The sequence below is a fragment of the Pseudonaja textilis genome, chromosome 9, assembly GCF_049901715.1.
Source record: "Pseudonaja textilis isolate UNSWEBS1 chromosome 9, rPseTex1.2, whole genome shotgun sequence".
Classification (NCBI taxonomy): domain Eukaryota; kingdom Metazoa; phylum Chordata; class Lepidosauria; order Squamata; family Elapidae; genus Pseudonaja; species Pseudonaja textilis.
Window position 1 is genome coordinate 1,416,886 of NC_141998.1, and position 70,704 is coordinate 1,487,589.

Below are 70,704 nucleotides of genomic sequence, written 5' to 3' on the forward strand. Positions count from 1 at the left end.
ATTCCTTCTTTTTTCGTTCTTTTCAGTCGTACAATAATATCTTTTTAAAAATAAAAAGGAGTTATATATTCTTGTAAGTGGGGGGAAAAACTCTATTACTGATAATAAATCACCGCCTCCTGTATTATATACCCACTTCTTTCTTTTTCCCTTCTCTCTTGTTATAGCTGCTTTCAGCCATTAGAGGAGGCCAAAGATTGAGAAACATGAAACATAACTAGCACTTCTTAAGCTTGGTTGCTAAAATCATCTGGATGGGGAAATCTCATAGATTCTCTTCCAGAAAAATAACAGAGCAACAATAACAGAGAAACAAACCTTTTGCAACCTTTCACCAAAACACAGCAAGAAATCCTTGAGGACCAACCCTTTGAAAGAAAATATTGGCAAAGGGGGGCTCCCCACAACTGGCCTAGTTTGAAGATTGCAACAGCCCTTTGCGGGTGGGAGTCCTGGCACTTGAAGGATGTGCTGTCAACTCATTGAAAGCTTTTTAGCGCCTCTCTTTTTTTCTGCCTTCCTTTAAATAAAAGGATTTGCAGGTGTTGGATGTTTATGTGCAAGAGTAAAGGAATATGGGATGTGCTGATGTAGAAGTGACAGTAAGTGAGGACATCTATTTTTTTTCCCTGATTCTTAAATACCAGGATCCAGACACTATGGTAGAGTAGACAGTAGCGGTTAAGGCACTGGGATAGAAACCAGGAGATTGTCAGGCCTGTCACAGCTTGGATGTTTAGGAAAGAAAGACCCTCGGCTCCATTTCTTTGAAGTAAAAGTTTCTTTTGCTAAAGCCAAGCTGGATTTGAGTATTCCCCCTGCAAAGTTTGCGCTTTCCCCCTTTCCCTCCCTGCTTGGCCAGTCCATCAGTGTCCAATAGCATTCACTTCTGATGTTTTGAAAACAGCTTTCGCTCCTCTTTGGTATCATTTTCACATTACATTCTCAGGCTCTGTCCTTGATCGGCCAGTTTATTCCGGATCGACATCTCTGATTCCTGTCGTCTTGTCCTTCCCTTCCTTTTTATGGTCCGATCTCATGCCCATTCCTTATTTCCCCAGTTTCCTCCCCTCCTCCTTTGCATTTTAGGGGCAGGATGCCTGCGAAGTGGTGTGTGCTGAAGATGACATGGGTGATGAGTTCTAGTCCCACCCTTTGGCACGAAGCCAGTTGAGTGATCTTGATCCTTCCTTCACTCTCAGCTCCAGGAAGCAGTTGATGGCGAACCACTTCCAAAACCTTGCCAACCGCTGGGACTTGTCCAGGCCTTTGCCAGGAATCAAAAGCTGACTTGAAGGCGCCCACACCCACAAACACAACGGTAGAAAAACCCAGGAGCTTCAGAGATATCCAAGTGGGCATTAGCACCAAGACAGAGAAGCACTTGGCTACAAGCCTCCTGGTGCGTAAGATCTGAACTGGCAAGTCTCTACTGGCTTTCGGAAAGGCTGGTGTCTCACACATATTTTCTTGTTTAGTTGCAGTGACACCTGTTTTTTAGGATGTGGGTGATCCAGCCAGCCTAGGCGGAAGCTGAGATCAGAGTCATGCCACCAGATTATTCCCCGAGATAACCCATGGATGTGAAAGTTGGACTTTGAAGAAGCCCAAGAGGGAAAGCATTGATCCCTTTGAACATTGGTGCTGGAGAAGACGCCTGAGAAGAAGATATCGGCATGGCGGAGAAGAAAACAAACGGATGGATCATTGAATAAATTCACCCAGACTTTATCCTGGAGGCCCAGATGGTCAAGCTCAGATTACCCTACTTTAGGCACTTTGTGTGAAGACCCAGCTCTCTGGAGGAGGCTGGGATAGATGGAAGGAAAGAGAAGAGGAGGAGGAGGACCAGCAGCAAGGCAATGAATGCACCACTGGAAGACCTAAAGGACCAGTTGAGGCAGAGATCTCTTGGAGAAGGTCTATATGGGATCATTGAGAGTCAACTGCTACTTGATGACAGATCATGAATTGCTTCAGCAACCAAAGAACGTTCGACCTGCAGCCCTAATTTAGAAACAACATCATTGCAATTAAGATGTATTTTTAGGGTTACACTTCCAACAATGTGAGCGTATGTTTTGTGTAAAATTGCTTGTCTGTTTTGGTTTCCCTCTTCTTCACTTCTCAAGGGAGGGAGGGAGGATAAGAAGGAAGGAAGGAAGGAAGGAGAGATGGAGGAAGGAAGGAAGGAAGGAAGGAAGGAGAGATGGAAGGAAGGAAGGAAGGAAGGAAGGAAGGAAGGAAGGAAGGAAGGAAGGAAGGAAGGATCAGTTTGGCAGTTTTCTGTGGAGTGCCATTTCCTATTTCCTCCATGTCCCCTTTGTACAACTTGGGGAGAGAAATGAATTGTAGCACACAACCAGAGTACCAATTTGGTATTTCTGAGATGTATGGAAGCCTCGGAGACTGGTATCCCCACCCTTTTCCACGTACATTTCCTCTGTGACCCCAGCACTGCTAGACAGGATGTGAGAGATGCAAGCTGGCTCAGCTCACCTCCACCAGCACCGGCCCAAACCAACGTCTGGATGCCTCCCTCTCCTCCCTCCAGCCTGCTTATTTTTTCCCCAACCGAGTCAGCTGCTGCCTTCTTCCCAAAAACATGGGACTCCCCCTGCTCCCCCGGGGATAAAGTGCAGCAGAGGGGGAAGAGACACAAACTGGGGGCTCCTGGAGGGAAAAACCCAGCTTCACTCTTCACTCCCTTCCACCCGGCGCGGTGGCCCCACCCTGCTCCATCCCACTCGCTGGAAAGCAGCAAGAAGGGCCTTGTCATCAGAAAGCATCAAACCTGTCCGGCCGGTTTGTGTGTTTTCCTCCCCCCGCTTTCCCCAAACGTTTTTGGAAGTGGAAGCGGTTCAGCAAGGACACAGACTTGCTCGGCTGAAGGCGGAGAAGCGCCCAGCAGAAGTGGTCCTAAGCGCTCTTCTTCTTCTTGTCTTCTCCTGGACAAGCTGGACTTGGGGCCTGGAAAAAGATCTACAGGGCTGGAAAGGTGGTTCCTTTGCTTGGGCAGAAAGGAAGAAAAGGCCTTGTTTTCCCCAGGGTCCTCTACCTTGTTAGAGTGTCTGGGGATAAGGCCCACTTGCGACACGACGCTAGTCTTGGACCCGGCCGGATCCTGGCATGGGACATGTGCTCCTCTTCTTCCTGGCCTTTGCCTTTGCCCGCCGAGATTTGGTCCGCTCCCAGCAGTGTTCTGCAGATGGAAACCAACTCTTGACCCTCCAGTTCGCCGATGTGGGTGCTGATCAGCGTATCCCTGCTCAACACCAACCTCCAGGACCTCTGGATCCCCTCTATCACCTTGTCCACAATTACCTGGATGTGGTCCAACAGAACCCTTTCCCCACAGGTAAGCCTTGTTGATAGGTTTGGTCCAAGTGCCGCTCCGAATTGCGGGGGAAACTAACACGGTTGTGTGTTCTCAGGAATAGTTTAGTGAGCAGAATTGGGCGAATGACGCTTTTGATAGCATGGAGGTCAGCATTGGTTGCCTGCTAGAACTTGGGGACTGCCGATCTAAAAAGGCACAAGAACTTCTCTGCTGGGGAGGGGACAGGGGTCAGAGGTCAGAGAAGAGCAATGAAGGTGATAAGGGATGTGCAGGCTGACACATGACACACACATCTTACCACGAGTGCTTAAGGGAACTGGGTATATCTAGACTATCGAAAAGAAGGGACTAGAGGTGACCTGATAGCAATCTTGGAGCAGCTGAGAGATTGCCGCAGAGAAGAGGGGATTGGCTTACTCTCCAAAGCACAGAGCGAAGGAGAAGAAGCGGTGGGTAGAAGCTCATTTAAGAGCTCCAACTTGGAACCAAGGAGAAATTTCCTGATAACGAGAGGAAATTAATCCGTGGAAGGGCTTGCTTCAAGAAATTATGGGTACTTCACTATTTGAAGTTTTCAAGAAGAGATTGGGCAGCCATGTGTCTGGAATTGAACAGGGTCTCCTGTCTTAGGTGGAGGGTTGGACTAGATGACCTTCCATGAGTCTAAGAATGTATCTACAAAACCTTTGGGAAGCAATTTCTGTGGGCAGTTCCAGTCTGATAGCCAATTCCTCCCGTACCTTAGAGAAGGCCAGTATAGATCTATTCCTTCTCAGACTGGCTTGCATTTTGCATTGTCTTGCTAACTTGCAAATAAGCCACATATATCTGGGTTCATATGTTGTGCTGAGCTTAAACCTTACACATCACATTAAGGCTCGGTGCAGTGTGTGAATTCAACCTGAGAATTCTTTGCCCGGGTTGTTTTCAAGATTTCCCTCCAAACTTCCAAAGTGATATTTGTATTCTTCCTCTCTCAAAATACAAGCATACCGTAGACTTCATTAGGGGAATTTTTTGGAAGGTTTTAACTCATTTAAATGTAGTTAAGCTTCCTTCAATCCTAGTTCCTAGTGATTAAGAAACTTCTTTCTTTTCTTAGTTTTGAGACAGGACAGAGCGATGTGTGCAATTACATTCAAGTATATATTACAAATTAATATTACAAGTATTTAATGATTTTTTTTTTTGTCAGAATGTAAGCCAGTAGCTTCTAATGATAGACTTGGCAGGATAGAAACATGTTACTTGATGAAACATGTCAGAATATTCAAAAATAATATTTTGTTTCCAAACAATTTGGGAAATCCAGTATATTACACTTGCGTGCCTCAACATTTTGCAACATTTTGTTCTGAGGACGGAGCATAAGTTGTTAAATAGTTCAGTCTGATTTTCTTTTTTAAGAATTGCGGGAAAGAAAAGTTGTACCTGAATTGTATATTAATATCCAAATTATATCGCATCTACACGCATAAAACTAATTAATTAATTACTATATTACATTCTCTTTCAATATCCCCCAGCGTTATGGGACTGAGGGACCGACAAAAAAATGGATAGCTTGGGAGCACCACCATGCTATAAGATCCAAAGCATTCATTTAACAGATGATTTTAACTGGCTTTGGCAGATAAAATAAAACCCGGCACAAGATACTTTAAAATGCAAATAATCGGCATGTCAAGGTTCTAAGTAATAGATCCATAGCAAGCAGAACTCCAAGGCAGGTAGATTCCTCCAAGCATAGCTTTGTTGATTATATCATATCGGCACAGATCTGGTGAAAACCGACTGAAGGTTCCTGCGGTTTTCACCTAATTAAAAGCGAAAAATTTTCCCTTTTTCAAAACAACCAGTCACATGATCCAATCCTGCTTGGTGACATCACTCCTCCTTCCTCTGACCAGGCGTGAGGATGTCCTTGGTTCCCAAGAGAAAGTATTTTGTTTTGGCTACAAAGTCCCAGCTGTCTCGATCCCCCCAGCTCTAGGGTGGCCACATGGAAGCTCCAAGATGGCTTCGGTCAGGTCAGCTTCAGGGTTGACACAGCTCAATAAAAGCCACAAAGTAGACACAGGTAATCTCTGGAAACTGGAAAAGTCTGCCAATCACCGGAATGATGCCAAGTCAGGCACATTGAGAGGTCCAGGTTTCTGGGCTCTCTGGGAAGCAATGCTGACCAGCCCAACTTCCTACGGGTGCTGCCATGTTACACCCCATGTTACACATCCCTTGTGGGATCCCCTCCAGGAGCTATTAGTTCCTGCAGCCAAAGGGGACCCCCGAAGGGAACTGACCCTGGGATGAGCTGAAGGCCGTCCTTGTTCTCCCTCCATGAAGCAAACAGCATTGCCCCCCCAGAAGAAAGACACGCTTAAGATAAAGAAGACCAACCTATGGTTTAGGCCTCACTTGGAAGTCCTTAAAGAAGGGGATCTGGTGATCAGGAGAGCGCCTGGCATCCCAGACGGTCTAGCTTTGATAAGTATCTTAGGTAATTAACTTTGGCAATAATTGCCTCCTGCCACTCCGTCTGTTCCTGCTTCCCCCTCATTTCCTTCATGCAGCCTTACTTAGGAGTAGAACTTGCACAAGGAGGTTGGAGAGAAAAGCCCAAATCTTCCCTTGGCCCATTCAGAAGGTCCGATCACAAGAGAAGAGGGGTCTCTCTTTCTGCTTTTAAAATAGCCTTGTTTTATTCCACAGAGCTGTTGAAGGATGTCCTGAATGAGCCACCGACTGCTACACCTTCTCAGGTGAAATAGTGAGCCTGGAAGAGTGGAATGTCCCCCGCCCCTCTTTCTTCAGGGGTCTGTTGTTGGCCGTCACAACTCAACATCTACAACAATCCTCCCCCATCTCTCCAAGTGCTGGATTGCAGCTCCCAAAATTCCTGGACGGATGTTTGGAAATTCTGCAAGAGAAATGCTCAGCCCACCTGGGAATCTTCCCAGTTTGGCTGCCTCTTTATTTATAGAGAATGACTTGTTTATGAATGATAGGAAATATAAGAATGGGAAATATACGACAAGGTGGATAATGAGTAAAGATTTGGCGTTCGTTAAATGGGTGCACTGGGTAAGGGGCGATAGAAGATTTTGAGGAAATTGGAATGATTTTAATTTTTAGATTTTTAGATTTACATTTAGATATTTTTATATACAAGATGGTGAAGATACCTAATACCGCCTCCTCCTCTTTTTCCCAACCAACAACTCTGGGTTGAGTGGAAACTAAGAGCTAACCTAAAGTCATCCAGCCGCCTTTCAGGCTTAAGACCGGACTAGAACTCCCAGTCCGCTGGTGATCACCCCAAAGACACCCAGCTGGTTTTCAAGCCCAGAGTGGAGACTAGAACTCACAGTCTCCCAGTTTTTAGTCTTGTATCTTAACTACTATGCCAAAGTGGTTATTACATTTAAATTAGATAGAAGGATCTTTTGATCATGGGGTTGCCTTTAGCCAGGGTTGCTTCTGTTCCTTAGAAGAAGTAGTCAGAGGAAATCTCCACCTCTTGGTTTCTAGCCCACCAATCAACCTCCCAATTCTATTTAATTTAACAGGGCACGGGGAGAGGGGTAAGAGAAATCGTCCTCTCAAGATTATTGTTATTATTTTCATTTGCCTTGCTCCTCAGATCCTTCGCTACCAGGCAGGATATGTCATTTGCGCTGCAATTGCGGTTCTCTATTTTGTGACGGTGCCCCTGGTTGGGCTGAGCCTTTGCTGCTTCCAGAGAAACCGGCCCTGTGCTGGACGGATCAAGGCCTATCGTCGCTCTCTGCTCTGCCAGCGGAACCTTCTCATGGTCTGCCTGCTCCTCACCACCCTCCTCATCCTGTGAGTGTGAGGGGCTGAGCCAGATCCGTTGCCATCGTGTTGCCCCCATAGAGATTTGGGGATCGGGAAGGACAGGAAGGTGAAGCCGCACACGAGAGATGCCAAAACTGTAAATTCAAAAGCCAGGAAATGCTGTTCTGGAATACAGGGAAGCCAAACAAAATAGCAATCCTGGTCTAAGATATGTTGACTTTTAAGACATGTGGACTTCAGCTCCCAGAATTCCCCAGCCAGTGTAGGTAACTCATGCTGGCAAGCATACCTAATGCTCCTTTCTCCTCCTATTTTCCCAACAAGAATATTTTTTTTCTATTTTCCAACCTAGAATAGACTTACACTGGGATACATTTAACAAATAAATAACAAGCAAGCAACAAATCAGTGGACTGAGGGTGAGTAACTGATCCAGACAGTTTCCATGCCTAAGGCAGGACTAGAACTCACAGCCTCCTGCTTTCCAGGCCAGCACCTCAATCTTACACCAAAGCTGTAGTCACCCAATTTGAGAAACGCTGGTTGCTGAGAGGGATCTAGTCCTGAAATCTAGGAAATCTAAAGATCTTGTCTTGAAGTCCTCTCTTTTCTGCAAGGTCTATCGCATGAGCCACGGTGGTGCAGTGGTGAGAGTGCAGTACTGCAAGTTACTTCTGCTGACTGCCAGCTGCCTACAATTTGGCAGATTGAATCTCACCAGGCTCGAGGTTGATTCAGGCTTCCATCCTTCTGAAGTGGGTAAAATGGGGACCCAGATTGTTGGGGCAAAAGGCTGACTCTGTAAACCGCTTAGAGAGGGCTGTCAAGCACCGTGAAGTGGTATATCAGTCTAAATGCTCCTTCCTTCCTTCCTTCCTTCCTTCCTTCCTTCCTTCCTTCCTTCCTTCCTTCCTTCCTTCCTTCCTTCCTTCCTTCCTCTTCTTCTTCCTTCCTTCCTTCCTTCCTTCCTTCCTTCCTTCCTTCCTTCCTTCCTTCCTTCCTTCCGCTTATTCCCTTTCTCTTTCTCCTTCATGGTGCTGCAGTGCTTAGAATTCAGTATTGCAGGCTGACTCTGCCTACTGCCAGGAGTTCAATCCTGACTGGCTGATGGTTGACTCAGCCTTCCATTCTTCCAAGATAGGTAAAATGTGGACCCAGATTGTTGAGGGGTAAAAGGCTGACCCTGTAAACCACTTAGGTCTGTAAAGCACTGTGAAGCGGTAAATAAATCTAAGTGCTTTTGCCCTTCCTTCCTTCCTTCCTTCCTTCCTTCCTTCCTTCCTTCCTTCCTTCCTTCCTTCCTTCCTTCCTTCCTCCTCCCTCCCTCCCTCCCTCCCTCCCTCCCTCCCTCCTTCCTTCCATCCATCCATCCATCCATCCTTCCTTCCTTCCTTCCTTCCTTCCTTCCTGTTAGAATGTAGTATTGCAACTGCCAGCAGTTTGATCCTGACCGGCTCAAGGTTGACTCAGCCTTCAATCATTCTGAGTATGATAAAAGGAGGACCCAGATGGTTGTGGAGCCAAGAGGCTGACCCTGTAAACCTCTTAGAGAGGGCTGGAAAGCACCGTGAAGCAGGATACGAGTCTAAGGGCTACGGCTATTGCTGTTTTTCAACACAGGGGGTGTGTCATCTGTGCTTTTGCTGCCAACCAGAAGGTGAAAGAAGAGATGGACCCTGGTGCCCGAGACGCACTCCACACCCTGAGGACATTGAAGAGCCACCTGAATGGGATTCCTCGCGTGAGTTGACTCTGGAAAAATCCAAGGGACCAATCTGTTTTAAAACATCATTGTCTCCACTTCGTGCTAAACATTTTGGCACGAGGCAACTCAGGGCGTTGAGGCTGTGTTCATGCCACATCGTTAAGCAGGTCAAATATGACCGGAGGACAAGAGGTTGGGGAAAGCGCCATGGTGTGAGGCCAGAGGTGAAGTTTTTTTAAAAAAAAAAATAAATAAGGAGTGAAAAATGACATTATTTGGGCAGAAGAAACCATGGAAGGCCAAGCTAATTGGGGGGGATGTTTGAAAAGAATATTTTTACCCATGATGAGATTGTAATGGAAACATGAAATTTTAGCTGGGTTTTATAAATTTAGACTACGGATGGTCCACACCATTTGTGGGGAAAAAAATAATAATCTACAAATGGCCATGAAAGTTGTGGGTTTTCATTTTGGCTCCGATGTTGAACAAGGAAACAGAGGCTTTGGAAGGAAGGTCAACGAATTTGGAAAGGACCTCGGTTGTAAGAAAGGTGGGAGGAGGAAACTTCCTAGGGCCGGCGGTGGGCTATTCACTCCCTTTATCATCACGTAACTACAAGGTTACTATTCAGGGCAAACCACTCCGGGGCTGAAAGGATCGCGGGTCTCACCGGGGTTAAAAAAAAAAAGTCAAGAGGTTGCCTGTTTACATCCCCCGAACAAAATGGCGGAGCTTTGACAGCCGCCCGTGGGTTGTATAGCCCCGTGTTTCCGATCCCTTCGAGAAAACCCATATCTAGATATTTTTGTTTTTGAAGTTTGGGAATCCAGAAACGAAGCTTGTTTCGTGCTCCAGAGCTCCGGTGCTTTGAGCATTTCCCTTGGCACTCATGCCCAGCGTCACACTGTCACCACGGTGACGCCTTCGCTTGGCAGGTGTTTTCTAGGCTGCAAACTCCTGGCGGCTGCAAAGCAGGGCAGGAAAAGTGGGGAGGGGTGCTTATGAACCCCATGGTGCCAGCAGCGCTTTCGAATTCTGCTGCAAGGGTTTTGTGGCACAAAGGAAAGCTTTGAGAGAGGGAGAATTGGGGGTGTGTGTGAGTGGGACCCAAGATCTGCCCCCTCCGCTTCCTCAAAGTCAGGATAGGCTGCCTCTGGGTGTGAGGGGGAAGGAAAAGGGCTCAGCCTCACAGGAGCTCCCATCCTACCTCCCCCATCTAAAAAGCCTGGGGTTTTATTATTTTTATTTATTATTTTTTAACCCTGGCCACTTTAAGGTGTGCGGAGTTCAACTCCCAGAATTCCCCAGACGGTACAGGTAACCTTTGAGTCTCAGCCACCAAATTTCTACTGCTAAGCAAGACCACGGTTAAGCGAGTTTTGCCCATTTTACGACCTTCCTTGCCGCAGTTGTTAACCAAATCGCTGCAAGTCGTTCAGCGAGTCTGGCTTCCCCGCGGACTTCGCTCATTGGAGGTTTGCGCAAGAGGCTCACCTGGCCTTGGGACGGCCACAAAAAAAAAATGTGCCACTGGCCAAGCCTCTGAATTTTGATCAGGTGGCTGTGGGTCCTAAGGGCGGGAAAAAAAAATGCACCCGAGTCACTTTTTTTTTTTTTTTAGTGCCGTTGTAACTTTAAACAGTCACTAAATGAACTGTGGTATCTCTAGGGCTACCTGTCTGTTTTTAAAACCATCCAAGATTAGCTAAGTGGCATCATTTGCTGTACGCTTGATGTCCAACTTTGAAATCTTTACGCAAATCTCCCCGTTTTAGGGAAGATGCAAACTGAGGAAGATGCAAACTTCCGGCCAGGTTTGCAAAAAGCCAAAAAGAAGGAACATCAGTCGCTTAACACTCCAGGTTTCCTGCTGCCTGGGGACACCAATCCCTCTTCCTGACTTTTCTCTCCTTCCACGACAGGGGCTTCGGCTGACGGTGGAACAGTTTAGGGTCCCCCAAAGGCAGATTCTCGGTGACCTGAACAGTAAGTCCCTTTTTCTTCCGCTGCGGATCCTTGGCGAGAGATTTTTTCCCACCAATATAACCTTTCATTTCAACCTCCTTTTACCGGTCCACCATAGAAAGCATCCTCACATATTGTGTGACGGAGTGATACGCTGGCTTGACAGCCGTGGATAGAAAGACGCTACAGGGGGGTGAGCCCAGCACAAAACATCGTGGGCTGTTCCCTGACACGACTAGATGACCTCACTAGGGCTTGGAGGAGTGAGGAAAATCCTCAGGGACGACTCATACCCCGGTCAGCCCTTCTTCACTCTCCTACCATCGAGTAGGAGATAGAGAAGCATAGCCAGCCACACCAACAGGCTGAAGAACAGTTTCTACCCTTGGGCTGTCAGACTCCTGAACAGAAACTAATTTCATGTCAACGTAGTAGGACAGACTTGCAGGGCCGGTGAGTTGTGCTACAAGGTCACACAGTGTAGTAAGATTGGATCTGACTTAGGGACTTCTGTCCTCACTGTGAGTTGTGTTGTGTGTGTGGGTGGGTGTGTGTGCACGAAGGGAGGCTCAGCCAATCTCATTGTACACATGTTGTCCTCTGACAATAAAGGTAATAATAATAATTGTTGTTTTGGGGTCAGCGGCATAAACATACAACATGTACAATGCAGCCCCATCTGCTTTTTGCAAACAAAAGTTCAGGTGTTTTCCAAAGGGAACAGTTTATTTTTGGCCCCGAGTGAATGCCTTGGGGTTAAATGGGAGATTAAAGCTGTATGAACCACTGCAGTTCAATCTCTTTTCCCAACCATCCAATTTTATCAAAAGGCAGGAGCAGCTCACTTTCAGGAAGCGAGAAAGAAAGAGCCGTGGAATTGTTTAGCTGGAGTATCAAGCTTCCCTTGATTAGAGAGCCGATTAGTTTCCCAGGCTGAAAAGCAGGAACCTATTGTTTTTCCAGGACTGGCAGGATTTTATCTCTTTTACAAATGACCGAATTAATGTCCATCATGAGGTAGAGAAATTTTTTAAAAGCCTGCCGTACGATTGTTTAAAGCAGGGTGTCCAACCTTGGCAACTTTAAGACTTGTGGACTTCAACTCCCAGAATTCCTCAGCCAGCTTTGCTGGCTGAGGAATTCTGGGAGTTGAAGTCCACAAGTCTTAAAGTTGCCAAGGTTGGACACCCCTGCTTTAAAGTAATAGCCGTTGTGTGCAACGCGAAGCAACAACAATGCCATCAAAATAAAAGGTTGCGTAATTTCAAGCAAATACCCACCGCCGTAAGGCTTAGAAACCTGTGTTTAAAATGATTCAAAACGATGTTCATGGTGTGTGTTGTGTCCAGCTCAGGAGTTGGCATGATACAGTGAGAGATGAGGATGATTTTGGGAGGCACGTGGCTCCTGTCCCAAATGGGAGATGGGTGGGAGACGCATTTTTACCGCCCGGAGATTTCACCGGAGGTGGTGTTGTGCCTTGCAGATATTAGCTGGAATATTGGCAGCACCATTCACTTCCTGCTGAAGGAAACCGTGTCTTCTGCTATGGCTGCCCTCAAGGACAGGGTGCAAGGTAAGAAAAAAAAAATCTTTCCTTTCCCTTCGTTTCTTTTCCTTAATGCTACGCAGTCTTGTAATAGGTAGAAGAAATAATCTTGAGGAACAAGAGGGACAGTGAAGGCCGTGGTAGATAAGAGCAATCTGACTCTTGAGTAGAAACGTAATTTAATCTTTCTCACCAATAAGTGAGATAATTACAGTATATTAATAACAAGGAATAAAAGTTGGAATTCATCTCCCTGATTTCTGGTCTTGTCTCCCTTGGAGGACTGATAGCAACTTAGCTCAACCCAATGCTTCTTACGAGGATGGCAGGAACGGCTCCTTAGTGTGCCTTGGCTGGCTAGGAACTCTGGGAGTTGTAGTTCGACGCACCTGCTGAGCATCGGACCAGGGAAAGTGGGTTTAGTTTGGCTACGCCAGGATTCACTCAAGGCAACTCTTCCAAGCCACCCTCTTGGATAGGGACAACCCCTCTCCCAATTTGCCTGGTTAACAGTGGGAACATTTTCCGGGAGAGAGAATGAAAAGGGCCGGAGCCACTTAACCGCGGGATATTTTCAGAGAAGACAATTAAAAGTCTGGAGCCGCTTCTAATGGGAAAATACGGCAGCATCTTCTTGGAGTGAAGGTGGATGAAAGGAAACAGTGTACGGATAGGTAGAATAGGGACCGGGAGCACTTTCTCTTTCTGTCTCTTTCGCAACTTGGGGCCACTCATTAAAACTCCAAAGAGAGATACCAGACAGATAAATGAAAGGGCAACTCGGAGTTAAAGTAGGGAGTTTGCTGCCATCAGCTGTGAGGATAGCCTGAGGGTGGCCTTGGCAGGAGCTTATTAGCATGGATCAGGGCTGCACGTTCAAAGGATCAAAGGGTTGTACAAGAAGCGCCAGCTGTTAGGAAGTCAGCTTGTTATGCCTTTCACCTGCTATCCCGTGCTTGTCAGGTCTTTTTAAGGCATGCTCTTGTACCCCCTGGGCTGGAGTGGGTGTAATATATACATGTATAGTAATATATACACGTATAATATATACGTGTGTGTCAAAGTGGCAGCTGTAGCCGTGGCATTAAAGCTCTTTTTAAAACCCTTTTGAGTTCTTTTGACACGGAAACCACGAGTAGGTGCCACTGTTTCGGCATGAAATTTGTAAGCTTCGCTGTAGAAACGGCCACCCTTGCAGCTCACGGTAGCCAATTCCAAGCGGAGCTCTTAGAAGGAAAAAAACGAATGCAACTATATTCCTCGGTTTGCAACCATTGATTTGCTGACTGCTCAAAAGTTAACAACTGCACTGGAAAAAAAAGGGGGACTTGTGACCTAGCAGCATCTCCACAGTTACGGGATTAAATTTCAGGCGCTTGGCCGCTGACTCATACTTACAACGGTTACAGTGTCCCGGGTCTTGCGGTCCCCTTTGGCGACTTTCCCACCGGCAAAGTCCTTGGAGAAGCCAGATTCACTCAACGAATGAATGCAGGGATTCACTTAACAACGGTGGCAAGAAAGGTTGTAAAACGGAGGAAAAAATTCACTTAATGAATGTGTCAACTCACAAACTATTTCTGTGGTCTTTTTAGAGTTGCCAACGGAAAGGGAGGGGGGAACAGCGGGCAGCTTGCAGTCCGTAAATGTTTCCAAAGATAGTTTCTAGGTGACCGAAGTTTCTGCCACGCAAAATTCTAACTGGAAAACATGATTGATGACTCTGGGCTATGGATGTGTCTCGTTGGAGAATATGATTTATGATACACTCAGGGAGTGGGGGGAAAACCAGGGTCAAGGGTGACAATGAATGATGTGTCTTAGAGTCGGCTACACCCAGGCAATGCCGGACATGTTAACTCCCAATCAATCCTTTGGAAGTTTTGGAAGTTTGTCTCGAGACTCGGGATTTATTTGGGGGTAACTGCCGGAATCCTGACAGAATGTCTTTCTTAGCAGCAGAACTTTTGGCTCAGTTGTGGTCATAATTCAAGGACTACTAGATGGGATCAGGTCTATTGACTTTACGTGCGTAACTTGCTTCAGTTCATATTGACTCCTGATGCCACAGAATATTTTAGATCGGGGTCTCCAACCTTGGCAACCTGAACAAATTGGTGTCATCAGCAAAATAGAGGAAGGGCTGGAGAGGAGGGAGTTTAAAAAGTGAAGATGTCAGACACAACTACTATTCAAGTAGTTCTCGACTTACAAGAGTTCACTTACTGACTGTCCGAAGTTAGAACAGCACCGAAAACATTATTTATGACCATTTTTCACGCTTGTGACCACTGCAGCAAGCAAAGTCAACGGGGAAGCCAGATTCTATTATCAACCATGTTATGAATTTAACCACTGACACGATTCACTTAACGACTGCAGCAAGATAGGTTGTAAAACGGGGCAAAACCCCGCTTCACAACTGTCTCTTTTAGCAGCAGAACGTTTGGGCTCGGTTGTGGTTGTAAGTCACGGATTTACCTGTGGAGGTTAATTGGCTAGCATGGAATTTGTGATAGCTTGGCATGAAAACATCCGGACATCCCATCTCCTGGGTGACTTTTCTCTTTAAGACCTAGAGAACTCCGTGCGCCACTTGCATGCGATCCACGGGTCTGTCCAGGCCCTGATCTGGGAGCAGGAGGAGCTGGCATCGACGCTGAAGGAGCAGAGGCAAAGCCTTACTTCCCTCCTGGAAGAGCCCCATTGCACGTACTGCATGGGGGTCCTCAGCAGAGCTGAGGACTTGAAGTTGGGGGCTGACTTCCAAAATGTAAGCCAATCCGGATCCTGACGGCACCCAAACGAGAATGACGCATCCCAGTGGTGGGATTCAAATGTTTTTTTTTTACTCCTGGTTCTGTGGGTGTGGCTTAGTGGGTGTGGCTTGGTGGGCGTGGCAGGGGAAGGATACTGTAAAATCCCCCTTCCCTCCCCTCCCCACTGACCTGCTTTCCAGCTCCGTTCTCCTCTGCAGGGCAACCAAAGGAGACCCAGCCGATCAGCTGGGACTCAATGGGAGGCAGGGAATAGATGGAGGTGGGGCCAGTCAGAGGTGGGAGTGGCTGGTTCTCCAAACTACTCAACATTTCCACGACTGGTTCTCCAGAACTGGTCAGAACTTTCTGAATCCCACCTCTGGTGCATCCATCTCTTGGAAAAATGAACTGGTTAAGGGATATGCTTCTGAGACGAAATGGGCCTTGTTGTACTGTACAACAAGGTATCAATAGGTTGGCTTGAATCTTCAACCTTGGAGGTCTCCTGGTCCACCTCTCTGCTGAAACAGGAGACCCTAAACCATTTCAGACAACAAGTGACTGTCCAGTCTCTTCTTAAAAACCTCTAGTAAAGAAGCAACCATCATTTTTGAAGTTCCCCTGGTTAATTGCCTTCACTGTTGGGAAATTTGTCCTTAACTCCAGGTTGCTTCTATCCTTTTTTAGTTTCCCATCCGTTGTTTCTTGTCCTGTCCTCTGGAGCTTTGTAGAATAATTTGACCCCACCCCTCTTCTTTGGGGCAGCCCCTCAAATATTTAAAGTTCTGCTATCATGTCAACCCTAATTCTTCTTTCCTTTAGACTAGCCAAACCCAAACCCTGCGGCCGTTCTTCCTATGTTTTAGTCTCCAGATCTTTAATCATCTCAGTTGCTCTTCTCTGCACTTTTTCTAAAGTCTAAACACCTTTCTTGTAGTATGGTGGCCAAAACGGGATGTAGTATTCCAGGTGTGGTCTTCCCAAGGTACTAAAGTGGTAGTAATACGGCGCATGATTTTGATTCTATCCGTCCGTATTACGCCAGAGGTCTCCAAACTTGGCAACTTTTAAGACTTGTGGACTTCACAAGTCTTCACTTAAAGCTATGCTGGGTGGAGAATTCTGGGAGTTGAAATCCACAAGTCTTCAAGTTGCCAAGTTTGGGGACCTCTGGTTTTATGCAATAAAGGATTGCACTGACATTTTTGGCGGTTGCAGCACATCGCTGGCTCATATTTAAGCCAGATTTAGGCTGTGATTGCTTTCCATGTCAATACTGTTTTATATATTGTCACTTTGATCTTGGATCCCAGGGATTAATCTTTTACAAACCACGTCTTTCTTCAGGTGCCTTCTGTTGAAAAAGTTTTGAAAAATTTGCACGGGCTGCCTCAGACGAATTTCTCTGAAATGATTCACAAAGTAAGTGAGGAAGGATTCTTGAGGGAAATCTCCTTTCAGCAAAACGCACATTTTTGTCTCCAATTTCACCGTTAAAAATATTAATTTTACACTTCTAGGCCAACAACAGTTTCAATGCAATTCCACAATTTACAGTAATGAAAATGGATAAAATTGTTCAAGGTGAGTGAAGTTTTTTCCAGGAAAAAAAATAACCTGAATTCACACCGTGGCATCCGGAGTGTGTCAAAAAAACGTCACGTTGCAGTCCAGGAACAGACAATTTGAATTATGATGATGATTGGACTAGACTAGAGTAGGAGCTGGAAGGGACCTTGGAGGTCATCTAGTCCAGCCCCCTGCTCAAGCAGGAGAATCTATACCATTTCAGATTAAGTGACTATCTAGTCTCTTCTTAAGAACTTCCCAGTGATGGAGTGGCCACAATTTCTGAAGGCAACTTCTGTTCCACTGGTCGGTTGTCCTCACTCTCAGGAAGTGCCTCCTTAATTCCAGGTTGGTTCTCTCCTGGATCAGTTTCCAATCATTGTTTCTTGTCCTGCCTTCTGGTGCTTTGGGGAATAGCTTGACCCCCAATTCTTCTTTGTGGCAGCTCCTCAAATACTGGAATACTCCTATCATGTCACCCTTGGTCCTTGTTCTCTTTAGATTAGCCAGACCCAAATTCTGCAGCCATTCTTAATCTCCAGGACTTTGATCCTCTTAGTTGCTCTCCTTTTTCCCCCCAAAGTCTCAACCTCTTTTTTGTAGAGTAGTGTAGCTTCTGGAGGAAGGACTGGAGAAGGTCTCTAGCACCTAGGTCCTAGGTAAATCAGATAGGAAGACTCCGCAATGTACCATCGTAACCGTAAGTGCCCGGTGGAGGCTCTGGCAATCACGGTTTCTCTGTGCAAACCATGTAAAATCTGCATCGGGCATGTTTTGGCACGAGGACCACGGTGACCCCTTGCATGGTGGAGGCCGTGGATGGCAACCCTTCGCTTTCCTTGCAGAGCTGAAGAAGGACGTCGAGAGAGTTGCCCAAAAGGTCCAGTTGGTTGCAGATGACTTCCCCATCTCTGACCAGACCCGTCCCATGAACGACGCCTTGGCGAAGGCAGAGAATATGAGCCGCCCATTCCTGAAGCAGTTGAAGCCTTTTGAGACTTACAGGTAAAAAAGGAGAGCTGGGCAGAGCAGAGACCTGGCAAACATTTATCTGACCAGAAACCCAACACTCCTAACATTGAAAGGGATGGAGAATGCTGGTGAATGGAGCGGTAATGTAATATGGGCAGAGCTACAGCGCACACTTGACCAGCCCGGGCAGAAAATTTCCTTTCCCCCTGGTGTTGCAGGAAAGGAAGAGATTTAGGAGGGCTCGTTTTTATTTTTTTTCCGTAAATTTTACTGGTTTTTAAAAACAAACATAAACAATCAAAACATCAAACTTTCTTCCATAGGTATACAAACAGTGTGCCGGTTGGTTTACAGATTATTTTGTGCATCCATTTCGTAGTCTTCAATTACAGTCACATTACATAAAAGCTCATATTATCCATCAAAAGTTAGATACCCTAATATCATTATTAATCAATCATTTGACTATAGTTTGATTCATTCATATTTTACGAGATAACCATAATTTACTTAGTTTGTTTTATGACAATTCATATTATCCTCCCAAATCTATCCTAAAAACAGGAGGGCTCATTTTTTAAAGGCGTAGTATTCTATGCTTTCTGGTGTTCCTTCTTTTGACTTATTTATTTGTATCCTGCCTTTATTAGTATTTCTATAAAGGTGTTATTTATAGAAATACTAATAAAGGTGAGATACAAATAAATAAATGATCGGACTAGAACTTTGGGCACTGCAAAAAAGGGGTTGGAGTATCAGGCTGTCCAAGGAGGAGACCCAAGACTGAGAAAATCATCCTGAGATCTTGTGGGAGGACGCACTGTTGATGTAGGGTTGTGCATGAAAACCTTCCATTGACCACAACAATTCCAAAGACTTTTATCTACGCACAAATATTTCAACTGATTTATGAGAACAGAGCAGAACTCTTTATTGGCCAAGTGTGACTGGACACACAAGGAATTTATTTTCAGTGTATAGACTCTCAGTGCACATAAAAGCTATAAGTGATCAATCATGATTCTAGTCATCAAGGAGGTTTTGACTACAATAGCATCCCCATTGGCAGATTTTTCTGTCCCTCAAGTCTTCCAACATTGTACCAGTTGCCAATATAACTAAGTACAAGTGTTAGAGGGTGTAAATATTTTGCCTTGGGTAGCCAGAAGCAGAAGGCGATGGCTTCAACCGTGGGTCCACAGAGGCCATCTAGACTTTTCTTAAGGACACAAACCCCATGGATGCCAAGCCTGTAAAACACCCCTTGCATTCACCCACCCAGTTTAAACATTTCTAATTGAACTGAAACCAGCACACCATGTTTCTGGCGGATGCGTTAAAGAACGGACTTGGAGCCTGAAGTTGCCTCCTTCCTGTTTTTTTGTCTTTGCCAGGTGGATTGTAGGTACAATCGCATGCACAATTATCCTGCTGATTGTCTTCTGTAATGTGCTGGGCCTTTCCTTTGGCACTTATGGCTTGGTTGTGCGAGAGGATCCCAGTGACTACGAGAGCCGGGCTGAAGCTGGAGCCAAATTTCTCATCATGTAAGAACTCTTGGGTGTCCTTTCTATCCGCAAAGGAGAATGTTTGTAGCTCAGGGTAGAAGTGAGGGCTCCTTGGTGATCTCTGAGCTGGGTGGTTTTCTTGCAGATGTTTCACTAACCACCAGCAACACCTGTCCACCAGCGGTGGGATTCAAGTTTTTTTTTTTCTACCGGTTCTGTGGGCATGGTTCTGTGGGTGTGGCAGGGGAAGGAGACTGCAAAATCTCCAGTCAGAGGTGATATTTGCTGGTTCTCCGAACTACTCAAAATTTCCGCTACCGGTTCTCCAGAACTGGTCAGAACCTGCTGAATACCCACTTCTGCTCCCCACCAGCACCCAGATGAGCATAGATTAGCTCCAAGATTAACATCAGACCAACAATCAAGAAGTAAACAATCCCCCCCCATGAAGGAACTGCCAAACAAGCTAACAGTAAACAGCCCAACCAAAGAACCCCCAAGTCCATCCCCACCAACGCTGACAGGGCAAGAATATAAAATGTGAGCAAACCCCATCCCTTCCTGCACTGATGATGTTACCTAGTTGGGTAATGAAATGTCTTCAAGAAAGCAGACATCAGAGAGCACCAAGGACCACCCCCATCCTCCTTTTCTTCTTCTTCCTCCTCCTCCTCCTCCTCCTGCAAACTCTACTTCCTAACACTGATGATTTTCCCTAGTTGGGTAACAAAATGTCTGAAAGCGAATAACCAAACTCAGGGAGGACCAAGGACCCCACAGCCCTCCTCCTCCTCCTCCTCTCTTCCTCCTCCTCCTCCTCCTCCTCCTCCTCCTCCTCCTGCAAACTCTACTTCCTAGCACTGATGATTTTCCCTAGTTGGGTAACAAAATGTCTGAAAGCAAATAACCAAACTCAGGGAGGACCAAGGACCCACAGCCCTCCTCCTCCTCCTCCTCTTCCTCTTCCTCCTCTTCCTCCTCCTCCTCCTCCTCCTCCTCCTGCAAACTCTGCTTCCTAGCACTGATGATTTACCCTAGTTGGGTAACAAAATGTCTGAAAGCAAATAACCAAACTCAGGGAGGACCAAGGACCCCACAGCCCTCCTCCTCCTCCTCCTCCTCCTCCTCCTCCTCCTCCTCCTGCAAACTCTGCTTCCTAGCACTGATGATTTACCCTAGTTGGGTAACAAAATGTCTGAAAGCAAATAACCAAACTCAGGGAGGACCAAGGACCCCACAGCCCTCCTCCTCCTCCTCCTCCTCCTCCTCCTCCTCCTCCTCCTCCTCCTCCTCCTCCTCCGCCTCCTCTCTTCCTCCTCCTCCTCCTCCTCCTCCTCCTCCTGCAAACTCTGCTTCCTAGCACTGATGATTTACCCTAGTTGGGTAACAAAATGTCTGAAAGCAAATAACCAAACTCAGGGAGGACCAAGGACCCCACAGCCCTCCTCCTCCTCCTCCTCCTCCTCTTCCTCCTCCTCCTCCTCCTCCTCCTCCTCCTCCTCCTCCTGCAAACTCTGCTTCCTAGCACTGATGATTTACCCTAGTTGGGTAACAAAATGTCTGAAAGCAAATAACCAAACTCAGGGAGGACCAAGGACCCCACAGCCCTCCTCCTCCTCCTCCTCCTCCTCTTCCTCCTCCTCCTCCTCCTCCTCCTCCTGCAAACTCTGCTTCCTAGCACTGATGATTTTCCCTAGTTGGGTAATAAAATGTCTGAAAGCGAATAACCAAACTCAGGGAGGACCAAGGACCCCACAGCCCCTCCTCCTCCTCCTCCTCCTCCTCCTCCTCCTCCTCTCCTCTTCCTCTCTCCTCCTCCTCCTCCTCCTCCTCCTCCTCCTCCTCCTCCTCCTCCTCCTCCTCCTCCTCCTCCTCTGCAAACTCTACTTCCTAGCACTGATGATATTCCCTAGTTGGGTAATAAAATGTCTGAAAGTGAATAACCAAACTCAGGGAGGACCAAGGACCGCACAGTCCTCCTCCTCCTCCTCCTCAACCCCATTCCCTTCTAGCACTGATGATATTACCTAGTTGGGTAATGAAACGTCTACCAGAAAACAACCAAGCAGGGAGCATCAAGAACCCCTCATGTCATCTCCATATCCAAATTTGAGGACAATGGGGGTCCTTAATGCAGAAACAAAACAGTGAAACAAAACAAGGAGGAGAGAACGTGGCTATGTCTAGGTACCTGTCACCTAAGCAGAGACGTCAGGTGCTTCCCTCTGCTCCAACCTGGCTTCCAGGTTCTTTGGGATGGGGCAACAATCCAGACGGGGAAATGCGGTGGTGACTTTTGTCCCCTCCCTGACACGTGTTTGTCCATCTGATTACAGCGGCGTCACCTTCAGCTTCCTCTTCTCCTGGATTCTGATTCTCTTGGTCTCGGTCACCTTTCTGATTGGAGGAAACATCCAAACGTTGGTGTGCAAACCTTGGGCCGATCGAGAGATCCTCAGAGTGAGTTCGTCTGCATGAACACACGAGGAAGGGCGGTTTTTTAAGAGTGGTTGGCCTTATTTTAAAGGAGCCTGGCTTTCGTTGTGGTTGGCGTTCTAGAAAGAGCGCAGAGACGAGCGACAGTGAGGATTAGGGGGCTGGAGGCTAAAACATACGAAGAACATGGTTGCAGGAATTGGACACGTCCAGTCTAGTGAAAAGAAGAACTAAGGGAGAGAGAGGATAGGAGCGTTCCGATATTTGAGGGGCTGCCCCAAAGAAGAAGCGGGGTCAACCTGTTTTACAAAGCACTGGAAGATAAGACAAGACTCAACGGGTGGAAATTAACCAAGGAGAGAAGCAACCTAAGGACTAAGGAGAAATTTTTTGGGGAAAGTGAGAACAATGAATCGGTAGAACTGTTTGCCTTCAGAAGTAGTGTCTGCTTCATCACTGGAGTTTTTCCAGAAGAAATTGAACAGTCACTTGTCTAGGACAGGGGTCTCCAACCTGGGCAACTTTAAGACTTGCGGACTTCAATTCCCAGAATTCCTCAACCAGCAAAGCCATAGAATACTATAGTTCTTTCATCTTGGCCAACTCTGATCCACACCAGCTCCAAAACCTTTGAAAAAGTGGTGTGGGAAGGGTTGCACTTGGGAGAATCCGTCCACAAGTGTGTGCAGACAACTCCTCTCCCCCTTCTTTTTCTGTGTCACACACCCACTTGCACACAATTCATTTTTTCAGGTGCATAAATGTGTTACCTTATAGTGCTGAAAGTCTGCACCTTTCTTTTAAAGAAATTCCAGGGAAAGATAAAACAAAAAGAGTACAGATAATCCTCAATTATGTTTATGACCGCAACTGAGCCCATCAGTAGCAGGGATGGTTCCTCTCTTGATATTAACCTCTCCCAACGCATCACCATTGACTAGCAACCGTGGTTTCCACCGTGCCGTTGATATTATTATTATTATTATTCTCTGTCCACAATATGAAGTCCCACCTGCCAGATCTTTAACTAGGGTTGGCCTCCTCCATGGGCATTGACTTCCTCCGAGAAGCCCCCTTGTTGTAATGCATCGGCATAGTCGACATGTGGCTCTAGCGTAGACTTTTGCAACGGAGAGATGGAAACGTCGTCAATTGCACAGACAATAATGCACAATTATTATTTTTATTATTCAGTTCATCGACACCCCCGGCAACCTCCCACCTTCCATGAATGCCTCTCAGTACCTTGGCTTAAAGCAGAATCTCAACCTCACGTCAGCGTATCAGTGAGTACCCGCTTTTCCCAAGGGCTCCTTTTGCTAAAGAGTTGGACTGGCTGGCTCCCCCCAGGCCATCGCCTCAGTAGGGTTACCGAGTACACAGTAAGAGAGTTGGAAGGGACCTTGGAGATCTTCTATCCCAGCCCCCTGCCCAGGCAGGAGAACCTATACCATCCCAGTCAAATGGGTCTCCGGTCCAGACTTCTGCAGGCAAGCTGTCCCGTTGATTGACTTCACTCTCAGGAAATGTCTCCTTAATGCTAGGTTGTATCTGTCTTTCATGAGCTTCCATCCATTGCTTCTCATCACGCCACCCTTAATCCTAGTACAAGATAACTAAACAGGCATCAGAGAACAAGGACAATTGTCTAGAAGGGCATAGGGTCACCTGGTTGGACTAGAAGACCTCCAAAGACCCTCCCGGCTCTCTTATTCCGTCCTGTTCAGTAGAGTGCTGGCCCTACACTCCTATTGTCTCAACAACCTTTGATTTTAAAGCTCTGCCTTGCCAGGTGGAGGACTTGCAGCTGAAAAGGAGGACGTGTTCTCCTTCTGCCCAACACCTGGCGCCCCTAACCTGGCAGAGCCAAACGTTAGGAACGAAGGGGGGGGCTGGGAATTGCGAGTTGATGTTATCTAGACATCTCGCATAAAGCAGGCAGACTGCAAGCGGATGTGACGAGTTGGAGCTTGGCTTCATTTCTTTCCATCTCCTTTCAGGCAGTGCAAGAACGGTGCGGGCCTCTGGGAAGTCCTGCAACTGAAGGACCACTATAGCCTCGGCGAGCATCTCACCGTTGCCAAGGTAACAAGCCTCTCGCTGCCTCCTTGGTCACCCCGTTTTGCAAAGCAAGGCTGGATTCCCCTGGGATCCTTCAGGAGGATCTCGGGAGACAAAAACACGCCGTCAGGCTCAGCTCTACTTCAATACTTGGCTTCCAGAGGTTCTCCAGATGTTCCTATCAATAGGGGAAGAAAACCACTGGATCACAGCATCCTCCCCTCTCGAATCGAGCAATACGTTAAATATACTGCAGGCTGGCATCCTCTGTTCAGTCGGATGAAAATAGTCAGAGAATTTGTTTTGCAGTATCGGCTGGGGTGGGGCTTGAATTTTAGGCAACGTTTCTCTCCATTATATTTAAATATACTTGTGGGGGAGAGGATTAGCCTAGCCACCCTTTTTGTAAACTCCAAAAGCTCCCAACCTTATTTACTTTTGCACTCTTAAAGAAGGTAGGTCACTTTTCCTTGGAGAATTCATTCCATCTTTATTACTGGAGAATTCTCAACGATTAGTTTGCTCTCCCCATAAAAAATAGGGGGAGATTTTAATATAATCTTTTCCTGTTCTGTGCAGACGCTTAGAGGATCAGCGAGGCTCCTGTTCTGAATCTTAGGTACATAACATCAGATTAGGGTAGCAGGCTTGTACAGCTTTTTTCTTTATAAAAGAAAAGTCATCACACTATAAAAAGGACGTTGAGACTGAAGAGTGCAGAGAAGAGCAACCAGGATGATTCGGGGAGGATTGAGGCTAAAACATACGATGGACGGTTGCAGGAACTGGCCTGGCTAGTCTAGGGAAGAGAAGGACCAGGGGAGACAGGAGAGCAGTCTTCCAGTATTTGAGGGGCTGCCCCAGAGAGGAGGAAGCGGGTCAAGCTATTTTCCAAGGCACCTGAAGGCAGGACAAGGAACAAGGGATGGAAACTGATCAAGGAGAGATTCAACCTGGAAATAAGGAGGAATTTTCTGAGAGTGAGAACAATCACAGAAATTGCCTTCAGAAGTTGTGGGAGCTTCATCCCTGGAGGCTTTCAAGAAGAGGCTGGATTCCCATCTGTCTGAAATGGTTCAGGGTTTCCTGCTTGGGCGGTTGGACTAGATGACCTACAAGGTCCCTTCCAACTCCGTTAATCTGTTAAAACGTAAAGTCTAAAGAAAACTTCTGCCCCGGGACATATATTTGATGTGGCTCCCTGTTTGGGAGACCCAGTTCCATCTTTTCAAACTTTGTTTTGGAGGCACAATTATCCACCCAAGGACGCTCCAGGTTGGGGAAGACCATGGCCATCTGTTCTCTTTGTTGTTGTTTTTCCTCCCCAGAAAAAAAAAAAGAGAAAAGACAGAAATAGCAGTAAAAACACATCGGGGTGTTATTTCAAGTGGGAAAATGCACGGAAGGAATGATTTCATAGTCAATCTGACCATTTCTCAGCCTACACAAGCCTGAATGGGGATACCACCCCCAGGATGTCCTCCCAGTATTGATTTTACCTTTGACCTCGGAGTCAGGCGGCTATAATAAATTCAGAGAAACGAATCCATTGATTAAAAAAAAATAAAACGATTAAAAATGAATTCATTAAACTTAGTCCAACCTTAAATCGAATAACCGCGTTAAGACTTGCCATTGTGAAAGCAGCCTCCATTTCCACCACCACCCTGCCTCCCCTTCCGCTCCAGTACACGGCTGAGTTTCAGGAACGTCTCCGTGCCCTCAACTTCCACTTCGAAGACCTTGTTTTGCTGAATGCCGAAGGGAGGCGCGACTTGGAGGCCTTCAGAAAGAGCCAGGTGGACTTGGTCAACTACGCTGACTTCACGGCAGAGGTGAGTCTGTGACTGCGGGAAGGAGGAGGCAGACGTCCTCATGACTACGGGAGCACGGAAGCTCTCAGTCATCCAGGTCATGGTTGTCCCAAAGGGGCTTTTCCAAAAGGCAACTGGACTTACTTGTTTTCCTATTTTCTTTGGAAATGTTTCGCTTCTCCTCAAAGAAGCTTCTTCAAGTTCTTCGGTTCAGTTCTTCGAGTTCTTCACCGAAGAAGCTTCTTGAAGGAGAAGCGAGATGTTTTCAAAGGAAAAAACAAACAAACGAGAAAGTCCAGTTGCCTTTTGGAAAAAAAATGACCTTCGGGATGTTCTTTTCTACCCACAACTACAGATACAGAAGTCACTCGGCGCTAGCCCTTCAAGGTAGTCCAGACAAGATGCTCAGATCATGACTAACTCTATACCTTTATTTGTAAAGTTACTACAGCAGCTTATAAACATGTGGGAAGGTAACAGCCTTCTGAATTTCGATGTGTGCTCCATGCTGCGGCGTGATGTCGCACTGGCTCATAACTGCTGAAGCCTCTCTGGACAATGCTGGCTCTTTGGCTTCAAAAATAGAGATCAACATCACCTCCTAAAGTTGGTCATGATTATCAGGGTGGCACCTGCAGGGACGCTCCATAATAACAGAAATATGAAAGCTTGAAAGCTTGAAAGCTCTTCTCCCCCCCCTCACCTTTAACCTTCCAGAGAAGTAGGGAGGTGCCCACCTGAGACACTTTCAGCACCTCCATTCCTTCTGCAGACTGTTGTCTCAGGTATTTACTTCCCCCTCCCAAGGATATTCTCACAGCCCCTTAACACGGCGGATGATTTCTCTTTCAGTTGCGCAACCCTGTGGTGAAGACCAACGTGGAAGGATTGGCAGTAGATCTTGAAAGGTTGAGTAACGTTCAGGTGGGGAACCAGTTGAGATGGGTGGCCATTCATAGGGGTGGGTGGGAAAGAGGCAGAGTCTTTCTTAAATTCCCGCCCTCGCTTCCCAGTCAACCCAGAGATGTTGATGTTTCCCGCAGAGCGACAGAACTCTGGCAGGACGATTGGTGGAGGAAGCTCACAAGCTGAGAAGAATCCAGAACCAGGGAGTCCTCCCAATGGAGGCCCTCGTGGTAAGCTTTCAGTGAATCACACCCAGGAGCCTTGACTTGAAACTCAGAAGGACTTCAACAGAAAGAGCAAGCAACTCAGGGGTGGCATTCAAAGAATTGAACAACCGGTTCTCCGCCCTAACGATTTCTTCCAACCACCAGTTCACCAAACCGCTCAGAAAGTTAACAACCAGTTCTTGTGAACCGGTGTGAACTGGCTGAATCCCACCATCAAAGCAACCTATTCGGAGATTTTAAATTAATAGTCTATAAAATTTAATTTTAGATAAAGTGAAGGTTGGGTTTCTGGTTCTGTTTCAATGGAAGAGAAAGCATGTGATTAATATTTCACGGGACCAAATTAATTCGTTTTATTTCATTTTATTTATAGGCACAACTGAAAGAAAGTGTCCAGTTTTTAACAACCATGTCACCTAGCTTCCAGGTATTGTGATTACAGGTGAAATAATTTCAGGGATGCAATCTTTTTGTTCTATCTGCCTGCCTGCCTGCCTGCCTGCCTGCCTGCCTGCCTATCTATCTATCTATCTATCTATCTATCTATCTATCTATCTATCTATCTATCTATCTATCTATCTATCTATCTATCTATCTATCTATCTATCTACCTACCTACCTATCTCCATCCATTCTCTCTCTCTCTCTCTCTCTCTCTCTCTCATCTCCATCCATTATCTCTCTCTTTCTTTATCTCTCTCTCTCGTCCATCTTCCAGCTTTCCTTCAGTTGGTCGAAAGTCGAGGACTACCTGAACAGTGCTTCCACATGAGCCCGTCTAAAGCTATTTCATCTATGAAAATTCATTGCTTTCTACATGAACCAGAAGGCCTGTTTGGCCCAGCAAAACCTGCCTTTAAGAGGAGACGTTGCTTTCGTTCTGCTCTGGAGGCTGAGTTCTTCACTGAAGGACATTTCATCCTCTCTCACCTATTATAGGATAATGAATGCAAATTGCAGCCAAAACATCTTGCACAATTAAAGATTAAGCAGATACTTTGCTTTTGTGGGCTGGGGGTGGGGAGGACAGCCAGCCCGCTGGACCATAATTACAGACAAAGGGAAAACACCTTGTTATCAAACACAGAGAAACTGGTTCCTCCTTTCCATCAAAATGTAAAACGCCTTGTGCATTTTCTACACACAACATTTCCAATCGAACAATGGAAGGTGACTGATTGGACAGGCATAAAAAATAGATAAGTACATGCATTAATGTTCTGGCTGGCAACACACACCTGTGGGCACCTGGGCACGCAACCCCAGATGCTATCTACGGCACACTAGAACAGATACTTATAATTTTGTGCTGAGTGGCTAAAAAGTTGATTTAACTGTTGCATTCTTGTGTAGGTAACTGATTATATCCCTGGCATCAACTAAAATAAAATAAAATTCTACACTACATAATGATCTCCTTGTACTTTCCCTTCTCCTTTTTCTCCTCCTCCCCTTCCCCTTCTCCTTCCTTCCTTCCTTCCTTCCTTCCTTCCTTCCTTCCTTCCTTCCTTCCTTCCTTCCTTCCTTCCTTCCTTTCCTCCTCCTCCTCCTCCTCCTCCTCCTCCTCCTCCTCCTCCTCCTCCTCCTCCAGGTGTCCACCAGTCCTGCAGTGGATAGTGGAGCGTAGGAGCTCAGGGCAAACTTGCCATTTTCAGAGGTTCTTACTTCCTTCGACAACAGACCTTCCCCTGACGGTCAAATAATTTGCTTTTTCCTCCTGCCTCTCCCCAGGCTCAATTCAACAACACCGAATCCCAGATCACCCTTGTGGAGGCCATTCTCCCCTTACAGACCCAGAAGATTCTCAGGCAGGTGAGCTGTCTGAAGAAAACAGGTAAACTCGAAGGGTTATTCAAGGAGTAACAGCCCCATCATCAGATCCCTTCAATCGCTCTCGAAATAGGCTGCCAGAACCTTTCTCAACCTGATGTCCTCCAGATATGCTAGGAGACCAACTCCAGGCACTTCTGGAGAGCAGGAACGTGAAGGTATCTGGTTTAGAGAATAGACAAAACACACATGGAAAGAGCTGGCCCATGCGTCTGTAATTGCATCTGTTCATTGACCTGGATTCTGCAAGATGCTGGATGCACCAAGAGACGCATATTAATAATACAAGAGAGGAAAATCCTATTTGTGAACAATTCTGGGCTGCCCAGAGGCCCACCGTGACAAACAGAATTATGGCTGAGCTAGGCCTTCTTTCTGATCCAGCGTTAGGGTTCCTCTGCTGCCCTTCACCCCTCCCCACAAAGCTCACCCTCTGAAACAAGAAATTCAAGGAAGGTGGGGCTGGGAAGAGTAAGGCAGGGCGGAGATGCAAAGGGAAGGAAGAAAGAGGGGAGGCTGGCAGGAAGGAGCGGCCTTTGTGAACACCCTGGGAAAGCGGCAGGTCACAACGTCTGCAGGGGTTCTCAATCGTTCAGGTCATGGTGGTCCCAAGCTTCTCGGATGAGAAGCAAAACTCCTTCAAAGGGGACAAAAGAAGAAAAAAACAAGACAGTCCAGTTGACTCTTGAAAAAGCACCTTTGGCTGGTCAAGAGAATTGCATTTCTTTTACCACGTCAATCTAGAAAGGGAAATGGCAAAGAATCGTAGACTCCAAGGGCTGGAAGGGACCTCTTCTAACCCAAAGCACCAGCATGCAGATTCTATCTGCAGAAAAAACAACAACATTTGCATATAATTTGTTGGTGGAAATTGTCCTCGGTTTAGATGACATTTTATCAAGAGCGGGGAGAATTCGCAGGAGACGACGGGCTTCTCTTTTACAAAATCTGCTTTTAACTCGGTTTTCCTTTTCCTCCAGGAGTTGGACTGCTTTGCAAGGAAAGAATTGGGATATATCTCCCAGTACCTGAACTGGATGAGGACCACGGTGAGAATTGGCTTCCCTTACAGTCCTCAGATCCCCCTGTGTCAGCGATGTGCAAATCACTGACAATCGCACACACACACACACACACACACAAAATATCCTTTTGTTTGTTCTGTTCCAGCTGGCTGAGGATGTGGCTTCCTGCCAGCCCTTTTCCACTGCTCTGGACAATGGCCGGGTAATCTTGTGCAATCGCATCCTGGATCCTTGGGTAAATTTTTCTGCTGCCTAACTAAAGCCTTCGACCTTTCCTGGCCCACAGCTTACCTGCCATCTAGTGACCATTCGAAGTTACAATGGCCGCTGGGAAAAAAGTGACCATTTTTCACATGACTGTGGCAGAACCCCCAGCAGTCACGTCATCGAAATTTCGGATGCTTGGCAACCGACTCGTATTTACGATGGTTGCAGGGTCCTGGGGTCACGTGTTCCCCTTTTGTGACTTTCTTACGAGCAAATTCAGTGGGGAAACCAGATTAACAACCGTGGCATAACTTAGCAGCTGCAGCCATTCACTGAACAACTATGGCAACCAGGGGTTGTAAAATAGAGCAAAACTCACTTAACAACCGTCTCGTTCAGCAACCAAGACTTTGGGCTCTGTTGTGTTGGTAAGCTGAGGATGACCAGTATATTCCTAGCCTGGTTTTTAAGAAATATGTTTTTATTAAATTAAACACTTCTTTAGCAATTCTGAGGAGTAAACAGTATAGAAGGAGGAGGAGAACCATTTAAGTTTGAGAAAGTCAAACTCTGAAGCAATCCAACAGTGTTTTTCCAGCCTTGCACCTTTTATCAAACGGCTTCAGCTGAGAGGTGGCATTCAGCCGGTTTGGACTGGTTCTGCAGAACCGGTCGTGGAAATCTTGAGTAGTTTGGAGAACCGGCCAAAACCACCTCCGATTGGCCCCACCAACCCCATCTATTCTCCGCCTCCCATTGAGTCCCAGCTGATCGGCTGGGTCTCCTTTGGTTGCCCTGCCCAGGAGAACGGAGCTGGAAAGCAGGTTAGTGGGGTGGGGAGGGAAGGAGGATTTTGCAGTATATCCTTCCCCTGCCATGCCCACCAAGCCACGCCCACAAATCCAAGCCACGCCCACAGAACTGGTAGTAAAAAAAATTTTTTTAACCCCACCACTGCTTCAGCTAAATCCGTGCCCTTCTTCCGACGAGTGGACTTTAGCTCATAAAAGCTGGTGCATTTTTAATGAACTTCGCTGGCGCGCAAAGGTGCAACCAGACTTCACTACAGGTAGATCCAGAAGATGATGCCGTTCTCAAAACACTTCGGCGAGTTCCGATTGGCTGAAGACCGTCTCGTCACGAAGGGGAGGGCTGGGAGAAACCTTTCCGTACCTTTGGACCGTGGGAAACCCAGAACTGGCCTGACTTGACTCCAGCCAGCATCCTTCCAGTAAAAGAACCTTTCGCTGCAACCAAATGGACACAGATTATACACCAGAGTTAGGGGATTTTTCCTCGGGGCCAGGAAAAAGACCCACCCGTATACTTTTCCTTTGGTGACGTGTGCCTTTCCTTTCCCGCAGAATGCCTTTTGGTTCAGCCTGGGTGGATGCGCCTTCTTCCTCCTTCCTGGTATCTTTCTTGCCCTCAAGATGATGAAGCATTTTCGTCCAATTCGGCACAAATTAGTGTAAGTAGCATCGCTGCAAAAAATGAGGCGGTGTGTGTGTGTGTGTGCAGATGGTTCTTTGCATGACTGCTGTTGCTGTTGGGATGGTCTGTCTCACCGTCTAGACTGGATTGGTCATGTTTTCTTCCCCTGTCGAGTCCTTCGCAAGGACCCGGGATAGACGGACATGAGTGTTCGATTGGGGTTAAAGACGCGGCATTGTTGCAGGATGCGAGCTGTTCTGTAAAGCTGCCTTTCGCAATTGACTCACGGTGAATTTGTCAATGCCGAAGAAGCTTCAGTTGTTTTGGGTTTGCACCCAAGGCGCCTCTTATTATTGGCACTAACACTTTCCTTTACCACAGTTGTTCTAATTCTATTTACAGGTCTTTGCATTTCTTGATTTCTCTTCGGTTCTTTCTCTTCCATTCTGTTGTCTCCAGGTACTGCCACCTCTATTATTTTTGGGTCTCTCTTATCAACAATTGTTAAATCTCGGAGTTTTATGTGGCAGGTGCCTGGCTGTTGGAATTCTAAACGCCCAGGGCAGCACTTGAGCTTCATTTTCTACTATTTTGTCTATTTGATGGTCCGACCATTTCTTACTTGCAGGCTATTTTTTATAGCATGGACCCTTTTTCTAGATTCTCCTAGCTCAGCATGAACTTATCAGGGAAGAACATACAACAGGGATAAAAAAACACAAAAGCTGCAGCAATAAAAGATGTATAGATATATTTTTTTTAAAAAAAAATCAAGCCTCGCTCGAGCCTACATACGGTTATCTGAATAGCTCAGCAGGGCATCATCGACTGCCGAAACGCTTTAAATTTCTCTCTTGCAAAATTTCACCCGCTCAAAAAAGACTGGGAACACTCCAGGACCTTTCTCTGTCGTCTTTGGAGAGGGGCCACCAAACCGAGCCTCCCGCAGAGGTAGGAGCCCCCTTGCTAAGTGTCTATGGAGATTCTCCATCATCCAGGTCATGGTTGTCCCAGAGGTTCTTCTTTTCAAGAGGCTCCAGAAAACTTCCAGAAAGTCCTGTTGCCTCTTGAAAAAGCATCTTTGGGACCCCCTAAGGAACAACTCACCTCCCATTATCCGGCTAAATGCCCATCCTGTGGAGAAAACCGGGCGTTGTTCCTTTTTTTTAGCTATCTGTGATGACCCGGGACATGACACAAAAATAACCAAGTCACAAAAATAGAAGAAAGTCACTTTAATGCCTCCATCTTGGATCCCAATGTCCAATTATCCTCGGCCGGATATCAAACTCTTCCAAAAGCAGTCTACGAAGGGCAGAAATACAGTCTGAATCCAAAGTAAAGATAATTAGAAATAAAAAAACAACAACACAAACCACACTGAAGTCATTAACACAGCAGGCCAGGGTGATAAATTGCAGACTTCCAAAAGAGGACGAAGCACACCCAGTTGGGAGGACGCCAAAACCCAGATAAGCCTCGAGAAAGATAATGCACGCTTTGCTTCCAGCAAGGAGCTGTATGCACACGCCCCACTTATATCCTGTTCTCCCAGCTGCAACTAATGGAGGGAATCAGGGCCCTTTTCTCTCCCGCAAGCCATGTTGCTCCCTTCTCCGTTCCTCCCTGCGTGCCCTAGGATGAAGAGGGGGTGGGCCTGGGTCTTCCTCTGAATGCCTAGCCGGACTGTGCCCTTCCCCTATTTCTTCCACAGCCACCAGAGCCACATTCCCACTCCCTGTCAGCTGCTCAATCTCCCCCTCGGAATCAGAGTCCAACAAGGACATGACACTATCAAGTTCCAGAGTCTACAAAACAAAATGGAGTCTCCCTTTCGTCCCTGTCTTGCTGTACGGTATTAGTTCTGGGTGGTTTCATTTTTATTTCTGGAAGATACCCAGAGTCATGCAGTTGAGGTGGGAGGCGATTCCAATCAAACTAATGCATAAAGAAAGCACCCAGACTGACCTTATCAAGGAGACAGGCGGCACATCAATTGAATGAATGAACGAACGAACGAATGAATGAATGAATGAATGAATGAAATGAATGAATGCCCCAGTTATTCTACAAGCCTTGAACAACTTCCTGCTCGGTGGGGTCGATAGGGCACAGTCAAAAAAGCCAAGGGGGCAGCCACAACGCTGCAACGGAAGCTCTGCCCACTTTTGCTGGGCACGATAACATCTACGCGCCACGTACAATGATGCGGTGGTGGCCATTTTGACTTTTTTTTGACCGCAGTGTGCGGACATTCCCTGTTTCCTGAGAAAATAATAGAATCTGCTTTCTCTCCCGCTGCGTCTAGTTCTACTGGATCAGATGAAACGTTTCCCTTCCACATCCCACGGGTCACGTCTCTGCGGCTGTAAGGCCTCCCCGACCGCCCCTCCGGATGCCCAGGTGAGGGGACCGACGGCTGCTCCTTCCAGGAAGTGCCCTTCGCTGGGTCTCCCGCAAAAAGGTCCTCCTTCCAGAACTGCAGTATCGTCCGCGCGTTGATGGGCAGGACTGTTTCCCAGAGACCTTCGCCAAAGGCCCACTCCCAGTGACCCTGGCTGAAATTAGGGGGGGGAAAAAGGTTCTGGTTGACGGTGCTCCAAACACAGGTTGAGTTGGAAGTTTGAATGGCCCCAAAACTTGTAAAAAAACAACAACAAACCCTGGCTATTGGGACTTAAATGCTCCTTGTCATTCAGTGCCATTTTTAAAATACATATATATTGTCAGCGTTCCAGAAAACCTCCTCCAACAAATAACTTCTAGACAAACATCTTCTCAAAAGTTCCTCTTTTTTGGATAGCAAACTGGCACATCTGGGGAATCCCGAATCTGAAAGTTCTGGGCTTCCTTGCAATAAGTAAAAAAACTACAAATCCACCTCCTGCACCCATTATCACATCCCATGCCCCTAGCAGGGGTCTTCTTTTAAGTCAGAGGTCTCCAAACTTGGAGTTCAGATTATTGCAGTGTAAATTCAGCGCCAGAAAAGTACACACAGATGGCTGAGGCTTCATTTAACTTCTTTATAAACACATAAAGTAAATTTTACAATACCAGTTGTAGATTTCTCCAGCATTTCTCCAAACTCAAACAGAAGCAGACAGGTTACAGGTTCAAAGCAGAACAGAAACTCAGGAGCTCAGAAAACAGACCTCAGTTTCACTTTAGTTCAGCAGGCAAGCAAGACACACAGCAGAGGAAAGAAGCACTTTCATCTTCAACAGACAGACTCAGAGCTCAACAGAGCTGCAGAGCTTAATATATAGATCCACGCCTAGGCTGCTTCTAGTTTCAGTTTCCAAACAGTCCTCCTTGGCTGACTTAGTTGCTCTGCGTATATACTCTGATACTTGGCACTATGCTGGCTGCAGAATTCTGGGAGTTGAAGTCCACAAGTCTTAAAGTTGCCAAGTTTGGGGAACCCCTGTTTTAAGGGGTGACATGTCCCCAAAGGATTTCCAAGGTGTAACTGCTTGGAGATAGTGCTGCCCACATCAGGAAGAGTCACCAGCCGCATCCAACTTGTTCTGTTCGGCTGAAAGCGGTTTGAGGCTTCAGGGATCTGATTTATTTCCGAAACTCTGAGAAGAGCCGGCACTAATCTGGTTATTACAGGGAACGAGTTTTCTCTACTGTGACCTCCCACCCAGGCAGGAGAGGAATTAAATCAACTTCTTCTGAGCGCCAACATATAACTGTATATTCCCAGGCTGGCACCCACATTCAAAACAGAACAGTCAGATAAAATTTGCAGCCCTCCCAATGTTGCTGTCAGGGCTCCAACAAATCCCCCATTCAAATCGTAAGTCTCTAGCCACATCTCTCAGAGTGAAAAAAGAAATGACTTATTAGGAGTGGCCATGCTGGCGTTAGCTGGATGCAGGTGATACTAAAACACATCATTCATTTTCTTCCTCCCACCCCAAGGATGTATATTCTCCAATGGGACACATCCATAGCCAAGAGTCATAGTAATAATATTGCACGCCGACAGCTTTGCGCTGCCCAGGCGATTATCTGAGGCATTTAAGAAATGCACTGCTTTTCCCCCTCACTCCCTTTCTGCTGGCAACTAAAAAGACCAAAGAAGTATTTTTTAGTTGATAGTTGCAAGGCGCTCTCTCTCTCTCTCTCTCTCTCTCTCAATCATATAATTTAAAAGCGTATTGGGGAAAGTCTGTATATTCATAGAGGTGATTTATTAAAGAGTTATTGCAATATGAAAAAAAAAATAATTTGCAAAAACAATGTACGCTGAGGCAAATAAATTTATAAATTTATTTATAAATTTATTTGGAGAAATATATATCACACTGGAGGCAGGGCTGGGAGAAAAAGAGATGGATAAGTTTGCAAAAATAATAATAAAAAAAGACCCGAGATAAGCCAAAATGAGCTTCTTTGACTGTCCTTAAAGGTCCCACTTAGCCTCTAAATGGATTGCGAGCGCAGCAGGGGTCTCTTGCCAGTGATGGCTAGGTCTCCCTGCAGAAAACCCTAAGCTATAGTTAGTCCTTGACCACACAAGGACTGCACCCTTGTGTGTCCCTCACAGCCTGGATTGATCTCTTTGGCGGGGGGACATTTCTCTGAGGACAACCCAAATTTTCTCACGGACCACCAGTGGTCTCCAGCCCACTGGTTGGCGACCACTGGACTAGGTGACCCACAAGGTCCGTTCCAACTCTGTTAATCTGTAATCTCTCACCTGCTGAGCCAGGTAACGTCTATTTTGTACCGGTACTTTGGCTTTTTCTCTGCAAGACTTTACTTTTCTCACCATCCAGCCACATTTTGTTGGGTAGCACCCAACATTTTCCTTACAGGTTTTGTTCTTCGTCTGTTTTATTCATCCGTTCTGTTTGATCCTCCATTTTCACCTTCCTGTCTGTTCACCTTGATACCTGCTACTGCAGCCAGTTCTTTTGTTTTTCCTATTCGTGTTTTAATTCCCCTTGAAGACTCTTCCAAAACCACCGGCAAGTTATCTGCAAAAGCCCTTAACTTCCTAAGTTTATTTTTAGACCTTTGCTACCACAATCCTTTCATCTTGTCTCACATCTCTACTCAGAATTGCAAGAACCAAAATAAACAAGAGAGGAGGCAGTGCCATCCTTCTGTCGTCCCTTTTTATATCTCACAGGGTGTTTTTTTTTTTTGTTTTGGTTAGATCAATTATTTGTGCTTTCTGTGAAGTGTAAATCGATCTCGGTCATTTGATAAAGTTCTCTCCAAAATTAATATCTTCCAAAGTCTTCAGCAGGAAAGCTCACTTCGATTGTCAAGGGGCTTTTTTGCATCTTAAGACAATCAGACGTGGCTCATTTTTCATTATGTTGCTCCAAATATTCCAAAATGTCCATGTGATGACCCGGGGTGTGGCACAAAGGCAACACAGTCAAATAAGTAAGAAAAGTCCCTTTAATACCTCCAATGTCCAGTTTACCTTCGGCTGGAGAAAAATCTCTCCCAAGAACAGTCTTTAAGTGGAGGAAATTCAGTCCGAAAACAAAGTACATACAAACTGTAAATAAACATCCACACAAACCACGTTGCAGCAATTAACTGGACAGGACAGGAGGAGGAGGAATTGCAGACTTGAAAGCCCAGCAAAACACACGCAGTTGGGAGGATGCCAGGAACCCAGAAAAGCTTCGATGATACCAGAGAATTCACGATTTGCTCCCAATAACTTTGCTGTGTGCAGCTTCCCTTTTTTAAACATGGCGTTCTCAGCTGCAGCTAATGAAGGGAATCGGGGCCCTTTCCTCCCCCATAAGCCATGCCACCCACATTGCTCCCTTCTCCGTTCCTCCCTACGTGCCGTAGGATGAAGAGAGGGTAGGCCTAGGACTTCCTCCGAATTCCCTCTCCCTTGTTCTACCTCTTCCCTGGTCTGCCCAGCTGGACTTTGCCCTTCCCCAGTTTGCTGGGCCTCCCCCTCCAAATCAGATTCCGACAGGGGCATGACAGTCCAACTATTTCCTAACACTGCCTTTTAAGTGGCTTTTACGTAAAACTCTACATTGCTCCTCATGAATAAATTCTAACCAAATTACGTTCAGTCAACCAGCTGGTATCGTGGTGGAAAAAAACACGTCCCTCTTGAGGTGTTAATGGTTATATTGGCTTCTTTCCAGGATCTTTCCTCCCTGTAGGATAGAGTTCCTCGTGTTTTATAAAGATTGTAAAAAGTTCATCCTCAAAACATTTATAATGGGAACCTGGTACATGTCGGTCTTAACTAACAAGCATTTCTTTTAACAACCGCTCAAAATGATAACAGCGCTGCTGTTGGCTTAGAGGTGGCCCTCTTGCCTCACAATCAGGAGGCTGTGAGTTCGATCCCGGGTAGAGGCAGATATTTCTCTCTCTGGGCACACTGAGAATATATCTGCCGAATAAAACTCCACATTGGTGACAGGAAGGGCATCCGGCCAGTAAAACCTTCAGCTTCGTTCAGTTGGGATTATGAGGTTGTTAAAATATGATGATGATGATGATGACAACAATGATGATGACTGCAGAAAGTGTCTTACAACCACCCCTGACACCTGTTGTAGCATCCCCATGGTCACATGATCAATATCTGGGCTCTTGGCAAACCGGTATGTCTTTACAACAATGGAACCCTTCCCAGCTGGCTTTTCTGACCAGCAACATCAACGGGAGAAGCTATATTCGTTTAACGACTGTGTGATTCACTTAACAACCACAGTGATTCTTTAACCATGGCGGCAAAAAAGATCGTGAAATCAGGCCGATTCCTGTAACTCTTTGCTTCGCAACAAAAATTCCAGTCCCAGTTTTGAGCATCAGCCGTGGCCTACCTGTAGTCTGATCCAGGTAACACACACAGTCCCAAGAAAGTCAAACTAACCAAGTTTTGTACCTTCTGCAAACCCCAGCAGGGGGCTTGTCTTTGATCTGGCTGTGTTGTGCAGATGGTGCCAACGTTGCAAGACCTGTGTGAGAGCACACCCCTGCATTTTGGTTTGGAGACAGCTTTTTTCTCTTTCTCTCTCTCTCTCTCTCTCTCTGTGCTACACAGAAATGCCAGCAAAATGCCTATTTTTAGCAATGGCTCTTTTCACGCAGCCACAGCCTTCCAGATGTGGCTCTTGTCTCATGGCAGAGGTGCTCTCCAAACCCTTGCCATTACGCACCCTGAATTCTTTGGAAATATTGGCCGTAGATACCCCAAAACGACAACCCAGAATTACACTCCTTGGTCTTGTTGTTGAGAGCATCTTGGAACTGAAAAGTAAGAGGTGGCTGGAGAAAAACACTGTATATATAAAAAGCAACCGTTATGAACGAGAAGTATGCTCGGTTCATTTTTTTAAAAAAAGAAAATGATTTTAATTGTGGCATATTTCCCCACCGTTGCTTTGCTAGCAGGGGCCGCCAAGCTCCATCCATGCTAAGAAGTCATTAAAAAAAGCTTCCGGTTTTACTTTTTAAGCTGCAGGAGGAGGAAGACTTACCTGCCCGGAACCATGTTATAAAATAAAGGCCTTCCATCTTTGAACCTACTATTTGCAAACGACGCCGAAGAAGAGTGATCTCTTTTATGCTCCTAATTGGTTGTGTTTCTGCTTAGTAGCCTGTAACAAAATGCCACCGACCGTGATGAAGTTAGCAACGGGGGGAAAAACGCAGGTAGACCTTGACTTACGATGACTACAATTGAGCTCAAAGTCTCTTTTGCTAAGCAAGACAATTCCGAAGTGAGTTTCGTTCCATTTTATGACCTCCCTTGCCACGCGCATTCAGTGACTCTGCGCGGATCCAGTGTTTGGATCCCCACAGCTTCAAGAAAGAGATTGACCTGTTTTTCTGCAATGAGGTTGGCTTGGCCAGATTCCCTTTGCAAGGAGGGTGGTGTGCGGGAGCAGAGAGTGAAATCTCGAGAGAGGTTGATGAATCATATTATGGGATGTGAGGAAAGGCACCTCAGAAAGACGCTGCAGAAAGTCCAACAGGAGATTGTTGGAAGAAAACCAAGCCAGGAGAAAAACTCTGGAGATAAAATGGAGGTCGATTTGGAAAGAAGGACTCTGTATATCGAGAGCGGAACTAACCATGGCATGCGGTTCTGGAACAGCCGGCCAATCGGTCGAACGAGGGGATGGATCTTGATAGGTTCCTGTGACTTTGACGTTTGAACTGTTCTGGGGATTGTGTCTCTCCTGCTATTTCAGCAGTGGAGGGTTCATCCCACTATGTCCTAAAGGTCAGGTCCGGTCCTTAATCCCGTCAGTTGGAGCTGAAGGCTTTTTTTTGTTTCTAAATAGGCTGGATTTCTTTTTCTTATTAATTCTTGTTTTGTTTACAGTATTCCTTCCACACCACACATATTTTGTGGGCAGTGTATTGACTGGGTCAATATCCTTTTTAAACAAGGCTAACAATAATAATACAAATAAGTATACATAATCCTAATCTTCCAACTTCAACAGTACCATTCTCTCTTTGTGGCCTGGATTTCTTAACGGGTACAAAAATATCCCTCTCCAAAGACTTCAGGCATCTGCTGGAGGTTGTCAGGAGCCGCTTTCTGTCTTGGTTAAGATTTTCCCCTCCATTCCTCCTTTGGGGAAATAAAATAGAACAGAATAGGAGAGAATTCTTCTATTGGTCAAGTGCGATTGGACACACAAGGAATTTGTCTTGGTGCAAATGCTCTCGGTGTACATAAAAGAAAAGAGACATTTGTCAAGAATCATCAGGTACAATACTTAGTGATAGTCATAGGGTACAATAAGCAATCAAATAATACTCTGCCTCTTTTAATATTTCCCAAAATATGTCATTCTTCCTACAAGATGCAGCTAAGCAGCGGAGACCTCGCCGAATATTGATACGGGGGGGAAAACTGATCGCAGTTGGGGCTTCTTCTCAGGCTAAGTGTGATAAATTGCACACACGACACCCACACGAGAAGGTGAAGCTAGCACACACTTCGGCGTCCTCCCTGCTCCCTGCTGGGGGTCTGCAAGGGGGACACATTGTGTGCACATCATGTGTCATTGCAACATGGACCAAATCCACCAGTTATCCCACATTTTGCCTCGTTAATTTGTTTTAAAAGATTCTTTTAATTAAAAAGGAAGGAAACCGTAGTGTGTACTAAGCCAAACGCCCAGCCTTGGGCATCGTCTATATTTGTACCCACTCTGAGGACACTGTTAGAATATAAAAATCTGACAGTTTATAGTCTGAGGGCCGTGTTTGCTTCTGCTATTTGAATATTTTGTAGCTGGTTGCCTCATCTTGGCAGCTGCGTTAGTTAGAATGCCAACAACATGTTCTCGGATTTTAAATTCCACAGTCCGATTGTACCCAAAAGATGGTGGGATGCTGTATCCTGCTTAGAAATAGATTTATTTATTTTTAGAGAATACTAAATAGCAGAGTCTGAGGGGACCTCGGAGATCTTCTAGCCTGACCCCCTGTTGGAGCAGGAGACACAGTATCCTTTCAGACAGATGGCTGTCCAGTCTCTTCTTAAAAAGCTCCAGTAATAGAGCACCCATAAGAGTGGCGCAGTGGCCCAGAGGTGGAGCTTTCACTTCACCATCGGGAGGCTGTGTGTTCAAACCTAGGTACAGGCAGATATTTCGGTCTCTCTCGGCACAATGAGAATATATCTGCTAGACAAAACTCTGCCTTGGAGACAGGAGGAGCATCCGGCCAGTAAATATTCCGCTCCATTCAATTGCCCAGACTCCATCCCACAAGGGATTATGGGGTCATTAAATGATGTTAGACAGGGGTCTTCCAACTTGATAGCTTTAAGACTGGTGGACTTCCACTCCCAGAATTCCTGAGCTAACATGACTGGGGGAGGAATTCTGGGAGTGGAAGTCCACAAGTCTTAAAGCTATTGAGGTTGAAGAACCCTGGAATAGATAGATAAAGAGAGGTAGAATAGATAGATAGATAGAGATAGAATAAATAGAGGGAGAGAAAGATAGAATAGATAGAACAGATGAAGAGAGGTGGGATAGAGAGAAAGAGAGAGATAGAATAGATAGAATAGACCAAGAGTCTCCAAGCTTGGCAAATTTAAGACTGGTGGACTTCAACTCCCAGAATTCCTGAGCTAACATGACTGGAGGAGGAATTCTGGGAGTGGAAGTCCACAAGTCTTAAAGCTGTCCAGTTTGAAGACCCTTTATGTTAGAGCACCCACAACTTCCAGAGAAAATGTCACAGACGAGAAAATAAAAAAAAAATCCAGCTGCTTTTGGAGAGAGGAAAAACAAAATTGCTCCTGCCCTTGGAGGAAACTGTTGAAAACCCAAAGTAAAAGATTTGTTCTAGAAAGGGCAAGACAGAAGGACGCCTCTCCTTCTCTTCTGATGGCAAAAGAGAGAGGATTTTGCATTGCCTTTCAAAAAGGACAAAGCTCGTCTTGTTTGTAACAGTGATGCCCTGGATGTCGGCAAGCAACGGGACACCACAAAAGGTGAACTCCAGCTTTGCAGAAAATCCGTCCTTACCCAGCACCCAGATCTGCCTCTCGTGTTTCAGGCCTTTGTCTGGCATGAAGGGCATGGATGACTTTATTAGGTTAATTTGGCATGCTTAAAGAAGGCCAAAGGAACAGAATAACAGAGTTGGAAGAGACCTTGGAGATCTTCTAGTCCAACCCCCTGCTCAGGCAGGGGACCCTCGACCGTTCCAGACAAGTGCATATCCAATCTCTCCTTGAAAGCCTCCCGGGATGGATGGAGCAGCCACAACTTCTGTTCCCCTGATCAATTGTTCTGACAGGAAATTTCTCCTTAGTTCCCGATTGCTTCTCTCCTGGATTCGTTTCCACCCTTGTTTCTTTCTTTGCCTCCTGGTGTTTAGGAGGATAGCTTGGCTCCCTCTTCTCTGGGGCAGCCCCTGAGATCTCGGAAGACTGCTCTCATGTCAGCCCCCGGTCCTTCTTTTCACCAGACCTGACATACCAAAATCACGCAAACCATTCTTCATATGTTTTAGCCTCCAGCCCCCTAATTATCTTTTAGATTAGATGCCCTCTAAGGCCCCTTTAAGACTTGTGGACTTCAACTCCCAGAATTCCCCAGCCAGCCATGAGTGATAGAGTTGGAAGAGACCAGAAGGGTCATCTAAGTCAGGGGTCTCCAATCTTGGCCCCTTTAAGACTGGTGGACCGCAACTCCCAGAATTCCCCAGCCAGCCATGAATGAGAGAGTTGGAAGAGACCAGAACGATCACCTCGTGGGGCCCCTTTCATCTCTAGGATGCTGTGAGTCACAAATGTCCTCCCAATTTAATTAACGTTGCATAAACTCTCCCAACGCGATTTGGACGGAGCTAATCCCGTCTTATCCAGCACATTTGGGTCCTATCCGTCGTGTGAATGCAACCTCGGCTGTTTTATCTCTGCCTCGGGCGGACAAACCTCTCTCGCGCCGAGAAAGCCTTTGCCGGACACGCGTGACGCCGCGCGAAGCCTGTCCCGCGCCTCTCAGCCCCCCCCGAACCGCTGCCAAGACCCAAGCCCGGCTTGGCTTCCCACCTGGGCTTCCCCCTCCTTCTTACCTGGGCGGGGGAAGGGGAGGGGGGAAAAAGAAGCTCACCTGTGAGGGCGAGGCAGGCGCGAGGCGGGCGTGGGGAAGGGTCCCACGCGTATCCACCCGGCTGCAGCGGCTGTCCCAGCTCAGCTCATCCACGGGGAGGATGGGGGGGGTTGCGGGGATGATGGGGGCTGAGCCATCCGGTTGACAGTTTTGGAGGGGGGGAAAACCCCGATAGATCAAAGTGGGAGCGAGGGGAGGCGTTGGACACACACACACACACACACACACACACACACACACACACACCCGCCGTGGGGACGGTTGCTAGGGAAACAGCGCCCGGAGGCTGGCCCGCTGCCTGCCAGACAGTTGAAAGGTAAACTTGGCCCGGGGACACCTTCTCCTCCTCCTCCTCCCTCCTCCTTGGATCGAGGATGCTCCTCGGAGGAGGAAAAGCGGCGGCGGCGGCGAGGGCGCCTTGGTAGCTCCTCTCCCGGCTCCCTTTCCACGCAGCCCACGCGGGCCCCGCGGAGCCAGCAGCAGCCGGAGGAGAGCGAGAGCTTGGCGGGCACCGGCCGGGGCCGAGGAGTCTTGGACTGGGCAGGTTGGCCGGAGAAGGAAGGAAGGAAGGAAGGAAGAGAGAGAGATCGTTTCTTTTCCGTGGCACTTGGCCGTGGGATTCCCCCCAGCAGATGTTTGGAGATCTGGTAAGGCTTCTTCCCACCCGAGGCTGGAAGGTGCAATGGCAACGCGGAGAAAAGCAACCCCCACCCCAACACACACACACACACACACACACACACACACACACACACACACACATCGCCTCTTTGGGGAGAGGGGTCTGCAGGGAAGGTCCCGCGCGCCCCCCTGGCTGCAGCACCGCCCCATGGGTCGGGGAGTCCTCAGGCGCGCAGCTTTTTTTCCTTGGGAATAAGAAGCCCAAAACCCACCTGGGCTCGGCGCCCTCCTCCCCCCCACCCCCCACCCCGTGCCTTTCCTCCCAAATGCTCCCCCCGGGCTAGACGGGATTAAGGCGGGGCCAAGGCGGCCAAAGAGGTGAGGAATCCAGGTGCAGCTCACCTGGCTTGAACCGGGAGGGTAAATCGGGGGCAAAGATTTGGGGAGCTAGAGAGGGGCGGCGGCGGGGGTGGGGGGTGGGGAGGAGAGGGAGGGGGACGATAGAGACGCTTTTCCTCTTTCAAAGTCAGCTTTCCAGGGGGGCATCAGCGGGACAAAGGTCTATAGAACTTCTCTGTCCATCCTCCAGGTCTCCTGGTTGTCCCAAAGGTGCTTCCCCCCACCCCCCAAGATCCAATTGGATTTTCTGGTTTCTTTCTTTTGAAGACGTTTCGCTTCTCATCCCAGAAGCTTCTTTGGCTCTGACTGGATGGAGGGAAAGGGAAGGATGGATGCTCCTTGCAGAGAGCTGGTCATTTGCATCCTTTTGGAGGGTCCTTGGAGCACTTGGAGACTTTCAGCTGCACAATTTGGGAGGAACCCCCTGGGAACGGTGCGGGAACAAGGAATAAGATTTCCAGAGAAAAAAGGAATTGCAGACTCTAGGAACCATTTGCACCACTCAGGTGACCCTGAGGACGTAGAGAAACCTCCAAGTGGACTCAGGAACCCTCTAAATGGATGCAAACGACCAGCTGTCTGCAAGGAATATCAACCCTTCCAATCCTCACCATCCAGTCCGCGCTGAAGAAGCTCCTTGGAGAAGTGAAATGTCCTCCAAAGAAAAACCGGAAAGTCCAGTTGCCCTTTGGGACATCAGTGGGACAGAAGCGGAGGAGGAAGAATTGGGAAGGCGGCAGATCTTTCCCGATGTCTTCAACTTATTAGAACTTTCATGCTTGTCGTTTGGGGCCCCCAAAAGGGCCACTTTTTGTACCCTGGCCCTGGTGAAGCCTCAGAACTGGGATCTCAGTTGTGGAGGGGGGGGGGGCAAAAAAGTCCATCTGGTCACTGTGGGGTCCCTGGTTTAGATCCACAGCATCGCCCCACTTTGCAAACACTCCTGTGTTTTAATTTGGGGCGGCAGGTTTATTTATTTTTATTGATGTATTTGATTTGCCAGTTGCTTATTGAGGTCCTGGAAGTGGGGCACGGTGTGAATTCTTTTCCTCTGCAAATCCTTCCTCTCCTTTCCTTCTCAGGCTGAGCCAAGGTTTTCCATCCCATCCAAGTGTCTCTTTTTCCTTTTCCTTTTTTTTATTGCGGTAATAAAGCCACTTCCTTAATAGGAAGAGAGCTTGTGCGTCTCTCAGGAGCAGAGAAGGGAGCTAAAATAAATTGCATCAGCCAGCACGATATTCCCACTAAATGCACAGAGGAAGCCCCAGAAAACAACAGGGCGGGGAATTGGGCGGTTGGTTGCATTCACACAGCTTGTTTGCACTGGTTAACAAACCATCAACTAGCCAAAGAGAACGGATTTGGGCAACAAGCTAAGCTAATTAGTTGTGGTACGCACACCCTTAACATCTTGTGCAAAGACAGGTGCTCTGGTCTGCTTAAGTACCTCGTGGGTAAAGGATGCCGAGAGGCCGCTGTTTATTGCAATCGTTACTGATCAAAAATCCACTTCGGTTTTAAAGCACGTTAAAAAGTAGCGATGTTCACGCTGAAGGAAGGAGCTGCTTTCAAATCAATCGGGGTAGAGCTGGAAGGGACCTTGGAGGTCTTCTAGACCACCCCCTGTTCAAAGCAGGAGATCCTATCTCATTTCAGTTAAGTGACAGTCTGGTCCAGGGTGTCCAACCTTGGCAACTTTAAGACTTGTGGACTTCAACTCCCAGAATTCCTCAGCCAGCTGGCTGAGGAATTCTGGGAGTTGAAGTCCACAAGTCTTAAAGTTGCCAAGGTTGGACATCCCTGGTCTAGTCTATTCTTTAAAAACCCACATCTTCTGGAGGCGAGCCTTTCCACCGGTTAATTGTTGGATAGTGTTCCCTATCTCCACCAGCCCTCTGTAATTTGGTGGTGTTCTCTGGAAATGTTGGGCGTGGGACATAAATTGGAAATTCCAAGAGATGTCCTCGGTGGTAGGAAGTTTCTCCTTAATTCCAGGTTGCTTGTCTCCTTGTTGAGTGTCCATCCATCGTTTCTTGCCTTGCCTTCTTGGTGCTTTGGAGAATAAGTTGACCCCTTCCTCTTCTTTGGGGCAGCGTCTCAAATACCGGAAGACTGCTGTCATGTCCTCCCTTGTCCTTTTTTTCCCTCTAGACTGGCCAAGCCCCAGTCTTGCAACCGTTCTTCGTATGTTTTAGCCTCCAGCCCCCTGATTACAATATGTGCTGTCCAGTTGTTTTTGATCATGTAGGTTTTCTCCACGGTGGTCTGGTGGTACCGCAATTGCCACTGTAACGGAGTCCTTTTTGGTTGCTGCTGCCGGTTTTCCTCCAGGGGTGGGATTCAAATTTCTTCACAACCGGTTCTGTGGGCGTGGCCTAATTTGTGGGTGTGGCTTGGGGGTCAACATGACTGGCTGGGCGTGGCTTGTATGTAACTATTGTTAACTATTTAATTATTTTATTTAAAAAAGAGCAACTTTTACCCCAAAGCAGGCAAAGCAGGCAGGCAGATTGAGTTGCTCACAGAATCACAGATTCACTTAGAAATCTACTTTTCTGCAATCTGCTGCCTGAGGTCTGCACTGAAAAAAATAGAAGCTTCAGTCCTAAGGAAGGTTCAGCTCTGCTTTTAGATTAGCTAGAAAGCAAGAAATCCAGTGATTTCCTGCTTTCTAGCTAATCTAAATCTCCCGACACAGCAGAACAGCTGATGGTCAGGAGAAAAAAAACAGGAAAATAGCAACTTAGCAGGCAAATTTGATGGTGCGCATGCCAGGTAAGGTGTGAGTGGGCGGGGAAGGGAAGGAAAAGCCAATGGTGCAATTTGCTGGTTCTCCAAACTGGGCAGAATCATAACAACCAGTTCTATAGAACTGGTCCGACCAGGTAGAATGCCATCTCTGATCTCTACTTCTCTTTCCTTCCAACTTTTCCAGCATTACAGACTTCTCAATGGAGTTAGGTATTTGCAATTTGGTTGTAAATGTTGTCACCTTTTGAGGAGACATCACCAGTGCGCTTTGAAGTGCTCCTCGAAGAGTGACGAAATGTTTGCAACCAAATTGCTAAGCTCAAGGCTCACACCAACAACCCAACTACCAACCCAATATTCAAGGATGATATGCTATCACTTTGGTGGTGATTCTTTTTTTTTCCCCAAAAAATGTTTTTAATTCCTAATTTTTACACATATCTTTACGTGGGCCACATAGTTCCAGATTATAACACTTGTACATAATCATACTTTCATTTCTGCCAATCTTATATAATATAATCTCATATCATTACCCATTTCACTTCTCTTTAAATAAATTTCCATTTCCTATTTCAATCCATTAATTCAATATCAATATCATTTCATCCAAATATAAATTCCCAGTTCTTTCTCCCCTATTATTTCCATTTTCAGCTTACCACCTGTTTTATTTAACATTACACATCATTATTATCCTTAATTTTCCCTAAGCCAATTAGGTAAGTGATTCTTGAAGGCCAACTAGACTCCTAGACTTAACTCTTGGGTGATCGGTCCTTTCAACTCTTCGGCCTTCCACTTTTCTCAGCATTAGAGTTTTCTCCAGAGAGCAAGATAATCATGTCACGTGTCCAAAGTAAGAAACTTTGAGCTGATCATTTGTGCCTTGAGTGACACTGTTGGGTTGATTCATTCAATGATCCATTGGTTTGTCTACTGGTCTGTCCATGGTCTTCTCAGGAGTCTTCTCCAACTCCATGATCCAAAAGGCGCTCAATGCTCTTCCTCTCTTGCTTCTTCAAAGTCCGACTTTTGCTTCTGTAGTGTGTCACAGGCAATACTACAGCTTGCAGAGTTCCGATCTTTGAAGGTACAGCATAGCACCTAAGGCATCTTTTCATCAATTCCAAGAATCAATGAATCCGTTACAAAGCCGAAGAAAAGCCAGCGCTGTCCGAAGAGACGTCTCCGCGGTCATGTGGCCGGCAGGACTAAACCGCCTTCGAAGGCGCACGGAACGCTGTTCCCTTCCCACCAAAGTGGACCCTATTTTCCTACTTGCATTTTTTATTTTTAACGTCCTTTCGAACTGCTCGGTTGGCAGAATCTGGGACAAGGAACGGGAGCTCACTCCGTAACGTGGTGCTAGGGATTCGAACCGCCGAACCGCCGACCTTTCCGATCGACAAGCTCAGCGTCTGAGCCACGGTGTCCCTTCAAGAAGAAGACCCTGCACCATTTCAGGCCATCCAATTTATTCTCGAAAACCTTCCATAGTGAAGCACCCACCACTTTTGGGGGGAAAAGCCGTTCTAGGAAATCTCTCCGTAGTCTCTCCTTGGATGGTGTCGGTCCAGGGCTTCTAGTTCTAACTCCAGAAGCTCTCGGACCTTCGCGGCTGTTTTACTAGTCTACAGCTAAACCCGACCCCACCTAATCCAAGGAGTATCTAGCATCTTTTACTTCTTCCCAGCTACCGAGAAACTTCAACATCTGCTGTATTTCACTCGGTTCCACCTACACAGTGTGCCACATTTTGAGACTGACATTTTTGGGGGACTTCAAATTCCCTCAAAAAGACACTCCATTTTTTTTTGTTTTCCAAAAACGAAGATGGTTTTTGTGCTGCATAATTCTCAAATAATGTCAGCTGGCCTTGTCTCTTTCTTAACCAATCACAATCGCAGTCGCTCCATATATTTCAGGCAAGGCAACATTCAACCTCCAAATGTGAATAATATGCGTGCTTGTTTGGTTTTTTGTTTTTTTTTTGCAGCCAGTTGGGAAATGAAGTTAATAACAGTGGGAGGGTGTTCAGCTCTCTCGCTTTGCTTGAACTTTTAGCTTCCTACATCAAAGATCAAATTTAGGACTCCTTTGTTTGCCTCTCCTAAAATAACTGTACCTTTTTCCCTCTCTTCTGTCAAATGCCGGAGGATATGAAAAAGGGAAGAGCAACTAAACTTAGAACTGCAAGAGCCGTGATGAAGCAAACCAAAGAGAGAGAGGGAAACAAATGAACCGAGATACGTATTTGGAGCGAAGTGACTTATACAACTGGTTATACAATTTGACAATCAGGCTTGCTGGATGGACATCATTCCTCTGCCTGAAATGGTTTTTCAGGAGGAAACTGGGCAGGAAAACAGATGGAAAACAAACCCAAATCAAACCATGCAGCCAGGACAGAAGAGAATAACCGTTGGAAGGGTCCTTTGAGGTCTTCTAGTCCAACCCCCTGCTCAAGCAGGGGATCCTATACAATTCCAGAAGAGTGGCTGTCCAGTCTCTTCTTAAAAACCTCCAGGATTGAAGCGCCTACAACTTCTGGTGGCCAGCTGTTCCACTGGTTAATTGTCCTCACAGTTAGGAAGTTTCTCCTTAATTCCAGGTTGCTTCTCTCCTGGATTAGTTTCCATCCGTTGTTTCTTTTTCTTGCCTTCTGGTGCTTTGGAAAATTGGTTGTCCCCTTTCTCTTCTTTATGACATTCCCTCAAATACCGGAACACTTCTATCGTATCACCTCGAGTCCTCATTTTCTCTAGACTAGACATAACACAATGGCTGCAACCGATCTTCATCTGTTTTAGTTCCAGTCTCCTAATCATCTTTGAATCCCATCGCTAATGATGGTTATTTCTTTGGGCTTAGACCGAAATAATTGTTTGATTAAAGGGAAGAAAAGATCGAGCCTTTTAGGGCTGTTTGGCTGCACGCATACAATGGCCTGAATTGAAAGAAATATATACTTGCAAATAGGGAACCAGACAAGATGGGAATTCAAGGCCTTTTATGGCTGCTTAAAATGCATAAACAAAGCTATTCTTTTGACATGAGGTTTGTTCTTTTTTTCTTTTGTTCCCTTGGGCAAGAGGCATTATAAAGAGAAGATGATTTGGATTGAAATTTAATTATTAATATAGTTACAATCATAGAATCTAAAGAATAAGATCAAAGAGGTCCTCAATCAAAGAGGTCATTAAAGAGGTCATCAAATCCAACCCTTGCACGCTGCAGGATGTCGGGGTTCCGATGGATGCCCTAATTAATTCATGAGCCTCCAGTCAAGTTTCAAAAGAAATCCGATTATTTATTGAGAGCAACATTTTGGCACTTTTCCCAAGTGCAGTCGGCTCTTCCCCACGTAATTTACTGCCCACCTATTTCCCCCCTCCTCCCAGGGTGTGTCATAAATCACATTCTACAACCAAGCTGTGGAAAACACACCTCTCTGGCTTGCTCTGGTAACCTGGGATACAATCTGGAGAAAGGTATGCGTGGAATGTGCTTCTGGTCATAGCAACGGAGCTTCTCCATCAGTTCTCCCCCTCTCCCCTGCCTAGGGCAACTCAAGAGCAGGCCCAGGAATGCTTTACGAGTTGACACAGGATCCACTACACCATCCCTACAATGTTTCAAAGCCTCCATAGAAGGGGAAGAAAGAACCCCCTCCGTGTAGTAACCTCCTCCACCGATTGACAGCTCTTATTGTCAGGAAGTTCTTCCAGATGTCCCCGGCAAATCTGCATCCACGAAGCTTCGTTCCATGGGTTCTAGTCTTCTTCACTGGAGCAAGGGAGAATATTAATTTATAGTTATTTTTTTATCGTACCTTTATTACTTATAAGAAGATAGAACAGAACTGGAAGGGCTCTTGGAGGTCTTATATTCCAACCACTTCTTCAAGCAGGACAGCCTATACCATTTCAGACAAGTGGTTGTCCAGTCTCTTCTTAAATGCCTCCAGTGATGAAGCATCCCACAACCTCTGAGGACAAGCTGTTTCACAGGTTGATTGTTCTAACTCTCAGGAAATTTCTCCTTAGTTCTAGGTTGCTTCTCTCCTCGATTCACTTCCATCCATTGATTCTTGTTCTGTCTTTAGGTGCTTTGGAGAATAGCTTGACTCCCTCTTCTTTGGGGCAGCCCCTCAAATACTGGAAGACTGCTCTCATGTCTCCCCTGGTCCTTCTCTTCGCTAGACTAGACATACCCAATTCCTGCAACGGTTCATCTTATGTTTGAGCCTCCAGTCCCCTAATTGCCCTGGTTGCTCTCCTCTGCACTCTTTCTTAAGAGTCTCAACCTCTTTTTAATAATGTGGTGACCCAAACTGGATGCAGGATTCTAGGTGTTGCCTTACTAAGGCTTTATAGAGTGCTATTAACCCCTTCCCACGATCTTGAAATGTTGACGGTATGCGCCAAATTAGATACACTCGAATTGAAGGAGCGAGGTGAACTAGAATATTATAAAATATGGAACACATTTTATAAATGGAGGGACAGGAAAGGATGTTCATAGATTTAAAATAAGTGGAGAAGTGTTAAAAAGGAAGGTAAAGATAATTGGAAAAATGACACACAAAAAAGTATGTATGTATATAAATGTATTAACTTTTTTTCTTTCTTTATTTCTAACTGTTAAAAGATTGGACAGAAATGCACATCAAAGGAGAAACACCACATTCACTGTTTTTTAATGTTCATATCTAATAAATTAATATATATATATATATATATATATATATATGGATGGATCTTTGTTGTTGGGTTTTCTCACAGCTAAGATTGAGTATCTAGGCAACGTTTTATGAAGTCTCATTCATCATCTTCAGGCTTTGTCTCGGCTCTGTGCTTCTCAGAGTGGCACAGAGAAGCACTCTGAGAAGCACAGAGCCAAGACAGAAGCCTGAAGATGATGAATGAGACTTCATAGAAACGTTGCCTAGATACTTGAATCTACGTGGGAGAAAACTCAACAACCAAAGATCCATCCATATATATATGTTGATCTTTGTGAAGCAAGCAAAATGTACGAGGGAGGCCTCTGATCTCCTCTCTGTCTCCTCTTAGGATGACAACAAGGAAACGGATGGCAGCCTCCTGGGTGACCCAGGGCAAACCCCTCCCGGGAAGAAGGAGAACGTGAAATGGCAGAAGCCGCGGCTCACACGCAAAGCGCTGATGAAATGTTGCTTGGTGAAATGGATCCTCTCCAGCGCCGCCCCTCAGGGGTCAGGTGAGTCATGAGGCCATCATGGGGCAGGGAGTTCCACAGGTTGAGGCCATCATGGGGCAGAGAGTTCTGTAAGTCATGGCTTCTCCTAGTTTCCTCGTCTTTTCTTGGCTGAGGGTTGTGTTTTTAACAGCAACACAAGTTTCTTGGTGTTCGGAAAAGGGGAACCTTTTTAAGAAGGATGGGGGCTGGTCCTTGGGACCTTGCATTGTTTGTCTGAATGGGACGTCAAATTTCATATTTTTGACCATCCTGGGATTTTCCTAAATGCTACACATTGTATCCCTTGGTTTCTTAGAGTTCTCCTGCTGGAAATCTTGAGGAAGTTCTTAAACTTTGTATTTCAGTCATTTGTGTTCATTTTTGGGCACCAGGAGGCGCTGCACTGCCAGTTTTGTTTCTAGTTCAAACTCAACACAAGTTGGACTTGATCTGTTGTGTATTCAAACGTTTGTGGCCATTTGGTCACACACCCGTTGCACTTGGATGACAATAGTGAGGGCCTTTGGATTTTACAACGGGGTGCCTCAACCTTGGCAACTCAAAGAAGCGTGGACTTCAATTCCCAGAATTCCCCTTAGATCAGGGGTCTTCCAACTCAACAGCTTTAAGACTTGGTGGACTTCAACTCCCAGAATTCCTCCTCCAGTCATGTTAGCTCAGGAATTCTGGGAGTTGAAGTCCACAAACCTTACACTTGCCAAGTTTGAAGACAATTGCCTTAGGTCATGCTTTGTCTTTGTCTATATATGGTGTCAGCAATTTGTAGGAGAGGAAGTCTGCAGAGATCAATGCTTCCCGACTCATCAACCTGAAGATATGTGGACTTCAACTCCCAGAATTCCCCAGCCAGTCTTTAGTGGTAAGAATAGAGATGTGCAGACGAAGCCAAAGAAAACTCTTAATTCACGGTTTATCAACCGTAGCAACTTTGGGGTGTGCGGACCCCGACTCTCTCAGCTGGCTTGCAATGATTCACTTTGCAAGTCTGGCAAGAGAGATCATAAAACGGAGCAAAATTCACTTAACAACTACCTTGCTACAGAAAAGTTAGGCCATTGCCAACTGAGGACTTCCTGCAGTTTGAAACAGACGCCGGTATTTCTAATTCCTCTCGTTGCCCAAGAAGGGGTCGAGGGCCTTTGTGGAATTATCCCTGAAGTCCTGCTGGCTGGGGGAATTCTGGGAATCGAAGTCCCCGCGTTTCCAAGTTGCTGAAGTCAAGAAATTATGAATGGTTTACCTCCCTCCCTTCCTTACTCATCTGCCCTCTCAGAGTTAGAGGTGTTCATTGTATTAGCGTCCCCATACTGTTCAACAGCGAATTGGAGCTACCGCTATCTTTCCACCCCACTTTCCACCCATCCAGATTTTTATATATCTTGAGAGTTTTGCAGTGATAATTCAGCTCCAGAAAAATAAACACAGGTGGCTGATGCTTCATTTAACATCTTTATAAACATAATAAGATTTTACAAACCAGTTGTAGATTTCTCCAACATGAAGCAAACTCAAGCAGAAACATATTGCAAAGTTCAGAGCAGAGCTCCAGTCTTCAGCAAGCAAGCAAGCAAGTTAGTTTCATCTTCAATAGACAGACTCAGAGCTCGACATAGCTGCAGAGTTGCCGAGCTTAATATATATAGCCACGCCTAGGCTACTTCTAGTTTCGGTTTCCAAACAGTCCTCATTGGCTGACGTAGTTGCTATGCCTATTCCTTGGCTGACCTTGTTATAAACATGCTCTTGTTCCAGTTCATGAATATACTGACAATATATCTCTCAAAATAATGCCTTGGTTAAACTGAGGTTATGCAACCTTGGAGGATCAGGGTTCCCTGGCTGGATTGGATACCCAGGAAAGCAATTTTAATTTCTGCCTTTGGATGAACAGAAAGAGAAAAGCCTCGAAAATTATTATTGGCAGACTGGCTCCCTCTAGTGGCAAAAGTCTGGCTTTAATTTATGGCCTGGAGAACTCCGGTACCGTTTTCGTATTCCTTTGCAAAAGGTTAAGGGCGCTTTAAGGGTTCCGGAAGCTCACAGATTTCATCCAGGAATGCAAAGCTTGCGCATCTCACGTGGGAGGGAGCTGCCACGTGTTTTTTCCCTGCTGCAGTTTAACACGGCTAAATTTAGCTCCATCGTTAAAAAAGAGACGCGATCCAGCTGCATCACAGCTAGGCCACCCCCTGTCCCCACCCGTCTCTTATTGATCATCTTGGGTTTTGCTGCAAACAAACCCAAACCTACATTTCAGTTTATTTTATTTTATTTGTTTGTCCAACATGTACAAGATAACAAGTATAGGCATGAACATAAGCAAGAATGAAGGGAGTAAATAGAGATAAATGGGGACAGTAGGACAGGGATAGTAGGGACGCTGTGCACTTATGCACGCCCCCCTTTAAGGTGAGGTACATGGTAGACAGTTTGAGGTGGAAGCTGTGAGGAGTTGAGGCTGTAACCATGGAGTTGGGTAGGGCGTTCCAGGCGTTGACCACTCTGTGGCTGAAGTCGTATTTTCTGCCATCGAGTTTGGAGCGGTTTACCTTGAGTTTGTATCCGTTGTTTGCCCGTGTGTTCTTGTGGTTGAGGCTGAAGAAGCCGTTGACAGGCAGGATGTTAGAGCAGACAATTTTGTGTACTGTGCTTAGATCAGACTGCAGGCGGCGCAGTTCCAGATTGTCCAGGCCCAAAATTTTCGAGCCTCGGAGGCCCAGGGAAATTCTACCATGAGTGTAGGAGTGGAGTAATTTTCTCCAGAAATACCTGTGAACCCGCTCAGTTGTGTTCATGTCCGATATACAATGAGGGTTCCAGGTGGACGGGCTGTATTCGAGATTATTAAATTATTATTATTGTTATTATTAAGTTATTATGAGATTATTAAATTAGAAGCAAATCTCTTGAAAACACCTCAAGAGGGGTCTGCGTGGGGTGGACGGGGTGTGTGTGTCAGAGGAGGAATGGACCAGTAGGAGAAATTGCTCTCTGGTTTCATCTGGTTCAGGAGCTGGACAAGAAAACGGAGTGTCCCCCATGGGTGGCACGTTTCTGCCTAGGTTTCAATTATTGGGCCTTCCCCGAGGGCTCCATCAATGGTTAGGTGGACAAGTCATCTCCCAAGCCTGATTAGTTTCATACTGTTGACCCCAGTTGACGGCACAGTTGGGTCAAAAGAGAGCAAGACAGTCAAAAGTGCACACGGGGGAAGCAGAAAAACATGTGCCAGTACATTGTATAGCAAAGTGTATGATTTATGTGGGGCGTTGAGAGACAAAGGCTTAAAGGAGACAATTCAGCTTTTTTTGGGATCACTGCCTATGCGAGAGGGGCCCTCATTCTACGAGCTCTGGTGGCCCAGGGGTTAGAAGGCAAATTCTGTACCACAATCTGGAGTTCAATCCTGACTGGCTCAAGGTGTCAGAATTCCAGCAATCGCTCTAATTAAATCATGATTCTCCAGCCAAACTTCCATAAACTTCAAAGGATCCATTAGAGGTGACGTACTGGCACTGCCCTGTATGCAGCCAACTCTGACACCTGTCATTTACCATCCCCGGTGACCCTGTTTCCTCCCTCCTCTCTGGGTGTGTCAAAAATCAGCTTCTCCAACTGAGTCCATTCACGGGCTGGGTGTCATCAATCACGCTCTCCAATGAAATAGATTCGCAGGCAAAAGCTCTGGTAGTTTAGTTACAATCTTTTAAAGAGAAGAGTTGGAACGTACTTTTGCTTTCAAACCGATCTTCCAGATTTCCTTCCTCCTCCCCACCCCCTTTTTATGGCAACTTCTAAAACAGGCACAGGAATGTTTTATGAGTTGACACAAGGTTTCCAGGGTCAGTAAAATGAAGACCCAGACTGTTGGGGACAATAGGCTGGCATTTGTAAACCATTTAGGGCAGGGGAGTCAAACTCATGGATGCATCACGATGTCCACCCGTGGTTGAGTGAAGGGGGGGAAAAGTTGCAATACATCACATGACAATGACATGACAACGTGGGTTTGACACCCCTGACTGAAGAGAGCACTGTGGGGGTGGTATATCGATGCTACTGCTCTTACTATTGCTAGTATTTGCAATGGGAAGTTCTCAGCCTTTTATACTCATACTTCTCTATTTTAAAGTCATGTTTTACAAGTGGTCCCCACAATTTCCCCCTATAACAGGCCCCCTTAAGAAATATGAATAGGTAGGTAGTTAGATGATAGAGAGAGAGGTAGATAGATATAGATAAATAGAAAGGTAGGTAGGTAGTTAGATGAGAGATAGATAGACAGTCAGACAGATAGATAGATAGATAGATAGATAGATAGATAGATAGATAGATAGATAGAGACAGATGCTCATGTGTCCAATTTCATTTTCATTCCTTTCTTTCTTAACTAACCCTTGTATTTGATCTCGGTCCCTTTTCATCACGAGCACCTCTTTAATTCTTGGGGAATTTGACATTGCAATTCCAGGCTGGCTATTCTCCAGGAGAAGAGAAAGAAATAGCTTAGGAATGATTGTTCCTGCACCTGGGAGGGTTTCTTTTTTTTTTTTTTTTTGCTTTTTTAAAAAACTGATAATGTTGTCAGCTGGAGAGATAAATGGAATATTTTGTTTGGGCACCCAGTGAAGAGCAAATGTAATATTTCTTGGCCGGCTGCCTTGAGAACATTGCTGGATATCAAGTGAAAGCAATGTTGCTAGAATGACAAGTTGTAAATTAACCGCCTCTCTCCAGGACTGGGCCTTTTGCAAGGGCTGAGGTTGCTGCTGAAAAGGAAGGACTCCTGGGCCGTTGGGTGGACGGGCGGAAGGGGCTTCTGTGAGGTTTACCCCCTTCCTCCCATACTGGACAGCCAGGCAGGGATCTCCTCTCCGCCTCTGTTGAGATCCTCCCAATGACACTTCATGAGGGCTGGAGCGTGGGGTGCTCCTTAACTCCCTTTTATATATGAACCCGGCCAAGGTTCGATTCCAGGTCCTTCCGTCACCTGATCCAGGAGGTCAGCCGAGGAGCCCACGCCAGGTTTCATAAGGTTTCCCCAAAAGTGGACGCTTGCAAGCTCCATGGTTGTGGGGCATCAGAGGCCGTGGAAAGCGCTGAGTTCATGGGCATCTATTCAGCCAGAGACGGAGCGGCCAACCCAGTTAACGTGGAGTGAATCAGTGTGATGGAAAAATCAATGGGGAAAAATGAATTACTGCCAGGGTTGATCTGGTGCCTCCAAGCATATACAAGCGTGGAGGCCGCTCAGAGAATATGCGAATGTCTTTCCTCGCCTCTGCCTGGTTGATTGTAACCCAGTTAGAAAGAGTCACGGTATCAGGTTGGATAAGGCTGCCCATCATATCTGGTCTGACGCCAGTTCTTCTGTTTTGTAGCCACTTTCTGCCAAGGAGAAAAAGAGCCGTTATCCTTTGGACCTCATGTAGTGTACACTGGATTAAATGACCGGGATGGTATGAAGTTTACAGATTATACAGATTAACAGAGTTGGAAGGGACCTTGTAGGTCATCTAGTCCAACCTCCCCTGCCCAAACTGGAGATTCTACACTATTTTGGACAGATGGCAGTCCAGTCTCTTCTTGAAAGCCTCCAGGGATGAAGCTCCCACAACTTCTGAAGGCAACTTCTGTTCCATGGGTTTTCCCTGTCAGAGAATATCTCGTTATTTCCAGGTTGAATCTCTCCTGGATCAAGATCCATCCATTATTCCTTGCCTGGCCTTCAGGTGCCTTGGAGAATAGCTTGATCCCTTCCTCCTCTCTGGGGCAGCCCCTCAAATATTGGAAGATGCTCTCCTGTCTCCCCTGGTCCTTCTCTTCCCTAGACTAGCCAGGCCCAGTTCCTGCAATCATTCATCATATCTTTCAGCCTCCAGTCCCCTAATCATCCTGGTTGCTCTTCTCTGCACTTTTTCATAGTCTGGTGACCAAAACTGGATGCAGTACTCTAGGTGTGGTCTTACTAAGGCTTTATAGAGTGGTATTAGTACCTCCCTTGATCTCAATTGTATCCCTCTGTTAATGCAATTTAGGATTGCATTGGCTTTTTTGGCGGCGGCTGCACACTGCTGGCTCCTATTTAACTGGTTGTCCACTAAGACTCCAAGATCCCTCTCACCGTTCCTGCTATTGAGCCTGGCTTCATCTAATCTATATGTGAACTTTTGATTTTTTTAAACCTAAGTGTAGGACTTTACTTTTCTCTACACTGATCATTGGCCTCGTGCAGAGGGTTGGACTACATGACCTCCCAGGTGCCTTTCAGCCCTCGGATTCTGTGCTCCAGAAGAATCTCCTATTAGCTTGCTACTGATACCGCTCTTTTCTTTCAGGACACACGTACTTATTCCTTCAGGGCTATTTTTGCAACAGCCATGGCAGCACAACGATATGCCTAACGCGGCTGGGAAAGTCACCTTGTTCCTAGGGCAACACGCATCCCATTATTCAGCACCACAGAATCAGCGTCTCGAGAGAAAAGCGGCTGGGGTGCTTTCATTTCTGGCCTGTTTTTTTTTTTCAGTTTTGAAGGAGAGGACGAGAAAACTCACGCCCCCTCCCCCCCCAAAAATCCATCCATGGGGCAAGAGATGAAATCGGGTTGCTCATCTGTATGTTGGAGGAACAAAACAACCGCAGGGCACAACGTAGGAGAACAAACCCCCGGGACAAGATCCAGCGGTCCCTCGGCAGTCGGCAGACGAAGGCCGCTCGTTCGAAGGCCGCCAAGTCCACAGTCTGCATAAAGAGGACGGTTTGTTTGACGGAAGCGCCAAAGAAACCGTCAGCGTTGAAATGGGATCGGCCTCGAACAGGCAACGAGAGGAGGGATACACCACCCGTCTCTTGTCTACGACGTAGTCAGGGGTGGGATTCGATTTTTTTTTTTTACTACCGGTTCTGTGGGCGTGGCTTGGTGGCTTGGTGGGCGTGGCTTGGTGGGCGTGGCAGGGGAAGGATATACTGCAAAATCCTCCTTCCCTCCCCACCCCACTGACCTGCTTTCCAGCTCCGTTCTCCTGTGCAGGGCAACCAAAGGAGACCCAGCCGATCAGCTGTGGGTGTGGCTTGGTGGGTGTGGCTTGGTGGGCGTGGCATGGCTTGGTGGGCATGACAGGGGAAGGATATACTGCAAAATCCTCCTTCCCTCCCCACCCCACTGACCTGCTTTCCAGCTCCGTTCTTCTTTTGCCAGGCAACCAAAGGAGACCCAGCCGATCAGCTGGGATTCAATGGGAGGCAGAGAAGAGATATGGGGTGGGCGGGGCCAGTCAGAGGTGGGATTTGCCAGTTCTCCAAACTATTCAAAATTTCTGCTACCGGTTCTCCAGAACCGGTCAGAACCAGCTGAATCCCACCTCGGAATGTAGTCCTTGCACAAGTCCCAATAGGGTTCCACACCCAGTTTGCACACCCATCTCCACACCCATTCAGGTGACCCTGTGGACACCGATAAACCTCTCCAAGTGCTTTCAGTGACTCTCAGGGAGAGAGCAAAGGACCAGATGACTGCAAAGAAATACGATTCCCACCACCCCGCGAGAACCGATGAAGTTTCTCAGAGGAGAAGCGAGACATCTTCAAGGCAGAGCAAAGGAGGCCCGGTCGCCTTTTGAAAAAGCCCCTTTGAGACACACCTCCTCCAGACCTCTCTCCATTCAGTTGTAACCCCGGGCCATGCAACCGTCGGAGACACAAAGGGAAATGGTCGCTGAGTGGGCTATGGTTTGTCTGGATTCCAGCCACTAGACCAGACAGGCTAATTGGAAGAAATCAGCTGAGCTGTAGACTAATTCAGGGTAATTTAGGCGACAAGGGACCTATCTTCTCATCCCACCTCCCACCAACTGGGTTCCCATGTTGACACGATGCATTTTGTTCTCCGACACCCTTGAGACGAGTGGCGCCACGGTTTTTCGGCCAAGGGTGCGCATGAGTCACTGAAAGAATATGCGAGTTTCAATAATGGATTTGCCGGGCTTGGTTTAAAGGCTGGGCAAGAAATAAATATACCGCTTAGTTTTAATCATTCAGGTTTTTACCTGGCTTCTCATCCTTGGTGGCATCCACAGAATTCGGTGCTTTTGGTCATTTCTGCCCATGCAAGATTGCACTGATGTGCGTGTGCATGTGCGATGCACGCCCAAGGCGTGTACGAAAGAGGTGGAGCTGGCATTGCAGCAACGGGACAGTTTGTATAATTTGCTTTGCTGGATGGGGAATTCTGGGAGTTGAAGTCCACCAGACGTCAAGTTGCCAAGATTGGAGAGCCCTGGTTTCGAACCCAGAACAGGAGCCCTGAGTTTCTGCGACGGCGTTTGAAGGGAAGACGACAAAAACTAAGAGGGGGGGAAAACATTTACTTGAATTTAGCCATTTTTCTTTTATCAGGAACTCTGGCAACTTTTATTAGCTTTGATTTCATCTTTATTGCGCGATGATTGCTACTTAACCTAACCGGTTTAAACCCAGGGTCTATATTTAGTGCTGAGCGGTCAATCTTGAAAGATAACAAACGGTGGTACAGAGCTCGCTGACCGTTTAGGTGTGATGGGCCTTTCTGTTTGCTAACAATAAAATCCATAAAAGTCATTAATGCATGCTGGACGTTCAGCCCGGAGAACACAAGGAGAGGAGACTCCGCCATTGGTGGAATAAATGCAGAGAGAAAGCTGTCGGCTAAAGACGCTACTCCATGCACACTGCAAAGGCAAATTTAGAGAGGGGGGGAAGAGAGAGAGAGAGAAGGAAAGAGGGAGAGAGAGGGGAGAGAGAGAGAGAGAAAGGGGGGGGGAGAAAGAGAGGACAGAGAGAGAGAAGGGGAAAGTGAGAGAGAAGGAGAGAGGAGGAGAGAAAGGAGGAGAAAGAGATGGAGAGAAGGAGAGAGAGGAGAGAGAGATGGAGAGAAGGGGAGAGAACTGTAACTATAACAGTTTCCCAGCTATCTTTCGTGGCCAAGGTAGGACTAGAACTCCCAGCCTCCTGGGGATTGGCCCAAAGTTTCCCAGCTATCTTTCCTGGTTAACGGGCTCTCCACCTCCTTCCATCCTTTATTTAATCTATCCATCTTGACTTGACGTGACCGGCCCTTCCCTCCCTCCTCCCTCATTCATTTTCCGATCGTCGCCCTCCCCAAATAAAATCGATCCACTCTCAAAAATCAACAGATTCAGCACATTGGTTGGTTTTATTTATTTTTATTTTTATTTTATTTTTTAATCTCTCCCCACCTCCTTTGTGCGCGCGCCAGCACCAAATGCATCGTTGAGAGAAGTCCTGGCTTCCAGAAAAACCTCGTATAACCCCTGAAAGAGGAACAGGAAGAGTCCATCCGGGAAGCTGCCCGTCGCCATTTCGGGGATATTTGACCCTCCTAACGGAAGGGCCTTCCGCCCCTGAACGCTTGGGGCCTCCGGGAATTTTAGGGGGTTCAGTAGGACAGGAACGGGCAGCTTTGGTGTGGCCGAAAGGCTGCCCGTGAAACAGGGAAAATCCTCTCTGGATTTGCAGCGGCTGTGGCTAATGATGTCTCCATGGGATAGAACAGAAAATCAGAGTCGGAAGGGGCCTTGGAGGTCTTCTAGTCCAACCCCTACTCAAGCGAGAGATCCCTAAACCATTTCAGACAAGTGACTGTCCAGTCTCTTCTTAAAAAAAACCTCCAGGGATGGAGCAAGCACAACTTCTGGTGGCCAGCTGTTCCACTGGATCATTGTCTTCACGATCAGGAAGCTTTTCCCAAGTTTGTTTCACTTGTGGATGACTTTCCATCCATGCTTCTTGTCCTGCCATCATTACTGCTCAATACAACCTCCTAGAGATCCTAGACTAGTTGAGTGGGAAGGTACCTTGGAGGTCTTCTAGTCCAACCCCTACCCTATATTTCGGACAGATGCTTGTCCAGTCTCTATTTGAAAGCCTCCAAGGGATAAAACATCCACAACTTCTGGAATCAAACTTGGCAGGGGGAGGTCACTGCAAAATCCCCATTCCCTCCCCACCCCACTAACCTGCTTTCCAGCTCCGTTCTCCTGGGCAGGGCAACCCAAGGAGACCCAGCCGATCAGCTGGGACTCGATGGGAGGCAGAGAAGAGATGAGGTTGGCGGGGCCAGTCAGAGGCGGGATTGGCCGGTTCTCCGAACGACTCCAAATTTTTGCTACCGGTTCTGCAGAACCGTTCCGAACCGGCTGAATACCCCACCTTGTGTGTGTGTGTGTGTGTAGTTGTCAGCATGCTCCTCTTCCCTTTCCGACTTCCACCATGCCCCCCCCTTCCCCCTCCTGAACCCCAATTTAGCCAGGGCTGTTTATGGCCTTCTCCTTTATTGAATGCCCGTGTTAAGCACCCACTTGGCCTCTTCCCAGGGACGCAGATAAACACACAACCATCAACTCAGATAAATACCCCAAACCCTTTAAAGTGCCCAGAGACGGAGGAGGCCGTGATGGATTGCCTTCGATTGCTCTTACCACAGTGGAATAATACCTGCTTACTCATAGTTTTTTTTCCCTTTTTTTCCTTTCTCAAAACAGCCTCTCTTTCCTTTCTGGCCTCTTAATAATTCATGGCTCTAATTGTGCAGAAGGCCAGGCTTAAAAGAGTCCCGACCTCCGTCATCCGCTTGGCTTCCCTCCCTTGTGGGGCTGAGCCCCTCCCTCCCTGGCTGGCTGCCCTCGGCACTGTGGGGCCGGGGGAGATGGCTCTGAGAGCGTCCAGCCCCCTCCCCTTTGGCCCTACAGACCCCCACCCCCACGGGCCTCCCACCCGCCTTGGCTGCATTAGCCAGCCTACCTGCGGTGCTGCCGGGTTGGCCTCGTCCCGACGACCCTTTGAGTCTTGCAAGGAAGCCATGCGGCTCAAACAGGCCCCCGGCTGGCAAAGGTGGTCAGGGGGAAGCAGATGAGCAGGGGGTGGGTGGGGGGGTTCTCTGAGCATCCTTTGGAAAGCTTCCTTTTCTTTTCTTTTATTTTTTTTCTTTCTTTCTTTTTCCTTCCTTCTTTTCTCTCTCTTTCCTTCCTTCCTTCCTCTCTCCTTCCTTCCTTCCTCCTTCTTTTCTCTCTTTCCCTCCTTCCTTCCTCTCTCTTCCTTCCTTCCTTCCTTCTTTTCTCTCTCTTTCCCTCCTTCCTTTCTCTCTCCTTCCTTCCTTCCCTTCCTTCCTTCCTTTCTCTCCTTCCTTCCTTCCTTCCTTCCTTCCTTCCTTCCTTCCTTCCTTCCAATCATATCACTGGAAGGGATCTCACATAGCTTTTAGTTCAACCTGGTGCCCAAGGCAGGAGATCTATCTTCTTTCTTTCTTTCTTTCTTTCTTTCTTTCTTTCTTTCTTTCTTTCTTTCTTTCTTTCTTTCTTTCTTTCTTTCTTTCTTTCTTTCCTTCCTTTCTTTCTTTCTTTCTTTCTTTCTTTCCTTCCTTCCTTCCTTCCTTCCTTCCTTCCTTCCTTCCTTCCTTCCTTCCTTCCTTCCTTCCTCCCTCCCTCCCTCCCTCCTCCCTCCCTTCCCTTCCCCTTCCCTTCCCTTCCCTTCCCTTCCTTCCCTTCCTTCTTCCTCCCTCCCTCCCTCCCACCCACCCACCCAAACACTATCTAGTTCAGGCTTAACCCTGAGAGCCATGGATGGGTAGTAAGTCAGGCTTTGGACCAGGCCTGACCGACCACCTTCAAGTCTACCTTCTTCAGCTAGTTTTGGGCGAGTCCTTCTCTCTCTCTCTCAGCCCAGCCTACCTCACAAGGTTGTTTGTTGGTTTGGGGAGGGGAACCCCAGGAGAAGGAACCAGAGCCCCCTTGAGCTTCCGAAGGAAGGACCCTGCGTGGTATAAACCGAATCCCCCAACAACAGAGACCTTCTGCCCTTTTCGGGGAGCAGAACTGGGCAGCCGAGAAATGCTGCCAAGGCCCAGATCGGGTCCCGCCCCAGACAGGCTCAGGCGGCAGCTCTTCCGCCCCGTCTGCGGATGCCTCTTAAGGAAAGGAAGCGCCGAGCTTCGACCGAGAACATCTTCCGCAGCTCAGACCGCAGGGAGAGCTCGGCAGGCGTCGCGCTGGCACCGGCTCTGCTGGTGGGCAGCCGGGACGATCGCAAGAGCCATTAATTATTTCATCTGTTAATTTCTTGCAGCCAGCCAAGAGGCTCTTCCTGGCAACACCAGGGCCCAGCTTCCCGGCCCCCCCAGATGCACCCCCACTTGCCTGGCACCCACCCCACACTGGGCTGAAAGAGCCTCTCAGCTTCCAAGCGGCTTTAAAAGCCGAGACAGCTTACAAAGGACTCCTTTAACCCTTGGGTGGCTCCGTTGTCCTTCTCCAGACATTTGGATTTCAACACCGCTTTTGGAAGCAGGGATAAACGGGATGAGAAAATGAAAAGTAAGACTACAGCCAGAAATTGGACCGGAAGTTCTGGGGCTAACCCAAGGGACTGTTAAGGGAGCCGGGATCAAGTCTACCCATATTTCTGTCGCTGTTGTTAAGCAAATCACTGCAGCTATTAAGTGAATCATCCGACTCCAGCTGCCTCCACATCGGCTGGTGTAAATAGAAGCCGGTTGTCAGGATTCTGGCAGTGACCCCCAATTAAATCATGAGTCTCTAGCCAAACTTTCAAAACTTCCAAAGGATTTATTGGGAAGTTAACATGCCTGCACTGCCTGGGTGTAGCTGACTCTGAGACACATCATTCATTGTCACCCTTGACCCTGGTTTTCCCCCCCACCCCCGGGTGTATCGTAATTCATATCCTCCAACGGGACACCTCCATAGCCCAGAGTCATCAATCATGCTCTCCAGTTAGAATTTTGCACAGCAGAAATCTCAGTCCCCTGGTTACTATCTGTGATAGGGGCGTGGCACAAAGGCAACACAGTCAGATAAGCAAGAAAAGTCCCTTTAATACCCCCAACTTTGCCCCCAAATGCCCAGTTTACCTTCAGCTGGAGAAAAAAAAATTCTCCCAAGAAGAGTCTTCTAAGTGCAGGAAATTCATTCCGAAAACAAAGTACATACAAGCTGTAAATAAAAATCCACACAAACCGCACACTGCAGCAATTAACTTGACAGGGCAGGGAGGAGGAGGAGGAATTGCAGACTTGAAAGCCCAGCGAAACACACGCGGTTGGGAAGACGCCAGGAACACAGATAAGCTTCAGCAGTACCAGATAATTCACGATGTGCTTCCAACAACTTTGCTGTGCGCGGCTTCCCTTTCGAAACACCGTGTTCCCAGCTGCAGCTAATGAAGGGAATCAGGGCCCTTTCCTCCCCCGTAAGCCACGCCACCCACGTTGCTCCCTTCTCCGTTCCTCCCTTTGTGCCCTAGGATGAAGAGGGGGTGGGCCTGGGTCTTCCTCTGAACTCCCCCTCCCCTGCTCTGCCCAGCCGGACTTTGCCCTTCCCCAGTTTCCCCCACACTCCCGCTCCCTGTCAGCCGCTCGGCTTCCTCCTCCAAATCAGATTCCGACAGGGGCGTGACACTATCTTTGAAATCATTTATGGATTGCAAGCTGCCCACTGCTGCCCCCGCTCCCTTTCTGTCGGCAGCTCTAAAAAAACCATAGAAATATTTTATGAGTTGACACCGGTTGGCAATGTTAATCACATGACTGTGGGGAGGGGGAGGGGAGGGGGAATGCTATGACGGTCATAAGTATGAGTGTTGGTGCAAGTCACTTTTGTCAGTTGTGTCCTAACGTCGAACAGTCGTTCAATGAACAGTCGTACGTCGAGGGCTACAACTAGTCCTTGACCTATGATCCCAGTTGAGCCCCACATTTCTGTGGTTAAGGGGGACATTCGTTAAGTGAGTTTTGCCTCATTTTACGACCTTTCTTGTCAGAGGCATTCAAGGTGCCCTTGCAGTTCTTCCATTAGTAAGAGGAGCAGGCCGAGTCAGGCCAGAGCCTTTCAGGATTGGGATGGCTTGGAGGCGTGTAGGAAGGCGGGGCAGGACGACCGAGAGAGGCCGTAAGCAGCGAACATGAGAGGCAGAGCTCAGGATATGCGCAAGGACCACCCCCCTCCTGATCCGAGAGCACGGAGAGTGGAGGGAAGGCGAGAACAGCGCAGACTGACCCAACCACTTGGGAGGAGAGCGCCCCCGCCCCTCTTCACGAGGCACACCTGGGGACCAAGACTTAAGGAGACGCTGTGGGGAGGCGCCTTTGTCGGGAACAAACCCTGAACTCCTGGAATGTTGAGTGTCAAACTTTGGACTTTCCTGGATTCCTTGCATTCTTTCTGGATTTCTTGCTTTGCAGTTGTGGTGCTCGCAGCGTTGGGCTGGACGATTTGCAGCCAGAGCCTGCTTGAAGTTTGTGTTTGTGTGTGTGTGTGTGTGTGTGTGTGTGTGATCACTTTGCTCTGGGACTTGCCAGAAACATGGGAGCGTTTTGGAGAAATTTAGAGCAATAAAGGGGTGATTTGAACTGCCAGCTGCCCATGACGTGACCTTGGTCATCACATCCCCTCCACCCCTATCCCTACTGCCCCCCCCTCCGTCTGCAAAGCCAGAAGGGTTGGGGCGGGTGCTGCTTTAAAGGCTGGTAACCTGAGGGCCACCCCAATTTTTTAAAAAATTAAGTTATAAACATACCAGACATCAATAGGGCCACATACATTAAAATGACGCAGGGTTTACCGTCAGGTGTGAAAGATCAAGTTCACACATGAAGGTCCATTCAGCGGATTTATTGCTCAAAGCCTGCGTACAGGAACCTTCTCAACCAATGGTCAGCGCCTGGTGAGAGTCGATAAAGGTCCTTGGAGTTCAAGGGAGGTTGGACTTCGTGTTCTGACCCAAACCTTGTTCCGAGTAAACAAACACCAAGCAGAGATAAAAGCAAAACCTCTTTAATGCTTCTCTGTGAATTCTGTTCATTCACAGTAAAACGCTATTAAAAACTAATTGTCCCAGATAAGAGCGAGCCTTGCCAAGGTGGTGCAAGGCTGCCAAGAACGCTACATAAAGTTGCCAAGAAATATTCCAAAGTCTATAAACACAAAGCAAGATAGTCTGAACTTCCACAAGGCTTGAAGTGCAAGAACTTCCTTGCTTCCTGCAAAGAATCCCGGTCTCTCAGGCTGGCTTTTATCCCTTAAGGGAGGGGCCATTACCTTGCAGCCTTACTCCCGAGTTGCCCATGCTGCTGCAGCTGCGCTTTCCTTCCACCATCCCTGCGTGCATGTGCACTGGGCACAGGCTCCTCGGGGACCTCTTCCTCATTGCTGCCGGCCCCCACCATCTCCGAAGGCAGCACCCCACTCCCTGATGGTCCTGGCTCCTCATCCGAGTCCTCGCTCTCCTCAGCCATCCGCACCTGCTGCCAGCTAACCCCAACACCCAGAGACAGTCATGGTACAGCAGCAAACTATCATGGTTAATCTCCTGGCTGTGCAAGGATCTTCACATCCTTGCACGCCAACGTGTTTTTAATTTCTATGGGGAAAAGTGTGTGGCGTAGATCGTGTGCAGCTGTCTCGCCTTTCCTCGTCCCCTCCCGAAAACTCCTGGTCCTCCAGAAGGGTCCGAATTGCAGCTCTGATAACCAGCCAAGCTTGGGGTACGAAGCACAAATCAAGACACCCTTCAGTTGAACTCCAGGGAAAGGAAGAGAAGAGGTTGCCAAAAGAAAAGAGGGGAAAATAAAAAATAAAAAAAGAGGAGAAGGGCAAGTCATGGTGAAAAGCAGAATAAACTTTTGGAGTAGGTTCAGCTAATTATCTGGATTGTACCAATCGTTGCCTCTATTTTTCTTTTCTCTTTTTTTTTTAATGTCCCATACGGTGGCCAGTAAATTATCTCCTCCTGGCTTCCTTTCTGAAGGGCAAGGAAATTTGGCAGGGAGGCCTCTGGGCCGAGATGAAACTCTGTGTGCAAAGATAGGGATGTTTTGATCCTAAAATCAGAATGCAGGTGAGTCCTCGGCTTAGGACCACAACTGAGCCCGACATTCCTGTGGTTAAGCCATTGTTATTTGTTAAGTGAGTGTCCTGCCCTTGTTGGAGTCTGATTCCGGGGTGTGTGTGTGTGTGTGTGTGAGATTGAGCAGCTGACAAGGAGGGGAAGTGTGGCTGTGGAGGAAACGGGGGAAGGGCACAGTCCGGCTGGGCATTCAGAGGAAAGGCCCTCTCCGCCATCCTAGGGCAAGCAGGGAGAAACGGGGAAGGGAGCAACATGGCTTATGGGGGAGAAAAAGGCCCTGATCCCTTTTATTAGTTGCAGCTGGGAGAACGGGATATAAGCGGGGCGTTTGCACACAGCACCTTGCTGGAAGCAAAGCGCGCATTACCTTTGTCGAGGCTTATCTGGGTTTTGGCGTCCTCCCAACCGTGGGTGCTTCCTTATCCTTTGAAAGTCTGCAATTGATCATCCTGGCCTGTCGTGTTAATTACTTCTGTGTGGTTTGTGTTGGTTTTTTAAAAAAATTTCTAATTATCTTTACTTTGGGTTCGGGCTGCATTTACCCCTTTCGTAGACTGTTTTTGGAAGAGTTTGATCCCCAGCCGAGGATAATTGGACACTGGGACACACGTTGGGGGCATTAAAGGGAATTTATTCTACTTTGGTGACTTTGTTATTTTTGTGTCACACCCCTTTGGGTCACCACAGTGAGCTTTGAAGGTCACAAAAGGGGATCCCATGAGACACAGCAACGGTCAGAAATGTGAACCAGTTAACCAGCACCTGAATTTTGATCACCTGATTGCTGCAAAGGTCGCAACTGTAAAAAACAATCATGAGCACCGTTTTTCGGTGCCGTTGTAACTCTGAACCATCACTAAATGAATTGTTGTAAGTCCAGGATGTCCTGCAGGCTGTTACCATGACGAAGGATGGGTCCTTCTTGTTCCCAAAATAGAGTTTCAAGGCTGAACCGTGGGGCAGGAGAGAAAAAACGTGAATTTTGGCTGCATGATGAATAGAGCTTGGGTTTGGTGCACAATAGTCAGGGGATTCTCCTTTGAGTGGGGAAACGCTTTCGTGCATCCCTGGAGGCTTTCAAGAAGAGACTGGACTGCCCTCTGTCAGAAATGGTGTGTAGGGGTCTCCTGCTTGGGCAGGGGGTTGGACTAGATGACCTACAGGGTCCCTTCCAACTCCATCATTCTGCTAATCTGACCAGGAATGAGATTTATTTATATAATTTACTGCTTCCTCCAATTCCAACGGATTCCACTTCCAACCCCATTTTCACTGCAAATGCAGCATTAAACGTGTGTGTGTGTATGTGTGTGTGTGTGTGTGTGTTATGGAAAACATTTGCCTTTGGAACAACCTAAGTTGTTATACTATCAGATGTCCATTTGCTATTGTTTATGACTGCTGCAAATTACGTGTATTTCTTGGCCGTTGGCAGAGCGATGAGACAGTATTTCATTTCTCAAGCTGTAGCGTTGTTGAGCTTCCAGAATGTGCCAGGCACTTAAACGGTAATTGTCAATCTTTTCACCCTTATTGCTGGATCTTCTTTCGGGTGGTGGGGGGGTGGGGGGTGGGGGAAGTGGGGGGTTGGTGGGCAGGACGCTTAGAGCTGGAACGGCCCCCTCTTTCTTCCCACGGTTTGGGTGGAATCTCCAGCTAGACTGGAGGGGGAGTCAAGAGGGGCAGCAGTTTAGAATCATTGCACTGCAGGGAACGTCCCGTTCCACCAGAGGAATGCAGCCAGCCTGGTGAGATTCTTGTGGCTGTTGACTAGCAATAAAACTACAAGAAGTCCTCAACTTAAAAACGATTCGCTTAGTGATCGAAGCTGCAATGGCGTTGAAAAAAAAAAAAAAGAAGACTTACGACAGTTTTGACCATTGCAACATCTCCCCGGTCAAAATTTGAAGGCTTGGCCAAGTGGCATGTATTTGTGAGGGCCCTGGAAAAAAAGGGAATTGCAACTGTTTTTCTCGCTCACAACCATTGTGTCAACTCAAAAACAAAAAAACCCTTCTTGTCATGCATGCCCTTGTTAGAGTCGGACTCCGAGGGAGAGGAGGAACAGCTGATGGAGTGGAAGTGTGGCTCCGGAGGTTGTGGAGGAGGCTGGGGAAGGGCAGAGGCCAGCTGGGCAGTCAGAGGAAGAACCAGGTCCATCCCCTCTCCATCCTAGGACACGCAGGGAGGAACGGAGAAGGAAACAACATGGCTTATGAGAGAAGAAGCGGCCATGATCCCCCTCATTGGCTGCAGCTGGGGAGAATAGTATATAAGAGAGACAGTTAAAACACAGCGTTGCCAAAAGCAAAGTGTGTTTTATTTTGGGCTGAAGTTATCTTGGTTGGCGTCCTTCCAACAGACTGTGCCTTGCTATCTCCTTGAATTTGGTAATTACTTATCCTGGTCTGTTGTGGAAATCCCTTCATTGTAGTTTGTTTTGGTTTTTTATTTCACCTGGAGGCTTTCAAGAAGAGATTGGACTGACATTTGTCAGGAATGGTGTAGTAGGGTCTCCGGCTTGGGCAGGGAGAAGAGTTGGACTAGATGACCTACAAGGTCCCTTCCAACTCTGATAATCCATAATCTGTAAATCTGTGGCACCATTCAGGAGACCCAAAGGCTATGATGTTGACTTGGAATGTCTTCTGTGGGGATCTTGTGCAGTTCAGACCCCCGAAATCATCAAGCTACAGCATTGTTGGGCTGTTTAAGGTGCGATGGTGCTGGCTAACTTCCCAGCTACTGTTTATTTGCTTCCTTATCAGTGGGAGCAGCTGCTTCCTTGTCCAAAATGAATAATTCTGGAATTCCAGCAGAGCAGCCACAGGTGTAAGTGAGCTTTAGAACAGCATCCAGGACAGATTACCTGCTCGTTCAACTATTGATCTCTGGTGGTTGCATTTGACTGGCAGCTTTGATGTCTGGTGAGCCATTCAGAATGTCCTGGGTGGACTGTGAGCTTGGTGGGTTTCTTGCTGATGTTTCGTGAACAAACTAGGTAACATCATCAGTGCTAGAAGGGAGTGGATTTTGTGAAGA

At 47.0% G+C, this 70,704-nt stretch overlaps 2 protein-coding genes across 3 annotated transcripts in view; both read left to right on the forward strand.

The window, feature by feature from the left end:
- Positions 1-2,774: 2,774 nt before the first annotated feature.
- Positions 2,775-33,697, forward strand: PROM2 (prominin 2). Its single transcript, XM_087938805.1, has 23 exons — positions 2,775-3,358; positions 6,050-6,099; positions 6,981-7,183; positions 8,777-8,897; positions 10,787-10,850; positions 12,316-12,405; positions 14,952-15,151; positions 16,485-16,559; positions 16,658-16,721; positions 17,552-17,711; positions 19,073-19,225; positions 21,523-21,646; positions 22,817-22,908; positions 23,623-23,707; positions 25,372-25,518; positions 26,350-26,421; positions 26,541-26,633; positions 27,004-27,057; positions 28,362-28,442; positions 29,441-29,509; positions 29,631-29,720; positions 31,057-31,163; positions 33,435-33,697. The coding sequence occupies exons 1-23, from the start codon at positions 3,130-3,132 to the stop codon at positions 33,496-33,498; spliced, it is 2,487 nt and encodes an 828-aa protein (XP_087794931.1). The 5' UTR covers positions 2,775-3,129; the 3' UTR covers positions 33,499-33,697.
- Positions 33,698-42,947: 9,250 nt separating this feature from the next.
- Positions 42,948-70,704, forward strand: part of KCNIP3 (potassium voltage-gated channel interacting protein 3) — a 58,772-nt gene continuing 31,015 nt past the window's right edge. The window contains exons 1-3 of one of the 2 annotated variants that reach the window (XM_087938813.1): positions 42,948-43,045; positions 43,183-43,376; positions 51,579-51,744. In XM_087938813.1, coding sequence (XP_087794939.1) covers positions 43,362-43,376; positions 51,579-51,744 — 181 coding nt within the window. In that variant the 5' untranslated portion in view covers positions 42,948-43,045; positions 43,183-43,361. Of the gene's footprint in view, positions 43,046-43,182; positions 43,377-51,578; positions 51,745-70,704 lie in introns of those variants that run through there. The other variant, XM_087938811.1, reaches the window with a different exon arrangement.

Excerpts from the sequence above, each read along its gene's own strand:
- PROM2 (XM_087938805.1), top strand. The coding sequence starts at position 3,130 with ATGGGACATGTGCTCCTCTTCTTCCTGGCCTTTGCCTTTGCCCGCCGA. Across the intron at positions 21,647-22,816 it reads CCGATCGAGAGATCCTCAGA|TTCATCGACACCCCCGGCAA; the intron begins GTGAGTTCGTCT and ends TTTATTATTCAG. Across the intron at positions 31,164-33,434 it reads CCAATTCGGCACAAATTAGT|TTCTACTGGATCAGATGAAA; the intron begins GTAAGTAGCATC and ends CGCTGCGTCTAG.